The following is a 60,948-nucleotide window of genomic DNA, read 5'->3' as shown; positions in this document are numbered from 1 at the left end:
GTTCAAAGGGTCCATTTGGGTGAAATTATTATTATAATTTATGTTATTATTATTTGTTATTATTTACTATAGGGTTCTAGAATAAATAAAACAGTGTGTTTGAAATAATGGAATTTGTGCTCTCTCATGAAGCTGGATCGATGGGACATGGGGAGGGTGGGACTGTTGATCGGGGGAGGGGGCGTGGCGCCACGAGTAGTTCAAGCAGACGTAGGACTTTCATGTACTTCGATCAGGGGGGAGGGGGCATGGCATTGGCACATGTGGCCACATTGGCCCCCCTGAGAAACAAAGTCTCACTCCTTGCAAACTTCAAAACTTGAGAGCCCTGTGCGTACTGTAAGGGCTATCCAGTGCATTGAAAAGTGACGAGAAGGGTCACTTTATCTGCATGCCGGCACCAATAGCAGGTGTTTATCTGCATGCCGGCACCAATAGCAGGTGTTCTGGGTGCAGTACCAATCACAGATGGCTTTCACACTATTATTTGTCAGTGTAGTGTACCATCAAAATTATTTTGAAGCCATTATTTTCGATAAAACTTTTAATAATGTAGCCTTAAATGAAATCAGAATTCCCCATTTATTCAGTGCTAGTGAGAACTTTATCACCAATGCCACCCATACATGCCACATAATGAAAGCTACGATTACGGATCTGGAATACATCCATTTATTTAATAATAATTATTTTAAAGACTCAAATCTCACAGTTCATTGTTATAAGAAAACATTTGCAATAAATTAAACATATATGGTCTTGTCTAAATTTTGTCTGGTGGAAAATATCTCTGGCTGACGCAATCACACATACAGCATTTTCTGTCTGTTATAACATTCATTAAAAAAAAATGGCTACCTATATATACAACCCCCTTATTTATCATATTTCTAGTTACAATTGTTTTGGGTGTTATATTTTTGTAAATACTGGAGAATAGTTACAGTAAATATAACTTTGACCTTGATAAGCAAAGAATTACAAAAGTGACACTTGTGATGCATCCTCCACTACCTCCTCAGGAGGCCAATAGTGTCCTTATACATACTCATGTGTTCAGCAGAGAGGTTGCCCTTTGTTCTGAGTTTGCAGAAGAGCTTCTTACTATATAGACAATCATATCAGTACAGTCATTAGATTCCCTACGCTCTAAGCTCCTCCCTGTCTTCAGTGACTGCCCCTCCCCGCCCACCATGACCCTCAATCTCAATGCAAATAGAGTCATGAATGTCAGCTAAAATAACGACTGACTGGGGAACTCAAACTGAAGGACCAAAGAGCCAAAACAGGTCAACAACAACTCCAGTTCCTCTAACTCGGAATGCAAACCGAATGGACCTCGAATAAGCATGATCGCCTATTTACAAGCTTCACGTCCTTTACAACTCTATGCATCTGATTCCCATGGGGTAAACCCTACCCCAGTATAAAAACACAGAAATAAAAAAAAAACATATTATTGCATAGTCAAACGACAATAACTACAGTTCAGTGGTGTCTTTTCTGTCCTATCTCCTTAAGACTGATGATGTTCGCACAATGGCATCAAAATACTCATTCAAACATTCATACAAGACTATTATTGTGTGTGTGTCCATAGCAGCCTGTGGGACTGCTTCTGTGTAGTTGTGATGCAGGCACGTTCTGGTGTTCTCTTGGCGTTTCACGAGCGGAGTGGAGAATCAGTGCGGCGTCTTGACCTGCTGGGCGCTCCAGCGTTGGCCTTGCCTGACGTCATTGAGGCGCTTCTTGTTGCCATTGAGGAAGTTGCTGTACTGGTATTTCTGGGACACGGCCTGGTGGTACGTGGAAGCTGAGGGGAAAGAGACAGCATGGAGAAGACAGGCTGTCAAGAGCAGGACTCGCTAGAGCAACCTTGATTGCGCTGATCACACTGACTTATTTTTATATGGGTCAGTCACTGGTGCCAAAGATGCGGTCTGCTCCCATTAACAGAAGGACTGTGACACCACAGTGGACACACCGTTGGGACGTATCACGAATCAGCATAAGTAGTGTGGACTAAAAGATCTTTTTGACACATTGTCGAAAGATCTCATAAATATACATGTATGTATGAGGTCTCTCGACAAATATGAGGTCTTTTGACAAATATGTCAAAAAGGGCTTTATTTAGTCTAGGTAAATTATGCCTAGGTACATTTTCCTATTTTGTATTTACACACACACACACACACACACACACACAAACAAACAAACACACTCACACACACACACACACACACACACACAGAAAGCAACTTTCTCTGAGATGGAGTGCGCCCTGAGTCCTATCACTTCTCAATTTGCAAACACTTACGGCTCAAGCAGGTGATTTTGGGAGTGTCCCAGCGGCCGTCCGCTCGACACCTGATGGTGGGCACATGCCTCTGAATGAAGCCGTCCTTGCAGTGGTAGCGCACCAGGGCGTTGATCTCATAGCGCGCCTTCATGCTGCCAAACACCCGCGCGTCCTTCACGACGGGCGGCTGCTTGCAAGCCACTAATGTCAGAGGACAAGGGAAGAGGAGATGGTCACTCATGCACAGCCAATTTCACTCCACCGGTCCCCGAGGGGACAGTGCAGTATGAATGAGTGTGCCGTGTGCCTGGACTCACCTGTTCCCTTTTTGCAGGTGAAGGTCAGGTGATAGTTGCAGGGAACATCGTTCCACTGGCCGTCCTCATGCCAGATCATGACCACGCAGTCCTCACCGGTCGAGAAGAAGCTGTCTGGCTGTCCTTGCCTCCAGTTCTCAAATTGCTGAAGGACAGACAAACATATTGTGTTTTAGCTGTTTGTACACATATATGCAAAAGTTATTTGCCATCATTAGAAGTGTTTGCAGATGTGTCCCCATCCAGTGATTGAGCCAGGACTGAGTGTATTAGACAAGTTGGTGTGCATCACCACAAAACTGGAGATAGATAACTAGCAATTAGTATGGTCATCTGTAGATAGAGCATCAGTAGGCTACTTAAAGGAGGCTAAAACTATACATACACTTAAACTACTGTGGTTGCCACTTTAACAAATAAGGCGCTGAAGTCTTCAAATGTTGTCACAGAGCTACATTTGGCAACCGATAGGGGAATTAATCCTCTTTTTGACACAAGTCAAACACATGCTTCCCTTATAATAAGCCATTTGGGCACATCTTTACAAGCAAGAAATAAACCAATGCATCATCAGCGGAGGAATTAATGTCGCTGGTCAAGAAAGTGTCCAGAAATACCAAATGCATATTCGAAGCAGATAAATTACCTGCTTCTGCAGTTCATTTTAAGACCACATGAGGGGGCTGTTACCATCATGTAGTCACTACTCTCTCTTGGTTATTGGTCAACATCTGGCAGAATTACAGGGGAGTTTCCCAGTTAAGGGAAAGGGGGTGGGGGGTTGATTCTGAAATGCTATGTACCAAAATCTAGTTGCTTTCTCAGATCAGGATAAAACCTGCTATACATTCTTCATTGGCTTTCTCTAAAGATCTAATTAATTAGATGTAGGGCACTGAAGATGAGCTTTGTGGCGAAACACTGGATAACAGTCAAGCAGCAAACTGCTGCCGCAGCAAAAATAAACGCACACTCACAACCCCATTCAGTCATCCTTCTCACCGCCATTAATGACTCTCTTAAGACCTGGCTACCTCACTGACCAGAAAGAGCCAGCTGAATTCACAGCAACACCACATAGGCCACTTGCATGTATTGCTTTCTGCCTAAACTGCACCACTGCCACTGTAGCTGAGCTAAAACTCCATGAGAAAAGGCACAGCTGGCAAGAGGCTAAGGCATTACAGCACTCTCCCATGGCATACAACCAGAGTCTGCGACTCTGCGTAAATATTTATCTTCCAGCTTTAGATAAGGCACAAATTTGGCAAATGTGTCTATATAAAGAAGCCATTACTGCCGAGAACAAAGGATCCCATCTGATTTTGGTTGTGTGTTCCACCGTGTGAAAGAAATGGCCTTCCAATAGAGAAGAGTATGGTACAGGATCAACAATGACTTAAGTTATTAGAGAATGTAGGTCAGTCTGTGTGAGGGTGTGCCTTGATTTAATCACGTTCTGTGCTCCGAGGGGTGCTGTCATTGAGAAGACCTGGGGAGATGAGTCTTACCATGGGCTTGCCATCAGTCCAGCGGAAGTCCTGCTCAAACATCTTATCGTTCAGCCCAATCCACTGGTAGTCATGCCCCAAACCTGCAACGAGCAACGAAAAACATAACAGTCATTCCTCTACCTTATTAGGCTTTCAGGCTACAATAATGAAAACAGGCAGACATTTTTTATGAGCATAAATCAGGCCCCCCGTTCCAGAAACAGGCGATTAGGAAGTCTTTTCGTCTCTCCAAGACTCTGTTTTTACTAATCCACTAAAACTACTGTGATTAGGGTGGTTTTAAACCCTGCAGGCACAACCCTGAGCATGCACAGAGGGGAGTGCATTTACATTAACCCACAACATTCATGTTTAACTGGATTTGAGATTTTTCTCTCCAGACGGGTTGGCCGTCGACACAAAAATACTGGATACACATTTCATTTCTCAAACTGCTTGAGACAGGAATTAGAAACGTTTCTGTTTTGAATGATGGTTCAGAGCTGTCTGCTTACGGTTGACATAGTTCTGCTCCTCGTGGGACAGGATGCTGGTCAGGTGCGCCCCCTGCAGGCGGCACTCCCTCTCGGCCGCATCCCATGTGCGGCGGTGGCTGAAGTACTTGTAGCAGTGACTCTGGAACTTGTGCCAGCCGTAGTCGCATGTTTCGGTGTCTGAGGACATTGTAAATCAGAGGTGGTTTCTTAGACTGACATTTCCGTTAATCAAAAACATTTTGTGAAAAGTATAGGGAGACAGGGTTAAAAAATGGTTAACATAAAATAGGTTTTGAACATGCCTGTGATGGATTGTGTTTTTCCACAGTACTTCATGCAGGGCTATATATCTCCATTTGCATCATTATGTTCAGCTTGGTGTTTGAACAAGTCTGTCTTTCAGATCCATCATAATATGTAACTGGTGCAGACAACAGCAGGGCACAGTACCCCTCTGTCCAAGCCTCCACCAGCAATTAGGCCAACCAAATGTGGAAGACTTCTATTTTATGCCCTACAACAATGGGCATCGACAGCTTCTCTAAGCCTTCCATCGTTGTGGAGAGCAGTTCCAACAGTGTGGTCTAACAGCCACACAGTGGTGGGATCCCAGCCCCCCACTGGGCAAAAGGAAAGTCTTTATGAATGAAGCTGAATCAATGGCTTTTCAATGTTGCACTCACAGCAATGCTTTACATTTGGCTGTTGTAAAAGAGTTATAGGCTCCTCTTGTGCTGGTGTTGTTACAGTGGACATATTTTATCACATATTAAACCCCAAAGAGTGCCTCAATACAAACAGAACTATTGCCAACTTCTACACAAATCTTGAGCAATGCTCTCACCCAAGGCTGTGTGAAACATTAACCACACAGGAAGCCATGACATGGAAAATGTATGTCTTAAGTGCTGTAACCAAAAGTAATTGATCATGAACTTGTACTATGGACTTTCAAGGCCCATGCAGGACCTCTGCTGCTCTCTCTTCATACCCTGGGTCAGGGTTAGGCGCCCGACGGTGGCTTGACATTAACCTCACGCCAGAACTCATGAAAGGGACCAGCACTGTGGCAGAAATAATATGTGAGTTTGGGGTTGTGAGAGGTCAACAGGGGACAAGCAGTGGCCTGCCCCGAAACACACAAAGGGTGCAAAGAGCTGGAGGGGGCAATTGAGAACCCTCGTCCCAAGGGTGAGCATGCCTGTTCAGCCCTGGAAGGTCTTACAGGAAGTCTGGACTTGATGGGGCAGAGCTTTCCAGGGGAGAGTGGGGAGAGTGTTTGGAAATGGCACACTGGCTGCATCTAAAAGGATTAGAAGCACACTTAGCGTGCATCCTGTGTGCAAACATCCAGCCAACACAGACAAAACAGGGAGATCAGCGTGATAAAAGTTTGATTAAAAAATGGATTGAAAAGCTGATTAAATACATAAACAGCATAAAGTGGGAGATGTGCTTCCCAACTAAACATCAAAACCACATCTGAGTCAACTTGACTTGAGTTGTCTTAGCCAGGACTTCATCTGAGACTGACACTGACAGACTGACTGATGCTTTACTGTTGTGTTCTTTTGAGTCCTTGTGGGGTCTTTTGTCTTTTCTCACCAAAAGCCCTGTCACTGATGGAAGAAACAATTTTATTGTAAGGATTATAACACGAACCAAAGCCATTATTTTCTCTCCAGTTTCTTGGTAAAGTTGCTCAAGTCTTTGGGAAGAAGAATGGGCTGATTTCCCCTAAATTTCCATGATGCTGGCAAACTAGTATAAGAAAGCAGATGTGTGTGTGTGTGTGTGTGTGTGTGTGTGTGTGTGTGTGTGTGTGTGTGTGTGTGTGTGTGTGTGTGTGTGTGTGTGTGTGTGTGTGTGTGTTTTTTTTGTCTGCGTGTTTGCATGTGCGTATGCATGTTTGTTGGGGTGCATCTGTGTCCGCACGTGTTTCGAAGAATGGCTGAGTAACAGCTGTGATATTTGGGACGCGGCTCCATTTGGGGAGGCACACCCAGAAAGACTGTCCTTGGCCATAACTATGTTCAGCAGCAGCAGCAGCAGCAGCCTAGTTTTGAGAAAAAGGGCTCACAACACTCTCCCCATCACCACTTGCACACTCACACACAAGTAATTACGTATTACCTCCATGTTTTACAAACAACAGTGGTCACAGGGGCGATCCTCATCCCTCTCGGTTCTGGAAGCAGGTGTTTTTTTTCAGTTGTGACCAAATCGCCTGTTTCCGAAGATCGTCCCGTAACACGAACTGTAGGAGGTGTCTGTGAGTCTGACACAACGAGGCTGAAATTGATTGCAGCTGGACTCTCCCATCACCCTGATGGGGGCCGTTGCTGGTTGTGATCGCGTTCCCAGAAGCACTTGGGGGCCTCACCCCCTGGGAGAGCCCAGCCCAATGGCTGCACAATGGCAAGCCGGGAATCAGCAACCGCCCTACGCTAACGCCAACAAACGCAAGAGCTTTACTTCATCAGGCTGGGAGAATATGCTGGCCTTGGCTTATATTATTAGTAAAAGAACCGAGAGCTTTCATTGTGTGGAGTGTGTGTGTGTGTGTGTGTGTGTGTGTGTGTGTGTGTGTGTGTGTGTGTGTGTGTGTGTGTGTGTTTGTGTTTCTGTAAGGATACTTGTGCATTGAGAGAGTGTGAGGGAGGGAGAGAGGGATGGAGAGAGAGAGAGAGAGAGAGAGAGAGAGAGAGAGAGAGGAGTTACCTCAAGGAAACTGTGAAGAACCTCATCTTTGATATGCGAGGGGTCAAACTCAGAGTTTAGCCTTTAGTCATTTAGCTTTATGTGCTCTGATCTTATCTATCAATTCGATTTTCTCAGTGGGACAATATACTACACACAATGTTTCTTGAATTTCCCCTGGGGATCAATAAAGTATCTATATATCTATCTATCAATGTTAATCATCTTAAGCACATCACACCAATGTTTCCATGGACAAAAACAAAAAATCCTGTGGCTGCCTATTTTAATTCTCATGACAAATTTGGCACCCTGCAGCTAATGGCTTTCACTGCCCTTTAATGTGACGGCGGCACGTTGTGTTTAGAAGATGTCTCAAAGGCCTGACCCAAATAGAGAAACAAAGCTGGCCTTTGTCGTGGACAACTAAAGAGAGCAAGCAAGACAAATACAAAAAGGGGAGGTGGGGGGGTGGGGGGGGTTGGGGTCACTCATTGGCAATCCTTTACACCGTCGCAATGACACATCCGTAGACGTTGGCCAAGTCAGCCAGAGTGAGCTCCCAGACCGGTCTGGGCCACGTGACAGGTCCCGAATAACAGAGTCCAGAAGCTCTGGTGCGTTTCGCTGAGCGCCGATCCCGGACCGGATCCGCCTCTGGACGTCACAGCGCTCCAGTCTACCATGAGTTCATCACTCTGGCCAGATGTTCGCTCAACTGAGGCGAGCTTGTTTGAGGGAGGGTGGCAGGCGGGCTGCGGCATGTTTGGGGCTTTTTATTGTGAGGGGTTCCAATGTCAGCCCTCTCTCTCTGTGTAGCTCTTTGTTAAGTAGGCTCATTATTAGCCATGGGGAAAGTATAAGGGCGTCACGTGGGGCCACGGTTAAAGTCCCTCTCTTAACGCCCAACACATGTGAAAAATGAACAGCAAACTGGGAGGAGCACATACAGTATCCTGTACATTAAGTTCAGCGATACACTCTCATGGGTGGGGGGCAAATATATGGAGCAACACACTTCAGCAGCTCTAACAGACCAATAAGAGAATGTAACAGATCAGTCTGTTACAATATATTGTAAATACAATAAATCTTTTAAGAAATTGGTTGAATAAAAAAACATCGACGAGATGAGGTTCTGGGCCTGAAAATGTCTTACCATGTTCACAGTTGGGACCAGAGTAGCTAGGCAGGCAGACGCAGGTGTAGGAGTTTGAACCATCTATGCAGGTAGCTCCATTCATACAAGGGTTTGACTGACACTCATCAAGGTCTGCAGAGCACAATATAACATAACAGGGATCAGACAGATGGAGAAATGATCATAGTGAGAACAAACTTGGACCAAAATAAATCATCAAAAGAGGCTCTTTAACTTCCTGTTTTTTCATTGATTGTTTTCAGGTCAGGTAACAGGCCTGAGAGAAACAAGTGACTCAATCTGTCATGCTTTCTCCATCTCAGTTCCTGACCATTCCTGCAACTTGGCGTTTCACTAAACAGGAAGGTCACCTGGTTTGATCAGTGGTAGGGGCAACACTGGCTTCACACAATACCTTTCTCACAGCGATCTCCCTCAAATCCTGTAGCACAGAGGCAGGTGGTGACTTTTCCTTGCAGGTAGCAGGTGCCTCCATTTCCACAGTCACTCTCAGGACACAGGACAAGAGCTGAGAGATAAGGAGGGGAAAAGAATGGCGGGAATGATTTTTCATTTAGTATGACGTTAATGAATACACATAATGCATTACAGTACATCTATAAAGTATACTCTGTATCTCATACAAAAACCAATACAAGAGATGGCAAAACATTGGCAGCCAAGCCTCAGGCCAGTGCAATGGAAAGAAATCAACAAACTACTGTCAAAAACGAGTGTTTATAGTAAATACCTGGAAGGTCCACAGTTTGCCCTTCGACGCCATGGCCGGTGTCCGTCTCAGGCTCTGCGGTTGTCCAGGTTCGTGGAGGCGGGCCAGCTTCTACAATATGTGAGCGATCGGTGATGTCTTCATAATCATCATACGGGGGGGTGGCACTCAATGTGGTTGTGATGGGCAGACCTGTGGTGAGAGGCTTGATAGTGACCACAGCCGACTGGGTCTCGTCTACCTCTCGTGACGCAGCGGAATCTTTAGACTCTGTAGAAGCCGTGAGGGAAGTGACCTCGGTTTCTGGGCTAGAGGTCACGTCTACTTCTCTTGACACTGCGGAATCTTTAGACTCTGTGGAAGCCGTGAGGGAAGTGACCTCGGTTTCTGGGCTAGAGGTCACGTCTACCTCTCTTGACACTGCGGAATCTTTAGACTCTGTGGAAGCCGCGAGGGAAGTGACCTTGGTTTCTGGGCTAGAGGTCACAGCAGCGGACAGTGAAGATGTGTCCTCAGCAGAGACTTCTTTTTCATGAATGACCTCTGTGACAGGTGGGGAAGTGCCCTCAGCCACATCCACGGAGACATCAGCAGGTCCTGTGGTTTGCACTTCCTTACGGTCATCAGCAGTGGACACAGCAACGTCTCCAGTCACAGGACCCAATGCAGGCGGCATGGTTGTCAGAGTAGCAGTCACAACAGACTCTTCCAAAGTTGACTTGCGAATGTCCTCCCCAGAGCCACCTTCACGCATGGTCACCGGAACAGCCAGAGGACTCTCCATTGTCGTGTCCTTGCCATCCTCCCTGATCGTCTGATTACCGCTGCCCAGCTCTCGGTCAATGTCCTCTGGCCTGCGGTCTCCGGAGGCACCCTCCTCCACAATCTCGTCCGTTGTGGTCGTCGGTGTTACCGCAACGCCAGGCACTACAAGCGGGGAGCCAGTGCCTGTGACTGGCCGATGGGTTTCACCGGGTTCACCAGCGCTCACTGGTCTGTCCACAGGGCCATGAGAGACAACGGTAAAAGTGGGAGCTGATGTGGGGCGCTGGTCCTCTTCTGAGGGATCCCCACCGGACCCATCCTGGTCGGTCGACGTGGAGCCTTCGTAGTCCTCTGGGCCCGTCGGCTTCCTGAGATCCCCAGGCGCGGCTGTGTGAGTGGCGATGCTGAGCGTGCTCGCTGTGGAGTGCTGCACTCCGAGCGTCTCCGAGGTCTTGCCGCCCTCTGCGATCTCGGCCTCGTCCGTGGCCACGGTGATGGGGCCGCGCGTGGTGGTGGTCGGAGGAGTTTCTTCGCCCGAGCCTTCGCGGTGAACGTCGTCGTCGTCGTCTGTCGGGTGGCTGCCTGATCCCTCCACGACCTCGGCCGTGGTCGAACTGCTTGTTGAGGCAGGAGAGAGTGCATCAGGTCCGGACATTTTGCTGCTTGCTAACGTGTCCAGTGTAGTTGCGGGCTGCTGTGTGGACACAGAGGTGGTCTCGAGGCTTGCATCGGGGCCAGTCAGCGTTGTGCTAGTTGGAGCTGTTACTGAAGAAGATGTCGGCGAGACTGAGCCAACCCCAAACGTCTCGCCCCCCTCGTCCGTGCTCACTAAGATCACGTAATCAAAGCGAGTCGTGGTCTCAGTCTCCGTGCCGTCCACTCCATCTGGGTGGGTTCCGGCCGGAGTGACCACCTCGAACTGGTCACCCCTCGCTTCCTGGTTGTCTGCCTCGTCTGGTTTGATGGTGATTTCGTGGTTGCCGTTGATGAAACTCAACGTTGGGCTAACGGTGACAGCAGCAGCAACAGGACCACCATCACCACTTCCAGGAGGAGACTCGCTGTCTTTGGTGGGCTGTTCATCAAATGGTGGGATTAGAGGGAATGTGATCCCTGGGGCTGAGATTCCGCCAATGAGTTGCACAATGTCGTCAGCTACCACAAAGAAAAAAGAGAAAATGAGAAACATTCAAAAAAACATTCAATGACTAATAGTGCAGACAAAATCCAGAAATAATTTTATACAACACTTCATATGAGAAAACGAAAATGACAGAGACTACTGTTAAAATCATCATCAGGATTTTTTTGGTACAAGTTATAACTGGTGCACTATGGCATGAATGCCATGTCTGGGTACAAGTCTAAAATAATTTTGAAAGCTATACAAAGAATTAATTATAATATAATTATTAATCTTTCACAATTCTGCAGGGTGGAGGGATAACTGACAAAACTGGATTATCTATTTCTCCAACCCAATCTCTAAACTACCACAGCATTCAGACAATACCAACTGGGGAACACTGTTAGGTTTCGGTGAAAACTGGTAATATATAAACGTATTCTGACTGCTTAACGCTAAACAATATTCCTCCTCTCTGTCATTCCCTTGCTGGGTACAAAGGCAGCCATCTACAGCAACCCGATCTGTGTGTGTATGTGTGTGTGTGTGTGTGTGTGTTTGTGTGTGTGTGTGTGTGTGTATGTGTGTGTGTTTGTGGGTAGGAGTCGGGGCTGAGGGTTCGAGTGAAAGTAATTAGTGAAGAATGATTACATTGCTGATTGATGTCCAAGGGATTTGGCCATTTGACCCCTGAGGGAATTTCTTCCATGTGGCTCCGAAAGTTTGACAAACCAGCGCATTCACACAAACAATACTGTAGGAGCACTCCACTGGGAGTCACTCAGTGTTAACATGCACTCCGTGTTAAAGGAGTTCAACACCACGCAAGACATCCATCCACAGCAAGAGGAAGTGTTTTAAATGGATAATAAACACTGTAAGCTACGATAACATGAATATGTGTGGAGTTGCTCACACAACTCCCTCACAGTGCAAGGTAATTAAGGACAAAGAAGAAGAGGGGGGGCTCTCTGTTTCTGTTTCTCTTCCTCCAAACAGTGAAATGCACCATGGCACCGGTCTGGCGATGCCAAAACCCAGACAATAAACAGTTTCTGCTAGATGTTTGGAGCAAAACATGGTGGCAGGCTGGAGAAAGCAGGCGAAGCCAAGATGCTCCTACATCTGAGTTCTCTCAACACACTGCCTTTGGTGACAACACTACTCTGCTTCTGCATAGGTTTACATGCACATTTTATTCATTTCACTTTTTTTTATTATCCAAAACGACTTACACATGTCAGTCATATTACGAGGGTCATTGTCCCTGGAGCAACTCGGGGTTAAGTGCCGTGCTCAAGGGCACAACGGCATGGTGGAACCTACTGTAGGTACTTGTATGCTTAGGCCTACTTGTAGGTATTGAACCTACAATTTTTCAGGCTACTGCATGCTAGCCCAGCTCCTTAGCCACTACAGGATCACATTAGGCAGCGACAAGCGGCAGGTTTCCTATTGTTCTCTATGGTTCGGCAGCGGAGCGGTGGCAACAGTGGCGTAACACTAGCGTTGAGCAAGCTGAGCGTTGAACTTGGTTCAACTTTTAAAGCACAACGCGAGCGTATTCAATTGTCAGTTAACGCAAACTGTTTGTGTTACCATAGGAACGAGATAGAACTTATTATGGTCTGAGCGTTGCGTTACGCTTGCCGCTGGCTAATGTGATCCCACCTAACACTATGCCTACTACAGCCACTCAGGGGGGCTGCACAGCCATAACATCTGCCAAGGTTAGTGCCTGCTGTCCCTTGTGTAAACATGTAGAGACAATTTACCTACACCACCAGTTAAGTGTAGCATTATTATAGAGAACAATTTTCACACATCCACAGTGAAGCGATGACTGCACTGTACATTTCTTTTGGTCTTCAAGCTGTGTAAGGTCACCAAGAGCTCTCTCATGATTACCCAAGGCATCTGTTTTATTCATTTTCCTCCTTCATTCTAATGCCTATTGACCACTGTAGGATTTCATGTTCGTGACACTTATAGTACCTGAAACATCATGCATGCATGAAATTAATCTCATCACACGCTTGACTGGTCATTTAGACTCATGGTCCATTTACGCAAACAATGAATCAAACAAGCAAACATGAAGACGGCGAGCAAGCCTACCCGACTGGTTCTTGTGATCCACGTTGACGATGATGAGATGGAAGGGTGGTTTGGAGGGGCTGAGGTCGGTCTGTCCCGCACTGTCAACACCGATCACCCAGGGCAGCTGGACGTCTGGGCCCATTGTGGTTGCTGGCGCAGACTCGGCGATGACCACCGTGTCCCGGGTGCTGTGCTCGACCTTGTCACCGGGCTTGCCCTCTGGCAGCTTCTCAGCACCTCCGGAGACGCCCGGCATGGGGGTCACACTAGTGGACGGTTCTGTTCCCGTTCCTTCTTCCTTGTACACGATGACTGGCGATCCTGGCGTGGCCAGGGGCAGAATGTCCTCCACGCCGCTGCCGCCATCGGCGCTGCTCTCCCTCTCTGGGTCAACGTCCAGCTCGGGTTTCCTCTTGGGGGGGAGAGGAGGAAGAGGAAGGGGCAGGGACTCAAGCTGGGGGATTCTGCTCATCAGCTCGTCTGTGTAGTCATCAAAGGTGGTGGTGGGGGCAGGGGTGCCAGAGGCGGTGACATCTTTGGAGGGAGGCATGCGCGTGGTCATTTTGACTGAACTGTCCTCGTCTGGGGAGACTCGGCTGGCCGGGGCAGACATGGTGGCGGAAAACATGGAGGGCGGTTCAACGGTTGATGCCTGAGATTCCTCTTCCTCTCGTTGTTTGGGTGAGGCGGTGGTGAGACTCTCTGTAGTTGGCGCTGCTACAGTTGTGGTGAACTCGTGTGCTGTGGACAAAAACACATCTCAATGATTTATAAGAGTATGACATTAAATGTATCATAAATCCAAACACATTGGTGTTATCTCATAGTTTGATTTGCCTAAATATTATGAAAGTGGAACTTCAATTAATATTTTCTCAAATGTAGATTAACGCAGTGTTGCGTATTCTGAAAATCTAAATACCGGTATGTAGAAAATATAGTTACCACAGCATAACCTTTTATGTGCCGCTTTTGGCAAAGGGTTACCAAGTCCTGCCAGTAACGTCAGAATTGTTCTCAATATTGCTGTGCATTTCTTTCCACTGAGGCCATATTTTTAGTCGGTGACATGACCTCTTAGTTTTGACTGAGCCCATTTCAGCCAATTTTAAACCCCCTATTTCCTTTCATAAACACTTGAGCATACTCAAGCTGAAACAGTTTTGTTAAGAACTATTAAGCCCATGTTTATATACATTTAAAAGTCAGTTGTGTCTGATTCCTTAATTTGTTTACAAAAACTGTACATACATGCACGTGTCCACCCCCCCCACCACCACACACACACACACACACACACACACACACACACACATCACTCTTCATTTAAATCAAATCAAAATGCTCTCTCAATGGGTTAATGTTTTGACCTGTCAGGAGGGGCGTCATTAAGAAAAGTATATGGTTTCTCAATTGAGTACCGAAAATATGCACGTTTTCATGCACGTTTCCATGTTGGACCCTATGTGCGCTCTCAAGGCTCCCTAAACATATGGCCGTGTTGCCGGGCTGGCTTTGGCAGTGATCCAGGGAACAGAGAACAGACACTTTGGGGAGTTTTACACCCTTGTCATTCCAACCCTGAGGAAAATTCAGTAAGACTTAACACTACATTAACTGAGGCCTGGCCATTATGATGTAATATATTTTGAGAGCAGGCCATCTGGGCGTTGGAGGCGTATTGTAATGCCCCTCACATTAGTTGATTGCTCTGTAGGTTGTGAGAAAAAAAGAGCCAATTGTCTGTGATGCATGTGGACGTTTTTTTCTTCATACACTATACATGCAATAGAGTCTATTTTCTAATACTTTTGGAACAGAGTACTGTTTCATTTCATTGATGTATTCTCCTTTTGACTTTGTGGTCGACTGTCACAGTCAATTAATATTCATTCATAACTCTGAGACACCTACACTGCAGTAAAGGTTTATGATGGAAAACTGTATTAGTGCTAAAGCCATGGGCTGTGGACGTTGTGGATGTTTCAGCTGAAGTGGAGGCACCCCGCCCTGTCTGCCTTACTCTTGTAGCTCCTTGCCTGCTCTCTCTCTCTCTCTCTCTCTCTCTCTCTCTCTCTCTCTCTCTTTCTCTTTCTCTCTCTTCGTGCCTGATTTCTGCTTTCTGTACTCCCTGTCTGGACCAGGAGCCAGCTGTTAGGCATTAGGGACACGTCCTCTTTTCTCAGCAGTTATCTCTGATGTAAAACATGAGGCGCTTTTTCCCCAATAAAAAGTCACTGATCCTGAAACAGGGGAGGGGACATCCGCACTCCAGCATCCACCAATACCCCCCTCTGACGCACCCCCCCCCCCCAGTTTGTTTGTGTACCGTGTGAAAGAACCAATCACTCTCTTTCCCACCCCATGCCTAAGCATGCAGCATTTTATTTGGGTTGCTTTGATGGAAGACACTGAGGCAATGCATGTTTTTGAAAGATAGAAAAACTCACTTCACCCAGTTAACTGCAGTGTCACCAGGGAACAGGAGTATAAAAAAAAACGTTGAGTGCACGGCTGAGTATGCCACTTGTGTGAGGCCCTTGTTTCCTCTCTCCCTTTTTAAGCGACGATAGAGCCAATGCAGACCCATCGCTCAAACTGTTTAAATACGCCTCGGCAGGACTCTAAACAAGGTCAAAGGTCAAGGAAACACCAGTCAAGTGATTTATCGCGGAACCCAGGACAAGCTCTCTTTTCCGAACCCTCTCTCCCATAGAAAGAAAAAAAGGCTGAGTCTGATGGCCCTAACGCCAGCGCGGAGGAACGAGGAAGACGGAGCTGACGAAATCTGATGATGCCCTGGAGAGAGCCAGAGCGACCTGGCTCAGCTTTCCACCCAATGGCTGGAGTTCACTTAGAGTCCAGTCCAAGCCAAGCCCTGACGCAAGACTCTCTTAGCAGGAGCCACCCTCTCTCTCTCTCTCTCTCTCTCTCTCCCTGCTCAGCACTTCATGCACTCGCTCATGCTCACGCCACCACCACGTTGCAAAAACGGCGCCGCCCCTCACATGAATTTACCCATGTTACATGTTACACTGCAAACCCCTCCCCCCCCAAACAACGCAGAGAGGAAGAATAAATTGCCTACCTTTGAAGCAGAAAGCGCCATGCTTCTCGGTGGGCAGGGGGAAGCCGGTCTGGTTGGCGAAGCGGTAGAGCGTTCGGACGCCGAGCGTGCCGCGGCCACACTGGAACCTGGGGACCGAGATGGGGTAGCGGACGCTGCCATCGGAGAGCCAGCTGTAGTCACAGCGGTCCAGTCCCTCCCTCCAGGCGGCGTGGATGTGGCCGGGGGACGCCAGCTCGGCGTCCAGCCTCTCACACAGGGCCCGGGCTTGCTGAAAGGTCAACTGAGTGCTGGGGGGGTAGAACACCTCACCTGCAGGACAAACACACATATACCAGGTTCAGATGAATAATCATAGGCATGTGTTTTTGATTTGATGCCTCTCAGGAAAGTATTGTACAATATCATGTGCATATACAAAGGATTTTGTGTATCCCTCATGAAAGGAAATGTTTGATACATGATACTGGAGCAACTCCCTACCTTCCAAACACACACTTTAAATCTTTATTTGGATTGACAAGTAGGATCATGGAAAGATCCTAATTTCATTTTAAACACACAAACACATCTGATGAAGACCTTGTAGGCCGAAACGTAACATTGGAACTTGGAGTGTGCGGCACCATCTTTTCTTTACATTAGATTTACACACTGGAAGCCAGCACCTCGTTTTAGTGTGCGTTACACCTCTCCTCCATAAACACACACACACACACACACACACACACACACACACACACACACACACACACACACACACACACACAATACAAGGACAGGTGCACTATACAGTATGTGATATCTCAGCATGTGAACATCTGACTGGATCCAACATCTGTTGGATTCGTTGGTGAATGATAAATGTAAGCTCTCTTCCAGATGTCAAGCAGAGTAATACACCACCTACTGTTAGCTGACCTCAATCTGTAAGGGGTACTCACCGTTTGAAACATGAAATGACTGAGATTTGAAATGAGATACTAGGAAAGGCTTTTGAAACATTGAATGCAAAATGTCAACCTCCAAATACTACAACTTAAATATAAAACCTTAACACTGTATACAACATCAAAACAACGCTAATGCAAATAAGACATACATGATGTACATGTTTGATGATGTATGTGATGTTTACACATTTGTTTATATTTTTCTGGCAGAAAATCAATAAACAAACCTCATGATGTTATGTGCTAATGCTCACCTCGAAGCTTTCCCACATAGCAGTACACGTCATACATTTCACTGACATCTCGAATTCCATATGTTCTGATGCCAGGTTTCCCCAGTTTATCTCCATAGCAACCTGCTCTTGGCTTAACGATCGGATATCTGCAAAATGTCAGCAGGTTTTATCCATCATTTCACTAATAACGCAAACGTACTGCTTCCCAAACCACTGCACACTTGTAACTATGACACTGGCGACGTAATTGCAGCACACTTACCTAACGGTTTGGTCTGCGACCCAGCCAGCGTCACAGTGGTCAAATCCGTCCTCGAAGGCAGACGTCAGTTGGTCCTCAGTGGCAATGGTTGCCCCTACACTTTGGCAGGCCTCCTTGGCTTTCTCAAAAGTGAGAGTGTAGCGACTGGTGCCCGCCCGGTAGTGAAATACAACCCCTAGAAAATAAATGACACAGTCATATGAAGTATTTGGGCACACCATTCAGTCTGCTCTGTGTGTCATTTCTGAGCTCCAAAGGAAATGGTCAAGTGCTGAGTGTTTATGTATGGAGGAGCTGCAAGATCTCATACAGAAACAATGAGAAAACTTCAAACTATTGTTCGAAAATCAGTAGTGCTGCCACTAACGACTAATTTTGTTACGACTAATCTTTCAACTAATTTTTTCGATTAGTCGACTAACCTAAACGACTTATTTTAAAAAAAAAAGTTATTTCGTTGTGCCATTTTCCATTTTACCTTGAACTCAACTGAAGGCCCATATATATCAGCCTACTTTTATTAGAAGCTCATTAAGTAAACTGTTCAAAACCATTATGTATTAGCAATCTAAGCGTAAGTATCTGCATTTCCATTAGGCTATAGTATACTGTAGTGGACACATTAGGCTATAGTACACTGTAGTGGACACATTAGGCTATAATATACTGTAGTGGACACATTAGGCTATAGTATACTGTAGTGGACATATTAGGCTATAGTATACTGCAGTGGATGCATTAGGCTATAGTAGTGGACACATTAGGCTATAGTAAACTGTAGTGGACACATTAGGCTATAGTATACTGTAGTGGACACTATGGAGATACAGTAATTCACCATGCTGTGTTAGACTATAGTATACTGCAGTGGACACATTAGCCTATCGGACACATTAGGCTATAGTATACTGCAGTGGATGCATTAGGCTATAGTAGTGGACACATTAGGCTATAGTATACTGCAGTGGATACATTAGGCTACAGTACACTAAAACATTTATTCAGGTTAGTTTCACCATCTAAAGTGGCCAGCTCTTTTTTCTCTCTTTTCTTGGTGTATAGATGTTATTTTAATAGCAATCATTATTAATATGCCTTGTCAATCTGTGAGTCAAACATTTGGAAGAATAAAAATGACAATTGAACAGCAGGATAGAATAGAAATACTCTCTATATTTAGTTTGATTCTGTATAAAAGGATTGTTTGTTAGTGTGTGTGCTAATGAAGGCTCTTTAGTGTCTAAGCATAGGAACAACAGGGTGTTTTGTGTTACGTAAATGAGGCATCTTTGTTTATATTAGTTATCTTGGGGACTCACTTGTCTGCTGCGAAGTGCGAGTTGCATAGTAATTCACTTTGGTTTACACACAGAGCCAAATTGGTCGTAACTGCTTCTGAATGAACTAATATCAAAAGGCCTGAGGACTGTAAAACGTGATTGCTTTGCTCCAGAAGCCCAGTGGGTGGTTGTACTGTTCATAAATATCTAAATACAAAATATGTTAAAAAAGGAAATGATGGATCTATACACAAGCGTTTCTGATGACTCTTTTCAGGGCCAGCAGTGAATGTCTGTGCCCTCGGATGACCCAATCTGACCACCTGGGTGCAAGAAGTATTCAGTGGGATACTCTCCGCTTCGTATAGAGGCTGGAGGACAGCATACTACCTACTACATAGGGTTTTTTTAACCAACAGAGTGCCCAACAGAAGTGCATTGAGTTTACTTGGCAAGCAAAGCATAGTGCCCCCTATGGGCCAACAAACGGTGGTTCCCAGCTCTCTGTGTTGAAAAGTGCCAAGCATGCTTTGGATGTTGTGTCTTAACAATGCAACCAGGTATACATTGGCAAATGTGCGTTTCGGGCATCATTTCAACAGTGGCAGGCAGAATTTGTCACATAGGTAGATGATTGGTTCTTCCATTTTAACAACATAATGGAACACAGTGTAACACGAGGCATAACAATAACACATTAGGTAATATGGAGGACTTTTACAACATTTGGAGAGAGCATTTTACCTTTGGTATGATCAAATGCCCCTTGTCTACCTATAAAACTTTAAGTATTTTTGGCTGAGTGCTTTAATAAAAATACCATTGCTTGAGTGCTAACAAAAATTCTACATTCTACACCGTAATACACAAAATGTTTATTTCTAAAACAGTAACCAAAAGACAGCGATTGTTTCAGTCGGTTTTCATTCCCCAAAAGTACTAAAAGGATACTTCCCGAAAAAAAAACAAGGGGCGAATCCAACAGATTACACAGTGTGAGTGAATTTCCACACGCGGGAGCTTCCATAATAGCTTTACCTTCTGCTCAAACAATGTTGTCTTTTTTTTGCTCTCTAAGAACTCAACTTGCACAACTCAACACCCACACAAAACCATCCACATAATACAACATTGTTCCACCTACAACGTATGTATAACCACTTACACGATGGAAACATGAACTTTATGAGCCACCCATGGCTGTGGTCACAAACAGGGGCCAGACACACAGCTCAAGTAATTAACCCTAGCAGCAGGCCTTCAGACACTGGTGTGTGTGGGTTGTCATTAGCACTTACCACTGACATCCAAGGAGACGGTGGTCTGTGTATCTTCAATGCCGAACATAACCTCACAACGATAGATGCCCTCATCACTGGCCCGGAGTTTCTCTATGGTGAGAGATGCATCTCCTGCGTCCTCAGCATTGGTTGGTACTGACACCCTGGTCAGGTATCCCTGACCAATCTTGATGATACCATTCTGAGCCACCAGCACGATATGCTCGCTATCCCCATCCAGCTTGGTCCACTTGATTCGCAGGTGGTCAGCAGTGGTAGCTGAGGTGGTGGTGGTGGGTGGCAGAGTGGCGCTCTTGGCGGTGTGTGTGGTGGAGAAGCGACACGACAGGAGCGCTTTGCCGGCCAGAGAGCCTTGGACTGGGCCTCTGGTCTTGGTCTTCATCACCATGGCTTCTCCTGGACACAAACAAACAGCAGGCAAAGCAGAGTTAGACTCAGGCATCTGAGAGCTCAGACATTTGCTCCCAGCTTTTGGCTGGGACTCTACACAAAGTCAACGCGGGTCTGGTTATACCCGACTAATGTCAGAGGGAGTGAATTCATTGGCAACTTATGGGATGCACATGCTAAAAGGGACTGGACCCAATGCATTGTTCATTCATCAGTCATGTTCCACTCAAAGTACTCTGAATCAGTTTCCCAGGCTTTAATCCAAAGGAGATGTGTGTGTGTGTGTGTGTGTGTGTGTGTGTGTGTGTGTGTGTGTGTGTGTGTGTGTGTGTGTGTGTGTGTGGCGATTATTATTGTAGTTGTTGGGGGGGCTTTTTGAAGATTGGAATAATTATCTGTGAACTGTACAACAAGTTGGATGAACAGTCAACACCCTGACAAAATATTGTTAGCCAGAGTTGGTTTGTTGGCTTTCAAATCATGCCTGGCTTTGTCTGGATAAGCCAGATGTTTTTTTAACATTGAGGTAATTTTTCAGCAATTCTGAACAACCCAACATGCAGCTGCACACTGTCCTTGTAGTATGATAAAATAAAAATGACTTGTCACAGCCTTTAAGAACTTGTCAGAGAGAACATCACAAACGGGGAAATGTGTTAATGGTAGCCTATAGGCTAAGTTACATGAAACATAAAGCAAATAAAATGTGCTAGTTAAAAGTGAATTTAGCTATTTTTGCTGGTAACATTAGCTCAACACATGTTTATGCATGTAATCATATATTTTAACTTACCATATTCAGAGATGACACAGCATGCGCAAAATAGCCAAAGTATGTGCCTTATGTAAAGACGCATCTTCAATCTGTTAAAATAACACAGTTCGTTAACATTTAAACAGAGAGAAACGCTTTGTTTAACTGACACTTTTCATCCGTATACAAAGCCTAGATGTGTGTACCAAATTGTAGCCTATGTAATGACAGCCTCCTCTCCGAGAGTATTGTAAAACAAACAAAAAAAGTTGTACAGTTGAAATACATTTCAATTTGAAAAACGGAATGGCGTTTCCAACCAAATCATTATTTTGCCAATTTCAGCTCAATCCCAAACAGATGTGTTAATGTCAGTATGGAAGGCTGCCCATTTCACCCAAGCAGGCTATTCACCATCGCTCTCTGATAGCCTACTACATCCATAGGTAGCGAACAAACTCCCTAAAGGCAGAATTTTTGCCTCTCACTTACACAGCATCAGAGAAGATACCCGATGGTGAAAACATCATCCGTGTAGAGCAAACTGTGAATAGATTTTACACCATAAGGAACAGACGCCCGACTTAATGAGAGCAACGCCTGTATTAGAGGGTTGGATGGTGTGAAGTGAGGAATGCTAAACGCGTCAATGAAGTCCAGCCGAACAAAAAGCTGAGCTTCGACTGATGCGTTAGTGCAAGCAAGTCCCCAAGCAAGTCTCGCGCACTGATAAAATATCTGATCATCCGATAATGTCCTTATCAGCCTGCTTCACACTGTCAGCAAACAAAAGAGTGGACATCAGAAGAAAACAAAAAAAAAAAGGGTTGTAAATAAAGTCCCATTTAGTATAAATACAATGTTTAAAATGAAATGGTGCTGGAATTAATTTATATGAGAAAACTGCCGCTCGTCAATCGATGCAACAAAACCATCATGCGTAATGAAATTAGTCAATAACGATACTAAAACAGATAAACTAGAATGAATATGATTTTAAACAATCTATACTAGAACATAATGGTATTAAATGACAGGATACCTTTTAAATTAAAGTCCCAAGGTGAAAGATTCTTCCAACAGCAATTCCAATATGTTCCAATGAGGGCTTATGGCAATACGCGCATGTGTACTCCTCAGCCTGTCGACTTAAACTCCAGGACCACAAATGTAACCTGCACTGATATTGACAAAAAGAATCATCTAAGCCGGCTGCAAGTTCAAATCTCACTAGCATCGTCATTTGGAAGGGAGGAGCAGATTGGTCCCATCCAATAAGTATAGGCTACAGTAGGCTACCCATTCCGCGGAGGAGAGGAGAGAAAGTAAGACTGAAAGAGAGAGAGAGATACGAAACCACTGTCATTGCATTTGGAATGTCTAAAGAACTTCAAAACCTATGTTGACTGTCTTATGACAGCTATACAGTCGAACGCATCCCATATGGTCCCATCACAAATCAATTGGAAACTTATTCATTTTCCTGCTGTCAACATACATTAAATCTACAGATTTTTCGAACACAGATGTGCTTCTCTAGTATTAACTAGAGTTTACGAAGACTTTCCACACGGGGGAGAGAAGGTACTACTCTCTATGTTGATCTGACAAACGATCTCACAACGGTCCTGAAGTGGCCAGTAACCAACATTAAAAAGCAAATAAATGAGGATAGATACCCAACAACATGCTTAGTGTCTTAAAAGTATTAACTTGTGCAGAAGATTGTGCAGTTAAAAGTTCAGATAATGGTTTAACAATCATCTTAGGGAAATATGTTTATTCTTGAAATGGAGACCACTCTCATCTGCAGACCAGTTTCATTACATTACATTACATCTTAGCTAATGCAAAAGGCTTAAATGATGCAAAATAACCCCAAGATATGTTATTTATTATTATTTGAAAATGTATGAATTAATCTGAGAAAAAAATACATAAAGGATGCAAAGAATAAAAAAAACAAATGAATGTAACAAGAAAATATTTTATTGACATTTATACAGCTTAAAAAAACAGTGTTTACAACCCTGACTTATAAAACTGCAAATGTTCTGCCTATTCACAGAATTATATAAGTGCTTAAATTAATGATGGAAATTGTTTCATCTATTGTCAGCAGATTTCTTCATAGTTTTAAAAAAAGAATGGTTAAAAACAGCATCCTTCCCACTGATATGCGGAAAAATGGACACAGAAGAGGTCAGAAGTCGTCGAACAGGTCCTCTGGCTCCGGATTCGCTTTAGGGACTTCTGCTGGACGTTGGGCGGTCTCTTTGGCCTCTGCCTTGGCATGTGTCTGCTCATTTCTAACAAAAAAAAAAATGATTCAGACAGATATAACTAACAGGGCTAACACAAAAATTATACACATGTTCATGTAAGCACAGTCCCACCACCACCTAAATGTGTGTAGTTCGTCAGTAAATGAAACCCATAGGATTGACTGTGACAGGTAATGCGGTATAATGGTAATAATAGACGCTGGGCTCTCTGTGATCAGCGGGAGGAGAAATGCTAATGGGAAACTGCCACAGGCTCTGGGCCGTAATAGCATGGTGCTTAAACACGAAGGCTGTCAAGGTACTGAACAGGTCAGCCCGTTCCTCTGGCTTTCTCCACTGTAATTGAACCTCATTGTGATCATCAGTTAAGGCGCACGTCACGCATGGTCATCTCTAACCGACGTGTCCAAGCACAGGGCTGCAGGGGATTCAAAAGAAAAGAGAAATGAAAGGGCGATGTTTAGAGGAGAACAGGAGAAGTGTGGCAGAGCATGATATGAGATCAAGATGCCCCCAACAGACTAAGCTCCCTCTAAACAACACCAATAAAACAACATTAAAGAGCTTCAACACACAATCCATTTTAAAAATAAGATGCTGGCAAAAAAGAGGATTTTTGATGTGAAGTAGCCATCTAGAGTTGGCAGATGAAGAAACAAAGCCATTACATGAAACTCTATCTGATGGACCAATCAGTAAGAGGATAAAGCAAAACTTTGGCCAATCATCTGTGAAAAGGCCCAAGGGCATCAGATGCTACAGTGTAAAGAATGTGATGTTCTAACAGATAGCTCCTTTGAGAAGAACTGATAGTGACCATTTACGCACAATGTCCCCAAGCATCCCCTGCAGAACATTCTCATTGATCTAGGTGTGTTTTACCCTAAATACAAACATCTATTTTTATCACAAAAATGTCATAGATTTACTATAAGACATTTAAGATATTTTAAGAATATAAAAAACTTTATATGTGATTGGACCACCCCTTTCTCGGGAGCCAAGAAAAATCATAATGGTACACAAATTTAACTAAAAAAGTTTCAATGATTCACACACAGCTCAGTCCACAGAGAGAGAGAGAGAGAGAGAGAGAGAGAGAGAGAGAGAGAGAGGCCTTTGAAACCCCAACAGGAACGCAGGCCATCAGGGCAATTACAGCGATTTACTGCTCCTCGTCCCAGTGAACTTCAGGATGTATGAGTATCATGTAACCTCTAAAGCTCTGTCTCAACTGGTGCCATGCAACAAAACATATGTCAGCTGATTACTCCACTGCCCTTCAATGCAAAACCCTCACACTCAACAAGGACCAGGGGTAGGCCTAATGGTTACTGTTCAGTGCTGGGTCCTGAAGATACAGTCCATAGAAATTCAAATTTCAGTTTACCTATGGTTCACTGGTGATCCTTTATGCCTTGTGAAAATGTAAACCCCTGAGGAATTATGCAATCCCTAGTCTGAAAGTAAAGGTCTGTGGTTGAAACTGCTGACAGATGATGGCGTACAGGTATGCAGCGTATATGGGAAAGTTTGGATAATGCCAGGGACACAAGCAATTGGCAGCTGCTCGAGCAAAGTCCTTCATTTTCGACAACCAACTTTTTCAAACAGCCACCAAATAATTAAAAGGGGAACGGGTAAGGTGGATGTCTGCTAATAGAGAAGGGTGCAAAACACTGAGGATCTGAAGACCAGGTGTCCACTGAGGACAAGGGACTGAAACCACAGAGGAGACATGACTGGCACGTGGTGACCACTGTGATTTGCATGTATGAACCTGAGAGAGAACAGGAAGTCTTTTATGATGGCAAACTAGTCCCCTGTCAAGCACCAACATTGGAGGTGCCTGGTCATGTTGGCGTGTTCACTTAGAGAACTTCACACGTTTTTGTTGTCAGCAGCTGGCAAGTTCAATGCTGTTCAATGATTTACATAATATGCTTTTTGCAGCCTCATTACCAAATCCATCACATCTGAATTAAACACTATAAGTTTGTGAACAGTGCTTAGATAATCTGCACCATGGTAGTGGCAAATAATTCAGAGGCTCACAAACCATGGGAGAGATGGAGTTCATTAACAAGTTAGCGGAACACACGTAACCCATTCACACACTCTTAAAAGAGCTCGCCACTGGAAACCAAGGTCTCCCTTATTAGAACCAGGTTTGTTCTCAGTGCATTCATTTGGCTGTCATATATTACAGTAAATGAATACTGTAATGAGTAAATAAGTTCAGCTAAGGGGTTTACAGACTGATTACTCATAAAATTGAGTAAGCTCCAATAGCCTTTAACTTTTTAAATACAATGACCATTTCATGAAGTTTCTCCATAAAATATTGCCATAATTTTCATTATCGGGAGAAGCCTAAATAGAGCTGGCGCTAGTCTACATATCTTGAGTGGACACCCCATGGTCAAAAGGAAATATAAATATCGCTGTCAAGTCATGATTATTGTGTGGTAGGAAAGGCTTTGGACTCAGCCGAGAATTAAGAAACACTGTAGCATGGTGTCTCTAAGATAAAAAGATCAAAATTCTTGAAAGCATTTTAAGGACCTATGCTACTTGTGCTAAATTCAGCCAACCATTAATTTTATTCAAATGTTGCTAGAAGTAAAAGTTATTAATGCATCATGGTAACAACACAAATAAACATAATTTGTCCTATGTAACTTATCAAATTGTCGTCTAACAATAATGGTAATATGAGTTGTAGTCCGTTCAAAAATCTCCAGACAAAATCTTCAGGAAAATGATTTCCTCAAATGAATGCATTCCTTACCATTGTATGCTTAAGTGGACTGCAACCAATGCCAATGCTACTCTGGGAAAGTAAACATTATTTGGAATCACATTTTTATTTTATGTATTTCTTGTAAGTAATTATTGTAAGTAACTATGCTCTCCTTTGCCAGCATGTCCACTGCTTTCAAGTTTATAACATCTAGAATATTTGACATATAATGCATTATTTTCCACAAATCACACACCATGTTTACATGGACTACAGGGAATAGCTGACAAAATATACATCTGCTTCTTCTGAAGGAGGCCACTGTTTTTGGCATTATAGATCACAACATGGTAAACCATTCTTTTCTTGTTTTGTTGTTGTTTTTGAGAAAGCATGACTTTTTGTTTAACTTAAATGTCTCACATATCTGCACACCCACACAGTAATTGTGCATACTTTACTATCATACATATTGTTTTTAACAATTTATAAAAAAAAATTCCATTATTGCTATTGTAATGCTGTAGGCTATTACTGACTGTAAACACAACTACAATTTGCATTGTATTGTATTGAGCTGTATTGTTCCACTTGGCTGTCATATTTGGTGACCATTTTAAAAGGTTTGTAAGAAACTTTGAAAACAAAAAAACAAAACAAAAACAATTCTAAGTCATTCTCTTAAGGAGTTAATTTTGACACACATACCTTTAAGTCCTGCAATTAAAATGCGAGTTGAAGAACTACTGTTTGGATGTAGGCTAAGACTTGGCCTAAATAGTAGTTGTTGATGGTGTTGATTGCTGCAATAGGAGACATGTTGTATCTAGGACAAAGTGGGGCTCATATACTTTAAAAGGAAGTCCTATAAAACTCAGGCCTTCCAAAACAGGTGACACACACACACACACACACACACACACACACACACACACACACACACACACACACACACATCCAACATTCTGTTTACTGCTGTGGAAAAAAACACTCGGCTGTGTCCATGAAGCATCATGTCCTGGTGATTGTGAACACAAAACAGTTGAACGTCTCTGCATAGTAATGTCTTGACTTGAATAGTTCATATCCTCCAGATATCCATCATAGTAAACAAATCCCTTTTAAACTCTACAATTGTTTATCAATGTTAAATCAACATGGTTTTCTTTCCCAAACTTAATATTTTGAATATCCTAAGAAGCTGACCAACACAGCAGACCACATACAGCCTTACTCAAATCACATCTCACCAATAGTCAAATCTACCTAGGCTACGACTTTCCCGTAATATACACCATAGCCCATATTGTATGGTTACTCAGCAAAAACCCTGCAGAAAAGGGCCCTCTGAGACAGGCTAGTAAATACCAGTCTGCTCATCAACTGCTTTCCTGTTCTGGGAACATCTGGAAGCCATTCCTGTCAATACAGCTGAGAAGCGGACATCTAGGGCACCCACATTCATTAGTCAGCTGCATTCAACATCAGTACCCATTCAATATAAAAGAGATCACTTTGGGAAAGCCCCTAGAACAAAAGAAACACTGGACACAGAGCATCATCAGTGTGTTCAGTCTATCACTCAGTGTGTCTTTTGAACTGTGCTCTGCCTGTTTCCATGACTCCATTCACTGGCTTTTGTAACTTCATCAAGCTGAGGGGAAAGGGTGGGAATTGTCACTGTTTTTTTTTTAAAGAAAGAGGGACGCACACTTACTTTCATTTTTCTTTAAATCATTACCAAGTGTATGACACAACCCTCTGGAAGCAGTTACAGGATGAAACAGGAGTCAAGCTGGAGGAAGAGCAGTAAGCAGTTAGAACTTTATAGCTCTCCAGGGGATATACCATCCAGTCCAGGCCAGGGGAAGAACACTGACACACTCAAGACACTAAAGAGAAACACTGTACACGCTGTCATGTCTGATGCCATCTTGTCTTTGATGTGATGGATACACCATCCAGAAAAAACACTCACAGCCTCTGACATTGACCTTAAAAGTATGGCATTCCCATTATTTGAGGGCAAACATTTCCCCCCTCGGATCAGGTTGTAGTGTTCCGAATCCACAACATAATAAAGTGAGCCAAAGTCTTCGGCTCATCATTAGTTTGGGAGCAATCTGTGTCTGGATTCAACTCAAATCTCTTTATTAAGGGCAGAGTTTTTTGCCAGTCAGTTTCCACTGACAAAAGCATTGACCTGGGCCACAGGTGGCTTATAAGTTTCCCCGCCAGTCATATCACTGAACTATGAGCCGGCTTAAGAATCAAAACCCGCCTGTGCCAAAATGTTTCATGGGAACCAGGGAATGCATAGGAAACTAGGCCACTGCATACAGCAGCTAAAATACTCTACTGGTGCAATTTAAATGAGTACAAGTAGTCTGACTTTGAATGGAGACCAGAACCCTTGTATGAGCAAGACGATGACTTTCCAAAGGGAAAAGTTTAATGCCGAAACAGTGTATTTGACATTTGCTACATAAACTTCTCTGTCAGAACAAGCACTGTTGTCACAAATACATTGTACTAACCATTCACCAAAGGAAATAAACAAATATTCAGTTGTCAATGAAGCGACACCCTCTTCACTAACTCAATGGTGAATAGAGAGCCAATTAAATAGTAATAAATCCTTAATTACTGGCCTAGAACATGGCAGCCATTCTGAAGTGATACTAAAGCAAACAGTGAAGACATTGATGTCATGCCATCTGACAGGGATCTTCTGTTGTCTGTGACCACACTTCGCCAACTCCACAATCAGTCAGCTGTGGAAGGACGACAGAAAACCTCAGTTCAATGGCCATCCATCTTCCTTGGTCCTCACTCACTCACTCACTCACTCTGTCTGTCTCTCTCTCGTGTTCTCTCTCTCTCTCTCTCTCTCTACTCTCTCCATCTCTCTCTCTCACTCATTCTGTCTCTCTTGCTTTCTGTCTCTCTCTCCATTTCGCCTCTCTTCTTCTCTCTCAGATTCTCTGGACCCTCTCTCTCTCTCTCTCTGGATCTACTCCCATCTTTTCCTTCCCTTCTCTGTGGAGGCGACCTGCTTGGAAAGACAACCAAATGAAATGGTGGCATAGACATTTGAAGGAGAACTAGAAAGGGTCTGCAGAAAAGACCACAGTGATCCAGAGCAGGCACACTCCAATCAGGTGATGAAGGTTCACCCAGCGAGCTGAGTCACTGCAGCTGCTTGCTTATCTTTTTTTTTTTAATCATAATAAAATGGGCTTTGTAGGAGCAGATGTACACAGAAAGGCGACTTGCCTTTAGTGACTGGCCAATTCTCAGATCTCTTGGCAGATGGAGAAAGAGTTGTGTTGTGGTGGAAAAATCATAGCTGAGCCTGTGGGAGATGTAACCTCACCTGACTTAAACAAGTCAGAGACTGGCCACTTCCCAGACGACCAACAGTGGCTGCTCTGTCATAGTATTTGAAGCTCCTCAAACTGTGCCCATTGCTTGTAAATTGACCATTAAACAGCCTCTAAATGACTCATTAGTTACAGAATTTAGTGGGTAGCTGGAATCACTCGCAATATCCAGTGTGCTGGAGAAGCTGGGCAGAGGGAGACACTGAACAATGAACAACACTGATTTAAGGGATGTATTTTTTTTTAATCTCTTATTTATCTATGTGAAGGCTCACAATAAAACAAAGTCATAAAGGGAGTGAGAAAAAAGATTTGGTCATGCTTTGGCAATAAATCAAACCTGTTTACAGCAAGGAGTAAAAAGCTGCCTTTCAGAACAACAGCATGCTGAGATCTTAAGGAATGTAAACATTATCTCCAGGCTATACATGTTCAAAGCTGCATATGATGGTCCCAAGAACTTCAATTTGTGGGCCTGATTAAAACCATTTCTCCTGATGCAGAACAACAGCCACTATTTATTCCATTAGATGTCCTGCTGGACCATTAAGGAGTGGAAAGTCTTACTCTGGTACTGAGGCTGGGCCAGTGGCGCGCGAGCGTGTGTGTGTGTGTGTGGGTGTGTGTGCAGACCCCTCGGATAGAGAGAGACGCTGTCCAAGACAAACTCTCCATCGCCTGCATCAACCTGATGCACACTCCCAACCTGGCTCCACGTCCAGGCTCACTAATGCCCGTGGTGCGGCCAGGGAGCGAGCCTTTAGGCGGGCAGGCAGGCCGGCAGGCACGCAGCAGGGGGATAGGTGGACGTCATTCAGCCAAGTGTGTGCTGACAAGCGAAACAGAGCGACATTGACTGCTGTTGCTAGGTCTTTGAGTACGCTAATATCCAGTGCTAGCTGAAGTTATGGACTTGAAACAAATCCCTTCATAGAATCTAATGAAATGGTTCACTATTACGATCAAGGGTTGTGCCTGAGTTTTAAGGAGTGTGTGTAAGGTGTAATATATAATGCCCAATAACTCAATGCCATGTTTAAGTCAGTGCGTGACTCAATTCAATTTAATGGCTTTGGAATGGTGGTTAGCAGTTACTGTTAGCCTGATGAAATGTTTTCTGTTTCTGTCAGGCATGACCCCTCGACAGAAACGGTTTACTCTGTGTTACACAAAGTCCCACAGCCAGAATGGATGACATAGGCTCCATGTCCGTTAAGTGACATGGTGTAAGCTTGTTTAATGGCTCTTCACCATGTTAATGATGCAATGAAAAGGGGTAGAGCTGTCGTCTGAAAGTGAGGATTTCAAGAACTGCTGCATTCAGAGCATAATAAACACCCTACTTCTGTGCTTGTTTCTGTAGTAAGAATTAGTTTTTCCTGCAACAGAAATTAGAATAGGAGTTAAGATATACTTGAAGGAACATCATAGAACTGTACTGTCTCTTCTGCCATGAGCCATATTGGGCATGACTACGAGAGTTCATCAAATGATAATGCCATAATATGACAAAATACAATACTCCATTGTTTAACACACAAAAAATTGGTGTTTTGAGTCAGGGGTAGAACTCGAACCATCACTCCCATGCCCACAGATTATTGGCCTAACAACCAAATGACTGTGAATGTGGACACTTCGCCATGTGATTTAATAAGGTGTTTATCACTAAGGCGAAAACCAGATCTGGTTTACAACACAACTGGTGTGAAGAGCGGTTTTATTTCTGGGTAGCTGGCAGGGAGATTTGATTTTGTTCTTTTTTTCCCCTTAGGAACATAGTAAGGGCCTAATACTAAAACAGGATTCAGAGTAAGGGTCTGTCGGTGTTACTCAACAGAAAGTTAATCCCCCATCAAGGGCTGTTTTTACAGCGCACTATCGTAGCCCAGGGAGTCTTCAGAGAAGAATAATATAGTCTGATGACTAATTTCCAATTTCTTGCTCAGAAATGAGAGGGAACGCTCGATTACAGAGCTATTATATTTAGTTTTCGAACAGCAGCAGAGGTGCTGGCAGAGAGAGCAGCAATAACCCCCTGCGGGGAGTTTGATTCAGAGAAACAGACACCCTATCCGCATCACTACTGTTGGACTGTTGGAGGGAGAAGGTAGACTCTGTCCAAAATTGCGATTCGAGGGAGAAGGTAGACTCTGTCCAAAATTGCGAAAACAAACGCCAGAGACCAAGACAGTTGGAAAAATTGAGCGACTCTAAGAAATGACTCTAAGTCACAGTTTAACAGATTTACAAGGATAAGGAGGGGGGGGGGGGGGGTGAAAGGTTTTTTTTTTTTTTGCAAATGCGTACCAGAAATGAGGCGGAGGGTGAAGTTCTGGACTGACAACGAGAACATTTGAAATGCAAGGATTGATTTTACATACTTCGGTTGATGGCACCTGAAAGGCTGAACACTTTAAAGGCCAATGGTTTCTGGCGTACCTGGACCTGTGCGAATCTTCCAGAGCCTGCCTCTTGGCCTGGGCCTCCAACTGCTGAAGGTGGCGGTGGCGGCGCTTGCGGTTGGGCGCCACGTCCGTGATGTCGCTGGAGCCATCTTCCATTATGGGGCTGCAGCGGAACGCGTCTGAGGGGACAAGAGAACACACGGACACAGTCCACTGAATCACAGCGTGAAAATGTGGAACTGGCCAAATAATCACCGTAGACGTCTGCTGTTTGCTTAAACTCTGCAGCAACATCTGTTTGCAGGATCCCCCTGAAAGGCTTCATTCATGAAAACAGCAGTTGAATAATAATCACAATAATAAAGGAAACATAAAGGCCATGGCTAGATTGTATGATTTGTATTGGTAATGGCTTGTAAAGCCTCTGACCGAAGACATCAAACTCTAAAGCTTTAAGGGCTGGAAAGAGAGAGACAGAAAGAGAGAGAGAGAGAGAGAGAGAGAGAGAGAGAGAATAAGAGAAGAGTGTGTGTGAGTGTGTATGTCAGTGACCGTGTGTGAGTGTGTATGTGATTGATTGACTCTGTGTGTGTGTGTGTGTGTGTGTGTGTGTGTGTGTGTCTGTGTGAGTGAGTGTCTGTGTGAGTGAGAGGCAGGGAGAAAGAGAGTGCAGGGGTAATGTTAATGCTCACAGAGCACAGCTGGCCTTGTGGGCTTCCTGCCTGCACAACTTAACTGGCATTTACCTCATAAAATCACAAGAGACACATTCAGCCTCCCCACTTATTTTTCATGCACAGAGACATACAGATCTTTATTTGTGTGTCCCGCAGTGGACGAGTGCATCTTGATGGGTGCAAAGTCTGTCCGGCAGTGTTGCAGTGCAAGGAATAAAGGCTGATTTATTCTGGAATCGTACGTCTGTGTGTTCTGCATCATCCCTTCGTTCTCACTGGCCACACACCAAAACATCTGACTCATTGTCGTGGTTACGGAAAACAACATGAGAACCTGGGTGCCTCTCTCCTCTCTCCTCCCAACTGGCTATCAATCACATGGAGGCACCATGAGCTAGAGGGGATGTTTTGTTTTTTCTTTTCACTCGCCTCCACAGTTAACCCTGGTGATTTTACCCAGAGCACTATGTGCACTATGCTGAGGTCCTTCATCCTCCTCTTTGAAGTTATGCTCTTGTGCTATAGGTGATTTTGTCCGCTTGTGTTACGCAATACCAGCCTTAGGTCATTTCTGACTCTTTGTGAAGGCAAAAAAAAAAAAGGGAAAGGAAGAAAAATAAAAAAAACGGAATCCCCCGACTGCTTTCGGTCAGACGGCGGGCCGCTGTTTCCATAGCAGCCGCGGGTGAGCATCGAGCATGGTCACTTGTGCCGTAACGTTATGTGGAAATGTCTACACGTCTCTGCTCTGGCTCACGGGGTGAAATGCTACCTTCCCCCCTGGCGTGCGTTCAGCGTGTGGAGTAACAAGACACACCACATGGTTATGACAACATAAAAGGAAAAGTCCACGTTTCAAGGATGGCACAGGCAGTGCTCAGAGAGTTGCCCAGAAAGCCTTTAAAAAGCCATATATGTCTCAGTGCTCACCCTACAAGCTCAGTCTTAAGTTAAACAAAAGTGTTAAGCACCTAGCAACCACCCATCACAGCTATCACATTCACTTTGTTTACTGACAAACCTGACAGAGAGTAGGGGAAAGCTAACTTTCGTTTTTTACTAGCTTCAGTGTAGCTTTCCAAGAAAGACTGTTACTCCAAAAGTTTTTATGTTGGGGGGAGAGGTTGAGCAACACATAAAGAATCTCTTCCACCCGCTCCACCCAAGTGGTCCATCTGAGGGGAGTTGAGGATGACTCAACATGGACAGCAGACATAGTAACGCCCCACCCCCCCAAATATAGTCCTAAAGTAAGACGATGTCGAAATCGGCTAAATACAGATGAGGTGTCCAGGAAACAAATAATCTTATGGCTTGTGTCGTCACTGTGGACTAACTACGCACACACACAGACTTGATGACGAACGTGTCTGTATCTGTGTGTGTGTGTGTGTGTGTGTGTGTGTGTGTGTGTATGTGTGTGTGTGTGTGTGTGAGAGTGAGTAAGTGAATGAGGGAGTAGAGACTCAAGCATCTCTAGGCCAAGAAGGACTACCTGCTGGTGAGTCGTGGGGCCTTTCCCGGTGTTTGCGTCAGTGTGAGTGGGGCCTCGGGCTGGGCCTGGCTCTGCTAATGGTAATGAGGAGCTCAAGACCTTAACGAGCTCAGGATGCGGCTTCTTCAGATCGGGGCCGGCTTCCCCCTTTGCTCATCTCCAACACACTCAGACTCGAGGCCCGCGCTGAGGCTCGGACTAACGCAGGGGAGCGTCTTGAATGATTTTAGTGAGTTAGGCCTTCATCAGAACTGCAGCTGTTACAGAGGACTTGGTTCCACTCATCCATTAAAGTATAATGCCCAAGATGGACTAGGAATGAGAGAAACTGAGATGTTCCACAGTGTTTATTTGAAAAGCACTTTGTATGGGATCAACCCAAACTGGTGATGGAGCACAACATATTACCGGTATTTGCATAGCGCATTGATTTAAGAAAAGGTGGATACTGAATTGAAAATGCGTTTTACAAAATGTACATGCTTGTATAATATGTGTGTGATTGAGGGGAAAGAGTGCGAGCCAAATTCCTTCTCGTCTGCATCTAAATTTAGAATTTGGATGTTCAAAAGGTGTCACTCATTTCATTTAGGTAGGGGACGTTTCATTTAGGTAGGTAAAACGTTCCGAAGGCAACCTGAGGAGCTCAGTTAGGTCTAGGCATGGATACAGACAGGTCGCTGGAAGAGTCTAGCACCGGTGAGCAACTGGATACTCGTCCCATCATTTCCAATGAGGAGTGTGGTTTAGTCTCTTACCTTTGGCAGAGGTTCTGATGCCAGAGGTTGATGGCCGCTCCTCCTTTTCCTCTTCCTCCTCAGTGCTGGCTCCATAGTCGCTCTCTTCCCTCGCTGGACTCGGCCCAAGGCCCGTGCTCTCCGCTGCCTTGCTGCACTCTGCCTTGGCCGCTTTCCTGTGGTAGGCATGTGAGAAGCACTTGATTATCGGTGCATTCTGGAGAACCAATGCACACGTAGGCTAAAAATACACCCTCAAAAACACTAAGCACTAAGTTTAAGGGCCATGACGGTGGATCAAGTTGACTGGTCCTCCATCTTGGGCAGCAAATTGGTTGGTAATGTTTGGGGACTAATGAAGCATGAACACTGACACAGCTTGTGTATTCTCATCAGGGACTTCAACCTGGCTAGATAGATAGCGCTCTTTTGCTTGCGTTGTATCCAGTCATTGTTGACTTGGAAAAGATCTGAATGAGGTGAATCGGGGATGGTATCCAAGAGTTAATTCCTTAACAACGCAGAATCACATCATCCATTTCTCAATAACAAGAAAGTGAGAAGTGATTCTGTGACTGATATAAGTCACGAAGCCAGATTTCCACACGATTGCCAAAAACCCATATTGCATTATGTGAATGACACAAATCGCTTACAAAAGTGCTGATCTTGCATTATAGGGAGTGAGTCATGATGAGTTGTGAGAGGTCACTGGAGGTCAGGCGTGGCGCTTACCTCTGCTCGCGCTCTTCCTCCAGGGACTCCTCCAGCTGCTTCACCCTAGCCTGCAGCGCTCGGATCTTGGCCTTCTTCTCGTTGAGGACCAGGACGAAGCGGCTGTAGAGCTCCTGCTCCAGGGTCTCCTTCCCAGTGACATAGCGCTCCATACTGCAGAGGGGTGGAGGGGGGGGAAGAGGAGGATGGGGGGGGGGGGGTGGGTGATCAGGATGCAGCCGTGTCCATACAGCAACAGAGCTATTCCCATATCCCGCGTCTAATCTCATTTCCTGTTTGGCCGGTCCGAGGTTGGAGGGGAATGGGTATGGACGGCTTGTGTAATAGAACACACTGGTGGTGGTGGTGGGGGGGGGGGGGGGGTGCTCGGAGAGACAGTGTTTAGGTCCGGCTCGAGGGGCAACTGAGACAAACTCTGGGGCCTGACGTCATGGCCTGTTTGGGATTATCGGTCACTCTTGCCCTTTTCTCCCAGACCCAGCGGTGGAAAAAACACGGCCATTAAAGAGGCACTACACCTGTGGGATAGCGTCAGTTCGCTCACAGCTCAGGCCAAGGCTGACTACCACCCAGGCACAAACACACACTACCACCCAGGCGCACACGCGCGCGCGCACACACACACACACACACACACACACACACACACACACACACACACACACACACACACACACACACACACACACACACACACACACACACACACACACACACAAAGAGAGGGAGCAAAAAGAGAAAACAGCCATAAAATAACAGTCTTATTTGAGAGCTCTGTGCATTACTGGTCTGGGTGGAGTCATGGTACTGTGGTCAGACAGGGGCTGTGAGGTGATGTCATCCCCGACGTGAGGGTGAAGCACTCCGCCCAGTGTGCAGGTGGAATGCCTCCACCCAGATAGTGAGAGTCGCAGACATAGGCCACAAAGCAACTTCATATCCTTAGGACGTGATCACTTGTTAGATTAGATACATTCACACACTCTTTAATAAACACACTTAGAGACCCATTAACATGCACGCAAGCATGCTCACACAAACACAGCTCAATATATATATGCGTGCACAGTAAACATGCCCTTCCTACGCATGATGTGAATTGTTTTATAGTGTGCTAGTGTATATTTATGTGGTGGTTAGGTCTGTTCCGATGAGTCTTAGTGCAAGTTGATGTACAAAGAGATTGAAACACACAGAAATAAATAAAAGTAAACAGCAACAGTAGTTGGGACTACTAATATATTTAAATGGTTTAACAATGCTTTGAAGTGAAATCACTTCAGTGTGTAATCGTGCATTGCAACAATTTTCTTTTTATTTCAAATGTGACAATTGTTTATTGATATTGATAGAATGGCATTTTCATCTTGTTCCACTTCTACATCTGAATGTCTGTATACTGCTGAACACATAAGCAGTAAAAAGACTTAAAAGAGACACTTCCTTTTTTCGGGCAATCTAGAAACTAGATTAAATAGACACATTAGTCTACATATCAAAAATCCTAAGTACCACTGCAGTTTTCATCACTTGAAATGATGCTATAATAATGGCATCTGCTTTTCCATGGTTAGTTTCCAACTACAGCAAAAGAGGCGTCCCCATGATACTGGTATTCCAGGAGAAGGACTTGTGATGGCACTTCTCCACCAAAGCTTCCAGTATAAACTAGGTGCCCTCAGCTTTTTTGATGGCTACTTATTATCGCTGACTCTCATGACTAAGAAACGATTTATAACAGAAACAAAACAAAGGAAAGAACAGTGTTTCTGTTCTATTGTTTTTGGGAATAAATTGGGCATTTTACCATTACAGTTTCCGCCAAACGTGGCCCCAAATCTGAGAATAAAATGAGAATGTAGCATAGCACACTGATGGATCCACTGGATGGATGAATGAAGGGACGGGAACAAGCAGCTGTAAAAGCCACTGCCTGATTTCATTTTGGGAGGTGAAGCCATCCAGAGGAGTTCTGGGATTCTCCCCCCCAGCTCCCCTCTGGTCTGGGTCAGAATGACAACAGTCCACAGCCAAAAGCCACCCACATCACCTTGACATGTGGTTCTAATCAGTTCCCTCACAGAGTCAGGGTCGGCTCTTGGAGAGTTCGGGAGAAGCCCTGAGTATTTACATCACTCATTTCACATCAGAGGCATTGTGTTTCATAGACAGAAACAGGGCAGATAGAAAAAAAAAGAGCAAAAAGAGAGAAAGTGACTGCTGTCTCCTGGCAACCAGATACAGACACAGCAGGGTTTCTACTCTTCCAAGCTGAATCACGGACGACAAAGTTGGGCCAGGGGCGGAATAGGGAGGGGGGGGGGGGGGTGTAGTTGCTGTGTCTCACAAGCAACAACAAGAGCAGTAACCTTGTTGAATTACGCAAATGGAACAGATGAATGCAAACCGAGCCCCGTGTCCAGAATGACAATAAAAAGCAGTCAGCGGTGGGGACGGCGCGCTGGTGGAGACTCCGGGCCACCAGGCTCCAGGCCACTCCCTGTGGCTGCAGACGGCCTCGTGCCGGGGCAGGGCACCCAGTCTACCCACGCCCGGCAAACCTCAAAGAGCGAGTGAGTATATGTACACACAGTTGAGTATGTCATTGTGTGAGAGTCTGTAAACTGATGACAACGTGTGTGTGAGAGAGAGAGTGTATGAGAAAGGTGAGGGACCGCATACATACCTCCAGTCAGTGTGTGTGTCAGAAAGTTGATGAAGGTAACATTATGCACATGTACATATGCAATATGTAAAAGGTGAATGAGCTGATGCTGGTGATAGTGAACCTGTTTATGTATACTCAGAGAATGACTAATAAGACATAAGCCTATGGAAGTTGGAAGTGTGTCTGGACAACTGCAGCTTAAATGGGGGGGGGGGTGACCTACTCTGCGGTGATGCGCTGCTGCTCCCGCCTCAGCTTCTCGTTCTCCTGCTGCAGCCGCTGGTTCCTGCCGTGGAGCCGGCCGCCACGCTCCAGCCCGTGGGCGATGAGCCCCCTGACCACCGCCGCGGGCTCCGGGACCGGCGTCAGCTCCACCGCCCCCAACCTGAACTGAGATAGCACAAGGAGGGATGATGAGAGAGAGAGAGAGAGAGAGAGAGAGAGAGAGAGAGAGAGAGAGAGAGAGAGAGAGAGAGAGAGAGAGAGAGAGAGAGAGAGAGAGAGTGTAATTCAGAGAGGAAGAGGGAGAAATGGATGGAGAGAGAGATGGGTGGTGGGGGGTTAAAAGGAACAAAAGAGCAGAGAGAGAGAGAGAGAGAGGATGTAAAAAGAAAGAGGAAGAAAATAAATAAAAAAAGAAATATTAAACCAAAGAGAAATATGAAATGTGGAGTTGCAAAAAGGACATAAAAAGCAGAGTGGAAAAAGTGTGAAACAGAGGTAGACAAAAACACCTCTATTCATCGCTGCATCTGGACCTGACACCTGCTGGGCCAGACACGAGACACTTGAAGCCCCGACTCCACGCGGGCCTCTGCGTCCAGCCCTCGGAGCGCCAGCGGGCCCCCGAGTTTTAAGTAGCGCCTCGTCTTTGGACGTGGAGCCAGGGCCGCGCCACACCAGCCCAGACTCTTACAAGCTGTGCCAAGGCCGGCCACTCCAGAGAGAGAGAGATAAGGCAGGAGAGACTGCTGTGATCTCGAGCTGGCCTCCGACAAAGACACTTCAGCTGCCCGCGATCGGCCCCCTGATCCGCAAATAGATGACCACCCCGCCGAGGATAAGGAGAGACGGACACTCTCACACAGGAGCGTCCTGGCCACTCTAGACTGGAGGGGGGTCACGATAAGGACGACACTACACGGCGGGTGTCATGGAATCACAGAAAACATGGAGGCAGAAGTCCCCGACACAGACAAGGGCTGAAACCGTGTGAATATTCTGTCACAAAGCCTTACAATAAACCAATACACTTAGAGCGCATACACATGATGCAAGCATTTCAAGGCATTGTGTCAGTTCTTGGCTCAGTCAGAAGTCATAAGGGCGCCATTTTCTGTTTATTTTTATACTAACTGACGAATAAACTTCTCAGTGCACAAAAATGATGTACTCGGCTCAGCAGATCTAAAAATAAAGTCGTCTTGGCTATAATGGTCATCCATCCTCATTTCCAGTCATTTCCAATCCACCTGGGAGTGTCGACGCTACGGCACTGTGCTCTGGAACACCAGAAGGCACTGCGGCTCAGTCTGGTTTTGGTGTCCTGTCACACTGTCCATGTCCACTGTCCACCACGCGTCCGCAGCAGCACAGCGGCTCCCGTTCCACACCAGGAGAGTAGGAACACACAGGGAGGGGTAGTGACTCAAGCCTCCAGTGGCCGCTGCCAACCCCATGAGACATTAGGCTCAGGGCGACCAAGCCTCTTGGGTCTCTCCTCCACAGCCAAACATTAGTTCATTTCCTATGACTAATATCTCTAATGGATACTTTCACACAAAATCGCCTCATTATGTTCAATGAGAATGCTACTGCTGACCAATGTGACTGAACGTCAGCTGGACTCGGAGTTAATGGTCCTCCATTACACATGCTGTGGGGCTGGCCTGAAGCACCGATTTCCATCCTATTTTGAGCAAAACTTTGTGTGCACGTTGCTCTGGAGCCTAGATTTCCATGAAATGTAATATTGAACTGACAGACTGAAGGGATTTTAACAGACTCGTCATCACATAAAGCAATAAATCAACTCCAGTGAAAGGCATTCTACTGAAAGACAAATGAGGGAAAATGATGATGCTTAATATTATGACTAAAAGTTATAAGGTGCCATTGTTTTAAATGTGCAGTTTCTACTTCAAAGGACAATAAGTGTGGCCATGACTTGAAAGTTGAACAATTTCGTTGCCTTGTTGATTGCATGACAAATGTGGTGCACGGCCTACTCAAATTAACCCAATCTCTTAAAAACTCAATGCAAACCCAAAGAAGCATTGCAAACAAGCAAACAATGTATAAATATAAAATTTACGATTGCCCAGTCAAGGCTACAGGATGCGTGCACATCATTGCCAATCAGGTGTGTCCAGTCATGGAAGCAATGTGTCCATCAGCATCCCCCCCCCCCCCCCACCAGGATCATGCCCCCTGCAGAAGGCTAGAATGGTCACCACCTCCCAGCTCAATATAACTGTATACGCACTGGAGTCGAAATGCAATCATTTGTGCACAAAATCTGTTAAACGCAAAACCAGTTTACACAACTGCTATTGCAGTGCTACTTCTGCCTTCCTCTTTCTGAAACAGTCCATTGCAGTGGGCAGGGTAGTCGGTGTCCTCCCTGGGTGGTAGTCAAGGGGGACACCCTGGAAACAAAGAAACTTCCTGATGACAGCAGAAAGAGGAAATGTGCCACGCTGCCATACGCCTACCAGTGACCGAGAGTGACACTGGGGGAGACCTCCCCGACAGAGAGCGCATTGTTTCTGCACGCGGTCTGGAAAGTATTAAGGACGGTCACATTTCTGTAATCAATCAGCCCGGGACCGAGTGACTCCCCAGCAGACGTCAGCAGGGCACCCCCAGCGAGAGAGAGAGAGAGAGAGAGAGGGGGGAGAGAGGGGGGGGGGAGAGAGAGGGAGAGAGGGAGAGAGAGAGAGCACTGGGAGACGTGGCTTGTGTGGCTCCCGGAGGGCTGCTCACTCTAGGTGGCACGGGGTGTGCTAATGCCACGCTCGGCCCCGCACAGCCAACCCTGGAGCTGTCCAAAACACACCGGTCACCTGAGGATGGAGGCCACACGGTCTCAGACAGTCTCAGACGGTCTCGCATCATGTCCCTCTGGCAAACAAATCCAGCTTCCATGTCCAGGCTCAAAACGCATGGTCACGCCTCAGAACAGTGAATGAATTTGAAGAAGCCACCTGAGTGGTTCAGCTTCCAAGAATGTCACTGTGTATTTGTGCTTGAGACACAGCAGACATTGAGCACTGAGAGTGGGTTCTTAATAGTCTAAATCAAAAATGATTTTTGGGCAGCGCAAACGGTGGCATTGCACTGAAAACCATTTATTTCTTCATGACTCTGGTTTAAATGTATCCACATGTCCCTTGCACTGTAGGTGCTGTCTAAACTCAAGGCTTTGTGTTTTGGGACATTTAGGACTTTAATACTCCAAACAGGTCCAGTAATGCTCCCACATGTCTTTTTGTAAAACCCTGGCTAGTGCCAACACATGGAAACACTAAACAATTAACAGTGTGAGGAACAAGGCCATTGAGCAAAGCGAGTCTTTCTGCAGGGCACTACTTAGACGAAAGCAAGCCTGATAGACATTATTCCGATATCAAAGAGTCGAGGGAACATCAACAACTTCCCTTTTCTCTAAAAAGTGTGTGCTCAACCAAAGTAACAAGAAAATTCGCATGGGATAAACTAGTAAAAAGACCACTATAGATGCCTTCAAACACAATTCAGGAGCAATTGAGAATGTGTGTGTGTGTGTGTGTGTGTGTGTGTGTGTGTGTGTGTGTGTGTGTGTGCGCGCGCGCGCGTGTCCACGTGCCTTTGTGCGCTGACTCTGCATGACTGGCCCCTCTTGACAGTCCACCTGTCTGAAATGTCAGTGAGCTCTAATAACTGTTTGGGGAACCAGAAGTCAGGGTGTTCCTAAATCTTCAGAAGGTTACAGTGGGGTTGAGTCCTCAGCTATAATAAACCTGCCGTCTTCAAACACTTCATGTCAATACGTTTCATTTATTCAGCAAGGCCGCGCTGCCCCGGCAGGCCAAACACCTGCTTTAGTAAACTTGAACCTGACCATTTGCTCAGGACTTTTTAGAGGCCACTCTTCAAGGGCCCAGCGTGCACAGAGAGGTAACTGTCTCGGGGAGGTAGGAGGCTGTATTGTAATAGCTGCTGATCAGCAGGCTGGAGGAAAAAGAGAGAGAGAGAAATAAGCAGGACCTGTAATCTTCCCCCTGCGGAAAGACCTTTCACACTAATGAAACAAAGACACAAGTGCTGGTTTGTAAATGCTCAACACATGGCTGCACATTCTCTTTTTAATACTCATATCTTTGCAGCTCCACTCCTCACTGTGGGGTAGATGCTGCAGTATGTTTTTGTCATAGGTATGTAGGCAAAACGTCTGTTAAGTGATTAGATAGGTAGATAGATAGATAGATAGATAGAAACTATCATTGATCCCAAAGGAAATTATTTCTCTGCATTTTAACCACACTGCACACACTGAGCACACCCCCTCAATTTTTCTACCAGTCAAGGATTGAACCGGCCACCCTTCAGTCACAAGTCTGATAATTAACCAGTAGACCACAGCTGCCCCCATATTAATAAATTGGTAGAGCCCCCTTGAGCTATTTAAATATTGTTTGATTTTTTAAAATTTAAAAATAGTATGGGTCAGAAGGTGTTTTCCCTCTCTGTTCTTTATCCACTATTTGTACACGTTCAATACCCTGAGAGATTTTACACTCATAGTGTATCTTTGTTGTCCAAAGTGAGCAGGCAGCATTTTCAATCCCACATCATTTCTATAACAGACATGATTTAAGATGTGCACAAATTTAAGAGTGATTCGGTACAGAAGCTACCTAAGATAATGTCATCTATGTATGCCATATAATACCTCTATGTTGAAGATAATGTATTTCCTAATGCATTTCACCAACTCTGCACTGCAGCTAGGATGAGGGGGAGCAAAAGTATCATGGATAAAAAAACATCAGGAAGGAAAAATGGGCAAAAGTGAATGAGGTGGTGAAAGCAGGAGCAAGATGGAGCTCAAAGGGGGGCCTTCACGGTTGCCCGGCCGTGCTGTTTGTCCTGAGGCTTTGCGAAATGCTCCACACAGCTGCAAAGGCTTAAAGACATCAGCATAATCATAAACACTTTCTGTGTAAACTAGAGAGGGCAAACATTTGAACCACACATCTAATGACAACCATGACAATCCCATATTACAGCCGTGGTGAATGGGTTTCTACTCAAGAGCATAACCTTAGCTGCCCCCTTACAACTGGACCAGGGCCTAAGAGTTATCAAGTCACTGCATAGGGGAGAATTTGGCTGCATTTGTCTTTAACTCCCTCTAGTCCCTCTGAGAGCACAGAACAGGTGCACAGTATGAATGAAGTTATCCAACCAGCAACAGGAAGAGGGTTTGTTCAGCAGCTACTGTTCATGCACTTTATCATCAGATAATAGCACACGTTTCGCAACACAGAAATGTATGTCATCATAGAAAAACTCATTGGAAAATACAGAATGAAACCGAAAAACAGTCATCCCACACTTCTATAAAATTGAAAGTTTGTCAGAACTTCCCTTTTCTCTGTAACACATGCCCTTCCAGTGTCCAGTATTCCGATTCAATGTCTCTTGCTCTCTAACACAAAACATGTGTTGGCCTCCGTAGAGAAGCAGGGGAGGGCAAACACGCCATCTTTGAAAAGTCACCTTCTGCAATCGCCATTTTTAACACGCCAATAGCTCTTCAGGGAAATGGCAAAATAACAATGTGGCACTGCTGCTATCTATTGCTAATTATATCTAATAGCTAGCACCCTGAATGTAAACTATACTGTTTTATCTCAAAATGTGGCCTACTGGACAGCCTGTTTATTTTCAGTGGAAAAGAAATCCTGGCAGTGAGATCTATCTGACAGACCAACAAAATGAAGGAGCTGGTGAGAACCACTGGCTCAGTGTATAACAATGCAATGTCATATAAATGACTTCAAATGATGTCATTTGCACAAAGGAACTTCTTTTTTGTAGGATTGGAATAAAATATTGGACATAGCACAACCACAATCAGCATTAATCATTTATCCATGATCATTACCATGCATAGCTGTATGGAAAAGGGGAATATGGACAGGTCGGTCACCTTAATACATTTAACACAACCAGATTCAAGCTGCAATAGGCTACTAGAAGAGACTAGGGAGAGAAAAAAAAGGCCGTCTGGGACATCTATGTGTCCCTGGCCCACTCCTTTTGAAGCGCAGACGGGAAAAGAGCTCGGGGCGCTCGCTCGCAGAAGTGCATAAACTTATGTAAAGCTCCGTGAAAGAGTGGCCACACAGCGGTGATCAAAGCGGCCTGGGCTTATGGCACGCACTTTAGAGGACCCCCGCTGGCGCTCCCCGCCGCGACAACGATAACCCTTCCTGTCTCAGACGGTTCCCTGCCATGTGAAAGCTGATCGGCCTGACAACCGGTCCCAGTCCCGGCGCGTCGCGGCACGTACCGTGCTGCTGCCCCCTCCGCCTCTTCTCGGCCGTTTGCGCCACTTGCGTCGAGGACGAGGCCTGAATCGCCTCCTTTCCGACGACCTCCTCAGTGACCCTGGTCATTATAAGCAGCAGACCAACTGGCTGTGTGAGCGGGCGAGGCTCGAGCTCAGAGCACCACAGGTTAAACCTTGATCTTGCAGCACATACACAATTTGCATGAGTGTGCATATTTGACTTTTCACACGCCCCAATGATGGGCACTGAATCTTCGGTCTGGAAGCCAACCAGATCAAAACCACAAATAAACACAGGCAAATGGTTTGGACGGATGGGATGGGTGTATAGATGGACGGACACCAAAGACGATGGTCAAATGAGGTTAACTGTTGCCCCGTCTGGCCGCTTGTCAGTCAGTGGAGCAAAAGCCTCGCCAAAGCAATGCCAATCTGCCAGGAGCCAGAGGAGGTGACAATGGGAACGGGCAGCTGGCGGCTTTATAGGGATGGCTCCAGATTTAGGGTAGACAGCACAGGGACAGGATACGTCCATCAGCGAGCACTTCACCCTCCGACGCTCTGGTATTCAGCTGTGGTCAGACGCTGGCGTCGCAGCGAGAGAGGAAACACAAAAATCCCCTGAACCTTCAACGGTCATGACTTTTGGGTGGTGCTGAGAAAAATGGACAGCAAACGGCGCCAACAAGCCATTATAAATTAGCAACTGAGCAAAAGTTTGGGCCCGCATCAGTGAAAGTGAGGATGTTATGCAACATACTGCCGAGAATCTGCAGTAGGCCTCTCAGAAGAGGAGATCAATTTTAGCCCAGTAGAGAATGTGATTGGACAATGCAGCCTTCTTTCCTACAAGGCGATCTTCTTCCCAGCAGTGCAGCAATTGAACACAATCCTAAAAACACTACTGTTTTCTTGTCATTAGGCTACAAAATGAATAGGCAACTGACTATAAAACAAGAACAGGAATACATTATAGTCAACAGGCTTATAAGCAAAAGCAAAATTATAGCTACTGAGGAAGGTTACACTACCAAACTATGCGAAAATAACACCCCTGATGTCAAGTAACTGTGCATCTTTTGAACTTGACTGATAATATTAACAATCAAGTTACCAACAACTGCTAAAAACATAACATAACTCATGAGAAGCTAATTTGTTTATTTCACATGATCAAAGACCTTCCTTCCTCTAGGGAAAGGTTCCTTCTGCTAATATTGTAGCCTAAATGCTTCAATGCACTGGCAAGCTCACAACTGTGTTGCCTGCAATCTTGTAATGGTCTGTACTACTAGGCTATATTTCAACCAGATGTTCCTGTCAGTACAAAGGAAGAATAGGGCAAAATGCAGCTTTCGCAAGTCTATCATATAATAACGTTTCTGTTGTCAAGTTTACGTTAGCCTAAAATACCAATGCAAGTCTTCCCATGTGGTTTGTTTCCCTATATTAGGCCTATATTTGTGTCCCAAAAATCAGATTTTCTGATTTATGCAATAACACTTACCCTCATCTTACTCATCGTGTCTGTTGTGATGTACAGAATCATAATGTTTGTATTTAAAAATGGCATGGTGGACACTCTCTTCATATTCATATTCCGCTTATTTTCCTCTCCTCCTCACTCATACAGACCCAGTGCCACTACATATGAAAAGCAATTCTCCCTGTGCCCCACCAACTGATGTTGTACTTAAGAGGTTGCCCTTGCAATTGCCTCCAGCACTCGGCACCATTAAAATGGGGCCCACAGAGTGCTTGGGAATACTGAGGAACGTCGTCTTTTATTATACCTTTAAAACTAGGCTGTTGTGAGCTAGTGTGGAGGCATTCTTCGTTTTTCACAACAAGAAAAACGACACGCTCCAGCTTTAACATGTCAGATCAGGGGGTTTTTCCCCCCTCACACAGCCCTTTGCCCTACACTAGCCTGAGTCACTGAGTCGCTGCCATGCTTTGCTACTGTTCAAACTTAAGCTCTTGGAGGGTCATCAGTACTGATTCCACATAATAATATTTATATCCAGGCCGTGTAGTGGGTGGGTCAGGTGCTGGACGGTTAGTGGGAAGAGGAGGAAAGGGATGAGGGGGGTAAGGGGGTGATTGGTCACAGCTGTGTCTTTGCGGACTGAAGGTGTGAGGAACATCAGGATGGGCCCCGCGCCAGAGAGGACAGTACAACAGGCCCAGCACTTGTGTCTCTCTCTCTCTCTCTCTCTCTCTCTATCTCTCTCTCTATCTCCATCTCTCACTCTCCCTCTCTCCCAGCACGGGACTGTTTGGCTTGGCAGTGTGTCTGACACTTCTGCCTTTATGGAGAATGCCAGGCTTTGGAGAACGCCAGGCTTCTCAGAGTGCCTGTGCCACTGAGGCGTCTGGCCTCTCCCTTCCTAGAAGACTATGCTCCCTGAGCTCCTTGTCACTTAAGTCACACAAGTTGTATGACTTAAGGCAAAGTCCTTTTAGGCAAGTCCCTCCACTCGGCTGCCATATTGCAACGCTTTTTGGGCACTCTTATCGGGCATCCTATTCGGCAGAAATGCACGTGCGCAAGGCTTCACAACACCAATCTTGCTCCAGCGGCGAGTTCACAACACATGATTGGCATGATGTCTTCACAACACATCATATGATTGGCTTAATGTATTCAGATGTCGACGTTTTGCCGAGGAAGGGGTGGGATATGTGTAGAAAACAAACTAACCCCATGCATTTCTATGGAGGATTTTTTGAGAAAGTCTCTGTTTAAGGCCATCATGGCCCTTCATGGTCCGTTTACTATGGTGGAGCATCAATCAATCAATCAATGGTTATGTAGATGAGACTGAGAGTCGACTGAGAAACGGCCAGCCAGGAAGATTCATTCCCAAACATTCTAGAAGCAATCTTTTTTCAAAAGCGCTCCTGGTAGACGACACACACAAACCACATTTATAGGGAATTGCTCTTGATCACTATAGGGCCAACTTGTAGATTTCCAAAACACTTTCCCTCTGTTGGCAGAGCATCAGAGAGCTTAGAGTGAAATTGAGCCTCTTCTCTTTTCTGTCTCTCAAGACAACTCTTCCTAAGGGACCACACATGCTACGGACATTTACAGATACCCACATCCACATGCCAGCATGTTCAAAAACTACTTGGGACAGGCAAGAAAGGAGAGATCAAGGTTTGTACATTTCTATGGTAGAGCAATGACTGTAGAACACTCTACTACAGTCTGTCTGCCTACTACAGACAGATACATAACTCTTATACTTACACTTTCTGATCAGTTATGAAAAAGGAAATATCACAATGATTTTCATGCAGCTGAGCTGACACATAGATAGTAGGTGGAATAATAATCATTTATGAAACCATTCACCCCAGTCCTTTTAAGAACCAAGATGGACACTTGAAAAATGAACTGTGAAAATGTGACATTACATTCTGGGCCTTTGGTACACAATCAATTTCAGTCTTTTTTTATCCATTGATGAACAACACAATCACTACTTATCACTACTAATTTGGACCAGACTGATCAAGTGATTTTTAGACAGATCAAGTGATTTTTAAGAGGTCTTCATTTTTTTAAAACTCCATAAACAAAAGCACATTAATTAGGCAGGTGTTTATGTGTGTCACGACTCGAGACAAAAGCTATGATGTCCTGTTACTAACCCTAATGCATTCAGCATGAGAGGACTTTGTTAGTGTGCAGTACAGGTTTGCAACAGATTTGTTAACGACAAGTAACAGATTGAGGCACAGACTGTGCAAACGCACACGCTTAGCATGGGGACACTCCAAAGCTTCCTATCCAAAGGACAGCCGTCTAACCTCCGTTAGCAGCTCTGCTGAAATAACAGCTCCCAAAGGGCTAGCTTTAGTAGCGCCTTCAGACCAAAAGCAAAACTGTGAATAAAGGAGCATACATTATGACGTAATGGGAAACATTCACAATTGCCAGTCACCCAGGGAGCTGTTTATCTGCAGTAGCCCACCAAAGAGAAATTAATACATTTCTGTTTAGTCTGTACACTCTTAATACAATTGACTACATGAGAATACATAGTTAAAGGTGGAGTCTGTGATTCTAATCACTTTTTTGTTAAAGTCAGTAAATTGTGGACTGCATCTTTAAGGAGGCAGATGGTCAAAAGAGTATTACTCTCTGATCGACGACTTGAAAGCAGTTCTGTTTGACACACGCGTCAGATCTACATGGGAGTGTTTACCACAACGTCAACATTATGATCAGTCCCAGAGAATGACATCATTGTGATGGGGCGAGAGAAGCCAGCAAGGGCGAAAAAGGGACAGATGGTGCGAGCAAGAGAAAGAGAGAGAGAGAGAGAAAAAGAGAGAGAGGAGGGGGCCCCCTGTACTCACCGAGATGTCTTTCTGCACCTTCTCGTAAGACAGGTGGAGTCCCCCGGCACTTCCGTGGCCCTGGCCCCGCTCAGCTGTCAGGTGGAAGGCGTAGTCCAGGGCCGCTGTGCCCTTGCCAGTCAGAGCCACCTGGAGGTCATCCACATACCGCTCTCTCGCCATCTCCATCTCCTGGGCTTCGCGGGACACCTCCTCCTCCGAGACTGGGCAAGGCACAGACACATTCAGAGACTGGACATACATGCATGAGAGCATACACACACATAATGTGCTTTCACATTTCAAAATGACATTAGAACTGGATAATGTCAGTGCTGTATGTAGGATATGTAGCCTATATCAAAACAGGGGGATAATTGAGTAATAACCAGTCATATAAGCAGGATGGATGGTTCTAAAATTCAGACCCTTGCTTGCCCTTTAGTGGAGTTAATCTGGTGTAATTCAACTAAAATGTTTGTAGAAAGGCACACATGTGGATAAATATCCCACCGGTGAGTTATACAGTATATCAGTCAGACTAAATGCCATACCAAGATGTGCAAGGACTCCAATCTCCACAGACCACAGGCATGATATTCTCAAAAGTCCAAGGAAAGAGCAGATCCACATAATATTTCTGAGGGGCTGAATGTATCCCTTCCCTCACTTGAATGGATCTGGTCTGGAACCATCAGGGATATTTTAAGATCCAGAAAATCAGCTGTGCTCAGGTGAGTCAGGGCCTTAGTCAGGTAAGGTACTTCAAAACATCTGACTAAGGAATTGTACTCAGTCCATGTCATGATTATACTGGTGCTTATCAAACAGTGGCAGTGGTGGGGAGGCAGAGGGCCAAATCTGAGGACCAGGTTACTGCACATAACAGAGAGTACATGGCCTCACACAGGCACAGAACCTTCTTCTCCTGCCATGACAACCAACTGAAAAGTTATACTAAGACCAAGCAAATGTAGCTACAAATGTTAGCATGGGTTCACATACTTTTTCATGACACTGTTTGTTGATAATACCGGCCTTAATATCACTATATTTGCACTTTATTTAAAATCTAGGGCCTTATACAATCAAGCCATGGCCCTTCATCCTCTTTGACAGCTTCAATTATCAACTTGAGCTATCCTCCCACTCAGCCTCCACTTCAGACCTGTTGTTACTTTGATAAGAGTCAGTGGGTATTATACGAACATACTGCATGTTTGCCTTCTACTGTAAATAACAACCAATCTGAGGTAGAAAGGAGGACACAGGACCGTAGCCATTACCTTCTCCTGTCCATGCAGAGGTTCCATCACACAGCAGAATTACAAATCCAGCTCCAAAGTCCTCTTTCCACTCGACCTTGAGAAAAAAAGTGCGCTCGGGGTCAGAGGCAACGGTGATCTGACGGAGACTAACTTCCATCACCGTACGCAACTGCAAAACAAAACAAAACAAAAATAGTACATTTAGTGGAAATTAAATGGCATATTTAAGCAAAATGAATGAAATAACTGTTTATGTATGTGACAAGTAAGTATAAGTAAGTATAAGTATAAGTATATATACTCTTTTGATCCCGAGAGGGAAATTTGGTCTCTGCATTTATCCCAATCCGTGAATTAGTGAAACACACTCAGCACACAGTGAACACACAGTGAGGTGAAGCACACACTAATCCCGGCGCAGTGAGCTGCCTGCTACAACAGTGGCGCTCCGCTCAGGGAACAGTGAGGGGTTAGGTGCCTTGCTCAAGGGCACTTCAGCCGTGCCTACTGGTCGGGGTTCGAACCGGCAACCCTCCGGTTACAAGTAGAGATGCACCGATATGGAATTTTAGGGCCGATAACGATAACCGATATTTATTGGTTTGTTGTGGCCGATACCGATATGATAACCGATAATATTACTCTTGAAAAAAAATTGTGAAAAGTGATTTGGGGAAAGCATTTAATAAGCATAATTTTATTATTTAGTCATTTTACCTACCACCAAATGATGAACAGAACTCATAATAGTCATCAATAGTACAGCAGTCAACATAACAGTAGCCTAGCCCTACAGTATGTGTGGCTCCTTTAAGTGAACCTGACGTCAGTGAATTGCGAGTGAGTGGCTAGAGAGTATGAATCGTTTTTATTTAGGACTAAACACTCATAAACGGCTCAGCTGGGAATAAGCTACAGTATAGTGACCAAATCAGAGTTTGTGAGGGAAACTTTAGTTTCAACTGCGGGTAGCTGAATAAAGCTGCAACTCCTCAGACTGTATCTTATGTCCGTCTACTCTGTTGCGCACAACCTGCTGCAGCAGAAATGAAAGGGGTTAGCCCCGAAGGTTTTAATAACTTATTATGATGACCTGTCTGGAACTGAAGCAGGAATGGTTAGCATATTTCTAGGTAATAATACAAAACCCAAGCTAATGTAATGAAAATATAATACTAAAACACAACTTAGAACTACGCCTACTTATGTACTCGTCCCACGAGTTTGTTTATTTGTTTGAGATGCACAGATTCCCAAATGAACTGCATGCATGCATATCCACAGATTTTGTTAGAGTGGTGAAATACATTCACACCGCTAACATTATATTGAGGAAAAAGTATAGCCAACCAAGCTCAAGTAGCTCAGTGTAGCAGGAAGGACCTTATGTAGGCCTAAATTAGGACTTTAAAAAATATCGGCGCAAATTATCGGCCAGAATTCTGTTATCGGACCGATAATAATATTTTCATTTTTTCACTTATCGGCTAATAATATATCGGCCGCCGATATATCGTGCAACCCTTGTTACAAGTCCTAAGCGCTACGGCTGCCCAAGTCATGTAGTCTATCAAGTGATTCATTCTTACAAGGTAACATCCCGAGTCATCAGACATAAAAGAGTCTGATTAGCAAAAGATATGCAAACAGGTAGACTGCATTTATTTATGCTTCAAAGATTAGGCTAAGACTGCAACATAATTCTGTAACCTGATCCAACACAGTAACATGCTATTAGCTTGACACAGAGCCTTTCAAGTTATTTAAATCATCAACACATCTGGTTCATCTACACTGCTCCTCATCACCCTGGCTATCACCTGTTCTGAAGACTAAACAGTGGAAGAAGAACTTGCTGACTCTCCAATGACACCAAGCAAGGGGCTAGCGTAAATCACTGGACAGCAGTCACTCTATGCAAAGATTGTGACAGCACACATACAGGGAGAAGAATTAAACCTTCACCTCTTTAAAACAGGACAGCCATTCATTACGGCCTCTGCAACATCTGCACAGAAAGTATGTCCTTCTCAGTAATGACAGACGTTCTAGCAAACATAGGGGGTTTAGGACGGGAAGCACATCAAAGACATCCACAACAGGAATTCTGGTCAGCTGCATACCATGCTCTCAGTGTAGGTATGAGTGGACTCTGCAGACAGTTTAGGCAACATACTGTCAGACTTATTTAATGGGCCATGAACCTTCTTGACCAACATTTCATAGCGACCACTAAACTTAACTCATCAAGCACACCTCAATGCCACCACAACGGAACTCTTCCAACTCGGACAAGGCCCATTTATAAGGGGTACTATCTCTGCTGAGGGCCCACACATCCATCATGCTCAGGAAACAATGCTCTGGCTGTAAGTGTGGGAGCAAAGCTGGCCACTATCAACACTCTGGCGTCAGGCAGGGCAGCTTGATGAGCCTGTGAGAGCAGACAAGCAGCAGCTAGTGGCCCACACCGCCCCAGCCACACGCTGCAGAGGGGAAAGGGATCAGGGCTGAACAAACAACTTTCCCAAACGGCCGTGTTGGGGTCCTAGTCACTTTCTAAACAGGGAACAAGTCCAGTCAGAGGCAGAGATAAAGTCGTGGGATCAGGCTGAGAAGTGAACATGAGGGTCGGGTCTTTGGGTGCAGGCTACTGAAGACAGACCCTTGTGGTTCTGAAGACTATAGCAGCAAACTAAATTCAAGCATGTAGGTTTGTCCTCAAGGGAAAGGGCTGTCTATCACCATCAAAGTTCGATAAGCATTGTTTTAATAATAATGATATAAAAAAACTACTTTGTCTGCAGAAGTATGTTAGAGAGGTCACTTCTGATGGAACATTTCAATTATGTAGACTAAGACCAAGGCAAGTACACCCCTAAGCATAAACCAGAAGTTTGTCAATACCAACTGCAGATAAAGAGACAATTATGAGCTATATCAGTTGCATTTTTGTGTCAATTTCTTGTTTGTGTAGGCCAACATTCAGTGCTAATCTCTAATCTCTCGCACCTCTCTAAAACCAGATTTAATCTATCAACGGCCTAATTTATCTGAACATCTCTGGTAGATCAACTGGAGGGATCTTGCCGTCTTTGCCTAGATCAAACAGTTCAGAAGAAGAGAAAACGTTCATGCTATAGAAATCCTCTCAGGAGAGTCATGATGACATAGTTAAGGTTAGACTCGTATGAATTTAGCACAGACTCTAGTAGACTTTTGGGGTGTTTTGTTATGAGATACAAAATTGTTTTATCTACAATAATGGTGTGCACTCGCTTAAATCTCGGTTATTTCACTTTGAACACACTTAGCCTAACGCTACGTCTTTACTTTTGAAATAGCCAATAAGTTGCATGTTGCATGAGTGTATCATCGTTATAAACACAGCAGTTTGTGTAAACTCGTATTCACCTTTCACTCGCTTTCACTACATTTACGACAATATTTTCTAGAATGCGTAAACTGAAAACTAATACTGGCTAGACTAGTTTGAGATCCAACGTCAAACGCACATTGTGGAACACCAACACGAACGTCCAGTAGTTTACAAAACATAAAAATGGTCAATTATCATCTTGGCACCATAGGACTTAAACAAGCAGTAATCTCACTTCGAACAGAACAAATTCTCCGAAGTTTTAATAACATATTTTGTGTTAGAATTGCAGGATCCCTCCAGTGTCTTACCCATGAAATGGGGAAAGGCGAAACGTCCCGGCTTCTGTAGCTGCTTTAAAATGTTACTACGTCACTTCCAGAGTAACACAGGAAGTGTGAGGTGGCTGTCTGGGCTAGAAGCGAAATGGTAAGACAGCTGTTGTGGCAAACATAAGTCGGAGCTTTCCCATTTAATTCCATTAAAAAGTGTATCGCCGTTACAAACTGGATCATAAAATAACTGCACGGAAATAGTTTTATGTTGTTTTTATGCTGTTGGAATATTTTTGTCGAGCAAACAACATGTCTTAAGCTAGCTAACGACAGATGGCTAACGTTAATTGGGTTGAATTCCACGACTGCTAACGTTAACTATTTTAGCACACATTCAGTGTACAACAGTTTGCCTTACTTCATTAAAAGCTATATCACTTAATTGACAACTAGTGTCTGAGTCGTAGATTGTCAAACAAAATGATACCTTAACCAAACTGGGAACGGTTGTCTGCGTTATAAGCGGTTACGGTTAACTTACGGTTAACAACAGGACTAGCAGGCATTAGTATCGTTCAAGCGTATGCAGGAGTTGGGTAGTGCTAGCCTGGAAAGATGGATGATGTGGCAGCAAAATAAGAACACTTCATTCGGTCAACTAATTCGTGTACCGAACTGTTTAGGTTAATGTTGGTTACAATCCAGGTGGTCCAAAAGGCATTGGATCCAAGTTATTACGAAGTTACTGTCCTGCCTTCTTGTTGGAACAAGAAGTTGTAATATAATTAATGCGTTGATCAAGCAGCATTTGACTGATTCCGACAAAACGCTTAAGTACATGAAATCCTTGGGTAGAGTTTTACAAACGTAGGTCTTTATTCCTAATAAAAAATGTGAATGCATCATGTGTGCATTAAGTTGTGTTAGTATATTTGATAGGTATAATTCATATGAATAATCTACAGTCATCTTCTGTTCTTTCCCGCAGTCTGCCATTTTTAACTTCCAGAGCCTCCTCACGGTTATCCTGTTGCTAATTTGCACATGTGCATACATCCGTTCGTTAGCGCCGAGTCTGCTAGATAAGAACAAAACTGGGTATGTATCAAACAATGTGGCACACCTCAACGAATTGCATGATAGGCTACTTTGGATAGATTTATTGGGTTCAAAGCTTGGTAACTTATAATCATACATTCCAGTTAATGGCTATTAACTTGTTCAGTCAGTGATATTATTGTTAGGTCAAAGGTGTGAACATGTTGATTTCCCTTAGTTCAATATTTTGGATCTCTGTCCCCAGCTACCCCCAACACACACACACACTTTCAAAGACACTGTTTCTGTGAGGCTAAAGACAGCAAGATGTTTGCCACATGTTTGGATGTCAGATGGTAGGGTGAGGAAATGAAGGGGATTATTATCAGTCAGTGGCCTGATCCCCACAAACAGATGCATTTTCCAAGACAAATTATCCACATTTGGCATTACAGTAATAGAGATAGCACCTCAAAGTCTGTTTTGTTCTGCTTTCTTTGTTGGGAATTGTGTTTACCACTGTCATTTTGAGGATGTAAGTGGTAGTGGAATTGAACATCTTTCTCAGGTGTTGGTAGGTCATACAGTTTGTATGGCTTTAGATCCCTCAATATGTACAACACATTGCCCAGTAGTATGAGAAGAAGTGTGCTGATGTTTGAGAATTTACTAGTTCTATACATTATCCCGCTTATTATACGGCTACTTGCCAAAACGAAAAAATAAACTCCATGATGAGAAGTTTCACAAATGGACAAGCCTGAGTGAGGAACACTCATTCGGCCTCCCAGAGGAAACCTCTGGTGTTTGTCTGGGGGTCTACTTTGTCACTGCTGTTTGTTGTTTCTGTCAAAGGAGAATTCTTCAACCAAGAGAAAGAATGTATCTCCTCAAGGGGCTGTCTTTACTGCCGCAATCATGGCTGTTGTAGTCATGTAGGCTTGTTTTGGCCCTTAAAGGCAAATCAGTCGTTTAAACTCTCTCACCCCTGATTCCTTCCACCACACACACACACACACACAAACTAGATTGTTCTCTTCAACATTGCTGCTAGTGGGATGCTGGTATTGAAGAGTGAGTGGTCACTATTTTTGTTTGAACTGGAAAGTCAGATGGTTTAACAGTTCCCCTAACTGTGGCTGTTTTAGAGGTAGACCAGTGTAAGATGAGTTGCAGTCGTACAGTTTTGCGATATGACTTTTCAAACCTCAATCCCTTAATTGCTGAGCTGACATGAAATCTAATCTAACTGTGAGGGAATGTAATTTCATTAGTTCTTAATCCTCTTGCACTGCTGTTTATGCACTTTTGAATTTTTGTTCTGTGCTGTGCTCAAGGGAAAGGAAATACAATTAAAAGTTTGAGCCTCTCAGTCAGTTCCCATCTGATAATGTCCCTGCTTTTCAGATTCTTAAATTAAATGATGGTTGTCTCAGAAATGATCCTCCATCGTGTCTGTTTGTGAAATGTATCACTGAGTGTTTGATCAGTTTAGAGCTCGTGTACATGTTCAGTGTCAGTTTATGGTCAGATCAACTGTCACATCATCATCATATTGACTCTCCTTAATTTTCTACATCAGTATTATTGGTAACTGGAGAAAGGTGGATGTGTATTCTTTATCCTTTCAGCATTACTAATCCTGCAACTCTTTTTCCTATTCAGGTTCCTGGGCATATTCTGGAAATGTGCAAGAATAGGTAAGAATGATCCGTCGAAAATGCAACTCCATTCTCCATCCAATAATCGAATACCCTCCTTGACTTTGTCTCTGCTTGTCGCTGTTTCAGGTGAGAGGAAAAGTCCTTACGTGGCCGTCTGCTGTGTCATAATGGCCTTCACCATCTTATTCTCGGAGTAGCAATGGACCGCACAAAACGGACACTTTAACATCTAAGGGGGAGGCTGAGGGCCAGGCTCTGCAGTCTCCCCCACGGCGCGATATGTGACTTATCAAGATTTGGACTCAATTGTCTGGTCTGAGCTGGGGTCTCATTGAAGCACAGTAGTTCTGCACAGGGAGTGCACTGAAGTACATCCTGTGCGTTGCAAGTGTTTGCCTCGTGGACCTGCTATTTGTAAACATGATTGTTTTCTTTGTTGCTCCTATGCGGTGTACCGTTGGTGTATCTTCATGTCACTACCATTATTTTGCCACTTTATCAAACCAGATTTCTTGGGGCGGGGCGGGGGGGGGCAGGCAGGCAGGCAGGCAGGCAGGCAGCAATGTTGCAGATTTGTTGAGGATGTCAATAACTCTTAAGTAACTATATGGATGTACATTTGTTTACAGATGTGCACTCCTTATTACCAAAATGATGCTCCTGTGATTTCAAATCATAAGACCAAGTTTTACAGTGATATCATGATGGACGGGATCATAATACAGGTTGTTTAGTGTTTTTGTGAGTTTTTTTTTTCTTCATTAAGACACATGGTTATTACACCAAAACAGTCTGTTATGTCAATAAAAACATATTTGTTGTATTTGTACTGAGTTTGTTTTTTCTAAGTGATCTGAGAAGATGGTTGGATACTAACAAAATCTTTCAGTCTTACTTGATTCAGTATGATCAGTATGACCTTAAGTGTTCTACTGACAACCTGGTGAGAGAAGTTACTTACGGTTAGTCGATGCTTCTGTATTTCTGAGAATACGCTTTGTGGTTGACTTTTAAGGCCATGTCAAGTAAAGAAAAAATGGATCACTGTTATCCTTATTTATCTTTTGTTGCATGATCATTCAATCAATAAATCTCTGCCAGTCCTTGCTTTAAGTAGCTTACAAAAGCAATTGAGTTTACAACTTGAGAAGATAATTTACACCGGTGGAACGCAACATGTCTTACCACAGAATCATTATGTGTTCTGGCACAGGAGTCTGTATTTAAACTGGCAGACCCGTATTTATCCTTCATGTTTCCAATGCAGTGGGCGGATAGATAAGAACTTTATGAACCATGTAACTTTTGTGGCATACAAAACATAATAGCTTGTCATCAGTCAAATGATGCGGTTCATTTTGATACTGAATAAAATGGAGATAAGTGTGTCTTGGAGCATAGAACACAAAATACAGTTGTCCACTTGCAGGAAAGCTTGTGTAGGCTATTAGAAGCGTGTTTCTAAGAAAGGGTCATGAATCTGTCATTCCCTTTGCACACATTGCAGACACCGCTAAGGGGCATAGTTGTTTTAACTGGAAGTGCTTGACCTGGGATGGCCAGAGGATCACTCTCTCAACATGGTCACAATTAAGTAGTGCAATAGAGTCAAAGAGATATGTATAAATAACTGATTAATAGTGTATTAGAATAGAAGAATGTTTCTCAAGATTATCCAGCTTAAATTAACTTCAACTTAAGTAGAGTAGTAGAGATTAGTGATGTAGTACTCGAGTCCGGTCTCGGACTCGAGTCCGGTCTCGAGACCAATTTCTGCTTTCTCGGTCTCGTCTCGGACTCGTTCCTTCAAAGACTCGGTCTTGACTCGGTCTCGGACCACAGTGGGAGGAGAAGGACTCGTAATTTCAGACCGAGTCCTCGAGACCAACGCATTTTTTATGTTCATATAAAAAAACAGACAACACATAACAACAATAATAATAAAATGCAATGTTGACCGGCATTATTTAAAAATGACATCCCATGGTGCAATGCAAAGATACTGCCGTCAGAGCCGTTTATTTATTTCTATGGCTCTGCTGCCGGTGAGTGTCTGTAGGTCAGCATAGTCCATATTAGGACGTTAAAACTGCTCCTCTAAACAATTCCCAATCTAGCTTAGTCTGTAGGCCTAACTGTTGATTATTAACTGGAGTGATATTAAATTATGAATATTAAAACTGAACATTTTTTATAGTCTTGGTCTCGACTCGGTCTCGACTCGGACTTGCTTCCTCAAAGACTCGGTCTTGACTCGGACTCGACTGTATTTGAAAACCAACAGACTCGGTCTCGACTCGGTCTTGACCCTTCAAAGACTCGGTCTTGACTCGGACTCGGCATAGGCGGTCTCGTCCCCATCACTAGTAGAGATCAAAGGTTGCGGACACAGATACATTTTGTGTCCACAGTGTCAGTGAAAGCCTGTGTACTGAGTTGCATGCACATACATCGTTAGCAATATCTATCGACATAAATACCTTAGAACACTTGAAATTAGTAGACATTTCAGATGAAGTTGCCCATAATGGCTGCAGGAAACAGGCCATTTCAGTGTCCATGGTTGATTTGTAAAAACAGACAAATGAGGTGCAGTTTAAAATGAAAGTTGATTCATCTGAGGGATGATTCACTAGTATGCCACCGTGTGTGCAATTTATGGCAATGCTCCCTTCCTGGTGGATGGGTGGATGTACCTCAAGGACTCCTATGTGGTGTCAGCTGCATTCAGTTTTTTCTCGACTTTACTTACACAACATTATTAGATTAACTCCCAGTCCTCTCTGTTTCCACACTTCTCCTTAGGACCTCTGGAAATGCACTGAACCAGTTTATGTACACGAAATCACCTGACCTGGAAATAACTACCTAGCACCTTGTCCCTACCTCTCCTTTTATAAGGATATGAAAACGTTTCACTGAGGGCCATAATGTAACATAATACGCATAGAAATAGAAACAGGAGACGCTGTGTGCATTCAGGCCCAAGATTAACTCCCTCTGCCACCAAGTATTTCATGAGTGCTCCTCTTGTAAAATTCGCTTTCACTAATAAAGGGCTTGTATTTGGCCAAGGCCTCAACTGAACTAGTCATCCATTCACGTTCAAATATTGAGATAAGGAAATCACCATAGGGAATAAGGGGAAAGGATGGATATCTGTTGCTTATGCTAGTAAAAGTTAATGGCTACTTTGTACTTTCTACAGTTCCTTTCAAAACATTGTACAGTAATTTTTGGAAATGAGAATATCAATTTGCACTCTGCACTTTCCAATGTAAGGCTATTTTGAACGAATAGTCAAATATAGTCAAATCTATTCATAAGGGTGAATTGAGCTGTCTTTGAAAATAATGTCAGTTTATATTTATTTTATGAAATGTTCAATTTTCTTTCACAATATCTACATTTATTAAATTCTTTCACTAGGGAAGGCAGCCTAATTTGAAATGTGGCTTCACTTCCTCTAAGAAATCTTTCACAAGAGCATACTGTATGCTCACCCACTAAGAAGAAGCTTTTCAAATGCCCTCCAGAATGTCACCAGGGTCTTGGATCAGAACACAAAGAAAAACCATCCTCTGAGAGATTACCTAAAAGGACCCCTGAAATTAATCACCCACAGGTCCACAACTGTTGGCACCTTTGAGACGATTTGTGCGGTAGGGGGGGTCGCCTGGTACAAAGGAAACAATCAGTGAACAAGAGCTTGTTGGGGATTGCAATGCCCCCTTGTTGGACTTAATTGAAAACAGGGGATGTGACAAAGCAAATTGTGGTGAATGGATCCTCTGTCCTTTTGTTATGTAACCTCTCCTCCTTCCACGCCACCTCCTGCAGATTAGATGTGTTTTGGAATCACATAAT

The 60,948-nt window shown here is 44.3% G+C and overlaps 3 protein-coding genes across 4 annotated transcripts; 1 reads left to right on the top strand and 2 right to left on the bottom strand.

The window, feature by feature from the left end:
* Window positions 1–656: 656 nt before the first annotated feature.
* vcanb (versican b) lies at window positions 657–22,603 on the bottom strand. Its single transcript, XM_042060101.1, has 15 exons — window positions 22,457–22,603; window positions 21,454–21,524; window positions 20,268–20,666; window positions 17,690–17,864; window positions 17,446–17,573; window positions 16,260–16,550; window positions 13,190–13,912; window positions 9,202–11,100; window positions 8,866–8,979; window positions 8,469–8,582; window positions 4,628–4,786; window positions 4,131–4,213; window positions 2,620–2,764; window positions 2,321–2,503; window positions 657–1,813 (listed from the first exon to the last, which is right to left on the bottom strand). The coding sequence occupies exons 2-15, from the start codon at window positions 21,515–21,517 to the stop codon at window positions 1,683–1,685; spliced, it is 4,608 nt and encodes a 1,535-aa protein (XP_041916035.1). The 5' UTR covers window positions 21,518–21,524; window positions 22,457–22,603; the 3' UTR covers window positions 657–1,682.
* A 784-nt stretch (window positions 22,604–23,387) lies between these two features.
* Window positions 23,388–54,507, bottom strand: xrcc4 (X-ray repair complementing defective repair in Chinese hamster cells 4). Of its 2 annotated transcripts, none has more exons than XM_042059801.1 (8): window positions 54,416–54,507; window positions 50,744–50,894; window positions 49,479–49,681; window positions 38,769–38,935; window positions 35,878–36,030; window positions 35,164–35,318; window positions 32,268–32,412; window positions 23,388–23,723 (listed from the first exon to the last, which is right to left on the bottom strand). In XM_042059801.1, the coding sequence occupies exons 2-8, from the start codon at window positions 50,880–50,882 to the stop codon at window positions 23,618–23,620; spliced, it is 1,068 nt and encodes a 355-aa protein (XP_041915735.1). In that variant the 5' UTR covers window positions 50,883–50,894; window positions 54,416–54,507; the 3' UTR covers window positions 23,388–23,617. The 2 variants fall into 2 exon arrangements, with proteins under 2 accessions (XP_041915735.1, XP_041915736.1); XM_042059802.1 differs by lacking the exon at window positions 54,416–54,507 and adding an exon at window positions 54,241–54,258.
* On the top strand, window positions 54,445–57,614 carry tmem167a (transmembrane protein 167A). The gene is made up of 4 exons (XM_042059803.1): window positions 54,445–54,533; window positions 55,368–55,477; window positions 57,083–57,117; window positions 57,208–57,614. Exons 1-4 carry the CDS (start codon window positions 54,531–54,533, stop codon window positions 57,276–57,278), a joined length of 219 nt encoding a protein of 72 aa, XP_041915737.1. The 5' UTR covers window positions 54,445–54,530; the 3' UTR covers window positions 57,279–57,614.
* The last annotated feature ends 3,334 nt before the right edge of the window (window positions 57,615–60,948 follow it).

Source organism: Alosa sapidissima, chromosome 13 (assembly GCF_018492685.1).
Source record: "Alosa sapidissima isolate fAloSap1 chromosome 13, fAloSap1.pri, whole genome shotgun sequence".
NCBI lineage: Eukaryota > Metazoa > Chordata > Actinopteri > Clupeiformes > Clupeidae > Alosa > Alosa sapidissima.
This window is presented reverse-complemented; position numbering and strand designations above follow the sequence as displayed.

What these genes read in the sequence shown, in the direction of transcription:
- vcanb (XM_042060101.1), bottom strand. Translation starts at nt 21,517, where the DNA reads ATGCGTCTTTACATAAGGCACATACTTTGGCTATTTTGCGCATGCTGT. An exon ending in CGTCTCCTTGGATGTCAGTG is followed by an intron (nt 17,865 to 20,267) that starts GTAAGTGCTAAT and finishes TTTATTTTCTAG; the next exon opens with GGGTTGTATTTCACTACCGG. An exon ending in CTATGTGGGAAAGCTTCGAG is followed by an intron (nt 16,551 to 17,445) that starts GTGAGCATTAGC and finishes TTTGTCCTGCAG; the next exon opens with GTGAGGTGTTCTACCCCCCC.
- xrcc4 (XM_042059801.1), bottom strand. Translation starts at nt 50,882, where the DNA reads ATGGAAGTTAGTCTCCGTCAGATCACCGTTGCCTCTGACCCCGAGCGC. An exon ending in CTCTGCATGGACAGGAGAAG is followed by an intron (nt 49,682 to 50,743) that starts GTAATGGCTACG and finishes TGCCTTGCCCAG; the next exon opens with TCTCGGAGGAGGAGGTGTCC. An exon ending in CAGCAGCGCATCACCGCAGA is followed by an intron (nt 36,031 to 38,768) that starts GTAGGTCACCCC and finishes ACCCCTCTGCAG; the next exon opens with TATGGAGCGCTATGTCACTG.
- tmem167a (XM_042059803.1), top strand. An exon ending in CTAGATAAGAACAAAACTGG is followed by an intron (nt 55,478 to 57,082) that starts GTATGTATCAAA and finishes TTTCCTATTCAG; the next exon opens with GTTCCTGGGCATATTCTGGA. An exon ending in CTGGAAATGTGCAAGAATAG is followed by an intron (nt 57,118 to 57,207) that starts GTAAGAATGATC and finishes TCGCTGTTTCAG; the next exon opens with GTGAGAGGAAAAGTCCTTAC.